Source organism: Pinus tabuliformis, chromosome 7 (genome assembly GCF_031772625.1).
Source record: "Pinus tabuliformis cultivar Carrire ecotype Pingquan chromosome 7, CPIR1, whole genome shotgun sequence".
NCBI lineage: Eukaryota > Viridiplantae > Streptophyta > Pinopsida > Pinales > Pinaceae > Pinus > Pinus tabuliformis.
The window spans coordinates 1,238,904,076-1,238,976,164 of NC_142293.1; the positions used below are offsets into that span (position 1 = coordinate 1,238,904,076).

The 72,089-nt window shown below is 38.6% G+C and overlaps 1 pseudogene; it reads right to left on the reverse strand.

Moving 5' to 3' along the window:
- Positions 1 to 27,345: 27,345 nt before the first annotated feature.
- On the reverse strand, positions 27,346 to 27,867 carry LOC149251858 (secreted RxLR effector protein 161 pseudogene; annotated as a pseudogene).
- Between the last annotated feature and the right edge of the window lie 44,222 nt (positions 27,868 to 72,089).

Sequence of the window (72,089 nt, forward strand, 5' to 3'; positions counted from 1 at the left end):
ACTGGAGCGCTGACAGCGCATCACAATAACAGAGAATGTTGTGTCAGCGCGGCTTAATACTTTCATAGGATGCACTGGCTCATAAAATTCGACCAGCGCGAAAAACCCGTGTGCTTCCGCGCTGGCAGCGCATCAGTTACACTATCATCCGCCAGTCAGCGCGGTTATTTTAATAACAGTCGCGCTGATAAAATAAACTTAGGCAAAGTGGGTCATTTGGCCAGTTTAGAGAGCATGATCATGGTGCATTTGATTTCATGACACAGTAGGGAGACTGACAAGGAGACAGTGACAAATTACTGCGTAACAGATGCCCCCTAAAGCATGAAGCCCGAGAGAGTGGGAGGGGTGAAATGCTTTATAAAACTGCTGAACTGGAACACCACCAGGAAGGACCTGCACGCATGTACAACCGATATCTTGATTACGTGTAGTCTAGGCATGGGCGCAGCCATCCAAAAGACATATAAAGAAGGTCTGTGGTATGGACACAGCCACCCAGCTGAAGAGACCATAATGATAAGAAGGTATGGTCGCAGCCATCCAAAAGACTCAGGTATGGGCGCAGCCATCCATCAATGAGTCATGTAATAACAATCCACAAAATCGCAGCCTGGTTCACAACAGACAAAAACCAGGGTCTTGTGCTCCATCCCAACCCGAACAAAGTACAAGTTCAAGAATGCGAATACATGAGCTGAAGTCGAACATGCATGAACATCGTCTGATTACCAGTCAATGATGAAAACTGTTAACAGACGCGAGAGGTACCACTAATGATGACAATGGTCCTCAAGGTACTTACAGGTACAATCCGCGGCGTGTGAATCAATGAGCTGGTGTCGAACACCCGCAGAATCATCCGATCGGAGGCCAATGATGAAAACCTCACGTCGAACACGAAGAACCTGCCATTGAGGCATGCAGGCTCTAAGGCACTTGAAGGGAGTCTCTAGGTCACTTTCCCGGATAATGAGCTGAAGTCGACAGGGAGTAACCTTGATCGAAGGTGGGCCATAATGTTTCCCACATCATCGACATGAGACAGAGAAGGATAAAATATTTTGTGTGAGACATCAGAGGGAGGTGGTAATCTTGCAGAGGCCAACTTCTCTTGAACATATCGGCGGCACAATAGCGGATTTGGCAGTATCTGACATCAAATGAGCAGAGGTCATGGTGACAAGGCAAATGAGCAGATAGAGGTCAAATAGGGTAACCCAAACCCATGGAGGCTAGTGTAAAACAAGATTAGAAATCCCCACCCAGACACGAATGCAGACGAGTGCCATGTTCAAGAGGGACATACTGCCGACACAACCATTATTACAGCTTTATTTTCCCCACCATTTCTGGCAGGTACCCCGGTTATTTTTGGATGACAAGCTTGACGGGGATAGCATATGCTTGGGAAGGCATTTTTTTGACAATGTCCGATGTCATTGGGTTTTAACGAGCCTGACAAAGGAGGAGCTCGGCGTCTTTTCTTGTTTAGAGAGTCTGAAAAGACAGCAGAAAAGGAAACTCTAGGGGGGTCCTTTTTCGTAAAGTTGTGTCTCTCGAGCCCGAAAAAGTATAAAACAATGCTCGAAAGAACCGCCCGACCAGTATGATCGAGGAGTACTTTTCGTGAATAGTGGCTTCGACCCGAAAAAGTAAAAAAGCGGTCGGAAGCACGTCATTTTAGAGCCAATAACGAGCGCGAAACGACAAACACCCGACAATCTTTTGAAGTTAAACGGTCGGAAAACGAGCTTAAAAATGACCGCCTCTTGTTCCTTTTAACGAGCCGAAAGGAAGCTCGGCCATCTTTTCTTGATTCATGTCGGAAAAGAGCTTAAAGACGACATTTTTTGGGACCAAGTGTACGAAGAATCGTGATGACCATGTTGGTTACTAGAACCTGCACAAGAACACCACCTGCATAAACATGTTCGATATGTGTAAAAACATAGTAAAACATGCATAAAAGCATAATATAGCGACATTAGTGCTAAATCCATGGTGAAAATATGACAAAAACCCACATTGATAAGAAATTACAGCTAATTATGAATTTTTTACCATAAATAGGGGGGTAAAAGTCATTTTTTACCATTGTTACCATTTTGAGTTGTGAAGAACGTTGAGGAGCTGCAAGGTTGACAGAGCGATTTCCAGCCCGTACGGACACCATTCATCCGGCAGCTTGTTCCAGGTAGGTTCTCCTCCCTCTGTGCTTTAATTTGAGTCTTTTTGAGAGCAATTCCACGGTGGGAAGTGGCCCTTTGGGCGAATTTTTTGAGCGTTGGTGCGCTTTCGGTCAGCGCGGATTTCCCGCTCGGGTCCGCGCTGATCGATTTACATTTACACACACCACCTCTCGGGTCAGCGCGGAAAACGCGTGTTCTTCCGCGCTGACCCAAGGAAAAAACAACGAGGCGCCATGATCAGCGCGACTGTTTTAAAAACAGCCGTGCTGACGCCGTAAAAATTTGTTTTTAAGAAAATGAACGTCCAAATTTCAACGATTAGCGCTCTAATGTTCTTTCATGGTCTTGCAGGGCAAAATGTCTTTTGTTTGGCAAGAGAGAGCTCACGATGATGAGGATATAGCCGCTTATGCCATTGCCAAATGCTGTAATGCAATGCGGGCATGCAGGTTCTTGAAATTCTTCCTCACTCCGCGCCTGAGGGCGCAACTTGATCTGCTCGAGCTCTTAATCAGAGCTTGGAATCCAGTTGATGGAAAATTCACGATCCGTGGCCGGGACATTGAGTTTGATTCCACAGATATCTATTTTTTGACTGGATTGTCACGTCGGGGCCAGATGCCCATCCTGAAGGGGCAACGACCCAACGGTGAGACTCTTGACCAGCTGATGGCTAGAGTGTGTCCAAGGGCTGTTAAAACACGGAGCGGGAAGGTTGGTATTCCGACGGTGAACGACATGGTTCTTCGCACCATACTCTTTATGGTGACACGGGCAGCGGGCTCTTTGGCCAATCATGAGGCCTCAAAGACCCAACTACTACTGGCTCTTGAGTGCTTACAGCCCACCATTTTCAACTGGGCAGCAGCTGTGACGACTAGCATGAAGAGGCAGCTGAGCAACTGCCGACGCGGAGAGTCGAAGCAGTTTGCTTATGGGTCGCTCTTACTTCCGCTCATGCTGGAGCGGGTGCCGGCCCTACAGCTACAGACCATGGTCGTGGATCCACCCAGAGGTCCCCGGGAGACGAGGGCCAGTCGATGGGGCCGTGTTATGCCGCGCGGAGGTGGCGGCCGCCCAGTGGCTTGGGGAGTGTATTTTCGAGAGTGGCTGGATCGGCAGGCCATTCTCGTAGAGGACTGGCCATATGCCGGTATGGACTTCCGCAATGATCCCGACATGCCACTGCCTGCGGGAGAGCATTGGGATGATGGAGGTATGACACTTGATCTCTTTTTAATATTTTTAATGTTTTTGATTTTTCATGTACATGTCTTGATAAATGTCATGGTGTGCAGATGTGGGACCTGTGAGACCCATTGGCCTAGCCCCAGAGGCACGGAGAGAGGGGCAAGGAGCTGGAGCCCTGGCCCTAGTCCCTCCAGGAGTTGACATGACGGAGACTATAGCTCGTAACCTTGAGGGTTTACTGGAGGGGGTGCCAGATTACCAGGGGGTCGAGGAGGTCCCCATAGCTCATGAGATCCACACAGTGGGGGTGGCACCCAGGATGCACCGCCTTTTGAGGCGAGTGGCACGGGCAGCTGTATGCTATAGAGAGCATAACCCAGATCAGTAGTCATCTAGGTCTTTTCCACTGATGTTTTTGAGAGACATATGTCTCAGATGTACCGAGAACACCGGCTTTACTTCAGACATATACACTTATTTTTGAGCGCCTTAGTGCGCCACACGATATATATATATATATATATATATATATATATATATATATATATATATTGTTTTTGGATGAATCGTTTCACATGTGATGATGTTTTTATATGCTATGCAAATGTCTAATACAAATGTGATCTAATTGTATCAGTTGCACAACACACGACCCATGTATTTTCATTTTTTTTATGCAAGCTTGAAAGCACACATGCAGGCACACATGCAAACTATGCTTGGAAAAGAAATTATTTACACATGCTTAACCTATGGTCTTATTATGTTTTCTATCTCTTCTTGTATGATGTTTACCTATTACACAAATGTCTATCCAACACATGGTTTGCCAATGCATCGGTTAACGTATTTAATAGTCTCGGAATGTGTTGATATGTGATATAATCAAAATTCCTTTCTAACAATCTTACACGTAAATACAACCTTAGAATACGTTGGTTTCTGACGGAATATCGCCCGTTGAGTTGATGGACAACAAGTTGAGAGTCCAGGTTTACCACCAATGCACGAATGCCAAGATCAACTGCTTCGGCTAGTAATTCAATTACAACGCTATATTCGGCAACATTGTTGGTGGTACGGCCCAAGCACACGCCTTGAAGATCTAGCAACTCGCCGTGAGGATCGTAGATCGCCCACGCCGCAGAAGACAAATTGCAAGTACTACGGCAGGCGCCATCGGCGAAGCCAACATAAGGTGTACTAGACATCTGCACAAGAAGCAGAAAACAAAATAAGAGGCAAACACGCCTTCACACCAAAGCAAAACTAGAAATCATGCACACATAACACACTTGCTAAGAACACACGTATGTACAAACTAGGTGCACGAAATCATGCATAATATTTTTTCAAATAAAGCCCGTTGCGGGGCTTGTCGAGAGGATTTCCTTTGTAATCGATCAGCTCATATGCCCCCTTTTGCAAAACTCTCTTCACAATATAGGGGCCTAGCCACATGGATTCGAGTTCACCTGCCCCCAGCTTATCCTTAGCTTGATCATAGAGCAGTACTAGATCTCCCTCAACAAAGGAACGAGGTTGAATGGTATTGTCGAAGTGAGCCTTAACCCTCTTCTTCTGCGCTTCAATAGCTAGAGAGGCTAAGCGACGGGTCTCGTCTAGCCGTTCTAAATAAAGAAGTCGTTCCTCCACCGGAGTGGTGTTGGGAAGCAACTCGATAGCTAACTTTAACGAAGGAATCTCACACTCAACAGGAAGGGTGGCCTCCAGTCCATAAACAAGCTGAAAAGGAGTGAAACCGGTGGCGTCCTTCACAGAGGTCCGGTAGGCCCACAAGGCGGGGAACAGCATCAGATGCCAGTTAGACTTGTGCGTATTCACGGTACGTTGGAGCATTGTGATCAAAACTTTGTTCACAGCTTCAACTTGGCCGTTGGATTGAGGGTAATACGGCGTCGAGCTATCTTGACGCAAGCCTAGCTGGGTCGTTAGTTCCGTCATCATGTGATTACGGAAATGTTTTCCGTGATCTGTGACGATAGCCTGGGGTACTCCGAACCGAGTAATGACATGATTAAACAAAAACTGCGCCGCCGTGTAACCGTCTTCGTTCAATGTAGGCATCGCTTCGGCCCATTTGGTAAAATAATCGACGGCAACGATGATATACCCATGCCCCCCGGCCGAACGAGGGTTACAGGACGTATAATCGATGCCCCATTTGGCAAATGGACCTACGGTAACAACGGGGTGCAGTGGTGCAGGAGGTGCACGCATTTTCCGGTGGTAGACCTGACATTCATGACATGCACGGACGGCAAGAATGCAATCCTTGAAGATAGAAGGCCAGAAATAACCAGCACGGAGGATTTTCTGGGCGGTGGCATATCCGGACATGTGGCCGCCACAAGCACTGGAGTGGCAGTCATTCAATACCCGCTCAGCCTCCTCGAGAGTCAGACATCGGCGGAGAACAGAATCAACGCCGAGGCGGTACAGGGTATCGCCAATAATGCGATAGGGTTCAGATTGGTGACGAATCCTTCGTCGAGCGTCTTTCAATACATTAGGACGGAAGGAAGACGTCTGCAAATATACTATGATGTCCCCATACCAAGGGTCGAGGGTGCTGATTAGAAACAATGTTTCATCCGGGATATGCTCTTCCGAACGGGATGGTACATAAGGGGATGGCAAAGAACAGAGTAATTCTGCAAAGACCAGAGATTTCTTAGACTTGGCAGCAGTAAATTCCAAGTCAAACTCTTGTAGGATGACAATCCATTTCGAGTACTTGCCCCCCAGCAGCTGACGCGACAAGATGTAGGTCATAGGGTTGCAGTCGGAAATCACGGTCGCAGTGCGCAACAGGATATAGTGCCGGAACCGTTGGACGGCGCAGACAGCTGCCAATGCCAACTTCTCGACATAAGCGTAACGAGTTTCCGTATACAAGAGATTGCGACTAAGGTAATAGATAACGTGCTCATTGCCATCATCATCATCCTGCACTAGAACCATGCCGATGGTGGTGTCAGCGGCAGCTAGATAGAGAGAATAATCACGGTGATAGTTCGGAGGTCTTAAGAGTGGGACCGAGACAAGGAGGTCCTTGAGTCGCTCGAAAGACTCCTGGGCGATGGCATCCCAACGAAAGGGTGTGTCTCGCTTTAATAACTGTGTGAAACCCTTAGCCACCTTGGCATAATTCGGAATGAATCGTCTAAGGAAATTCGCTTTGCCCTGTAGGCTCTGCAATTGCTGCAAAGAGGCAGGGGGAGGAAGATTTAGGATGGCCTCAACTTTGAGGGGATCCAGATGGATGCCTTCTCGAGAGACGATGAACCCGAGCAGTCAGCCTGATTCTACGCAGAAGACACACTTGTGAGGATTAAGCCTTATGCGGTAGTGTCGACAACGGAGAAAAATCTCGCGAAGATGAGAGGGATGGTCCTGACGCTTAGCTGAATGAGCCGGAAGGTCATCCAGGTAAGGTTGTACAATGTGACGAATATCATGAAAGGCATAAGACATTGCACGTTGAAATGTAGCACCGGCATTCTTTAGACCGAAAGGAAGCTTCTTATAGGCGAAGGTGCCCCAAGGACAAATAAAAGCTGTCTTGTGCTGGTCCGTGGGTGCAATGTTGATCTGGTTATAGCCAGAGAAGCCGTCCATAAACGAGTAAATCTCACTTCCTGCGCACTCATCAATAAGCTGATCGATGAAGGGCGTAGGGAAGTTATCCTTCGAACAGGCACGATTGATATCACAATAGTCAACACAGACCCAGATAGTACCCTTCTTTTTATTCACAGGGACTATATTAGACACCCAGTCTGTAAGGGGAATGGGGTAAATGAAACCAGCTTTAAGAAGCTTTTCGACTTCGGCCTTGATGGCTGCAGCCTTTCGGGGGTGCACAGGGCGTAAGCGCTGACGGACAGGCTTAGCACCTGGATATGTAGGTATTTCGTGCACCACTATACTAGGATCGATGCCGGGCATTTCCTCATAGGACCATGCGAAGACATCACGAAATTCGCGAAAAAAAGTAGTATAGAGTTGAACTTCCTTAGGAGTACAAGTGACTCCGATATGAATGTGCTCGACAATCCCTGGTTTGACAGAGATGTCGATCGGTTGGGTTTGCGTGATATTTCCCATATTTCCCTTTGAAGACACTTGATAAAGCTGAATGGGTGTTTGGAGGGGCAGGGATGGGACACACGAAGCAAACCGTTCGAGACATGCGGTCATTTCCGGATGGGGAGGGAGAAACGAAGAGCGATGGTGGTGATCTGACCAAGGGAGCTCTTCGAGAGACATGGTCTCTATGATGGCTTCGTCGGAAGGAAATATTTCCTTCAATGGATCCGAAGTAGCCTCATCTCCTAGCCAAGGGAAATGATCATATGAATCAGGAACACTGCTAGGGGGAGCAGGTTCATCAGGGGGAGCCGATGCAGCGACAATCTCGACGTAGTTGAGTTCGGCAGGACTCAACGGCATCATATCACCCCAAGAGTCTTCCTGATTAGCAGGAGGAAGAACCCACGGATCTGAGTGTACAGAGATCATGTTGATAGGGGCGAGATTTCGGAGGTGGGAGGGGAAAGACTCCCATTAAAGTGGGATCTTTGAAAAGTCCAGCACCCACGTTCACGAGTGACTTAGAGGTATGCTCCACGAATGGCACATTACCTTCAGAAGAAGAGGCGAAGAAGGAGAGCTGTTCCACCGTGACAATCTTCCCCTGGTGAGGGAAACGAATGACACGGAACAGGGAGGAAGCCATGGCCTGCATGGCGTATGTCCAGCTCCGTCCGAGGAGGAGGTTGTAGGTCAGATTGGCGTCGACAACTTCGACCTCCACTTCTACGGTCTTCCCTTCCAAAGAGATGGGCAATCGTTGGAGGATACCGTAAGGACGAGACTCTCTTCCATCGAAAGCTTCTAACGTCGTAGGGGACTGACTCAAAGCAGGGGAACCAATCGCCTTCCAGCAAGCAACAGACATGATGCAGGTTGAGGCACCTTCATCAATAACCGTACGGTGAATCGTTCTGCTATTGATGATTACCTGTATAAGGAAAGCGACTTGGTGAGGCAGTCTCTGTGTAAAACCTTCGAGATCAAAAGAAATCAAATCTGAATCTGTCGGGTCGATGCCACCAATAGCTGATAGCAAGGACTTCCTCTGGGAGGGGCAGCTCTGGAGGACTTCTAGAGCGGACATAGCAGACGGAGCCTGAGCTAAGTCCTCAACAATGCTATAGTGCTGGGCAGCACGAGCATTAGGGTTGTAAGATGACTTCCTGAGTACACCTTTGGGAGGGGGTCGGGGGATCGTCTCAGTGCTGGGCCTTTCGATGTGGAGAGGACCAGAACTAGACGGAGGAGCGCTGGAGGGAACCTTCGGCTCTTTCCCAGCACGAGATGGATAATCTTTCGCTCGAGTTGAAACATGGATGGGAATTGTTCCAGCCATGAACACTTGAGAACTGAACGAGGAAGAGGGTTGAAACGGGTCTGCCACCATTTGGGTCTGCTGGGAAGGGAAAGGCTCTTTAAGCACGACAGGAGTCCCAGGAGTACCTTTCAATAACCGACTAACTTCGGACCGCCTTGGGCAGTCCTTAGTGTAGTGATCCTCATCACAGATGAGACAAGGATGCTTAGGTTTTCGTTTAGCTCCTTCCTCGGGTGGAGGTTTAGGGGCATCTTGCTTAGGCTGTCCAGATTTATCTTTAGCTTTCCCTTTCTTTTTCCCTTTTGAGGATTTATCCGCCGCGGTGGACTGGACGGCATTTACCTCGGAGGTACTTCCAGGATTAGATTGGCCCTGAGAAGCATTTTCATTAGAAGCGTTTTGTTTTTGCTTCCCAGGGTTCGCGGCCGATTTCTTCGATGACGAATTAACAGAGCCAATGACTCCATCAACAGATGGTTTGGGCAGAGCCTTGGTCTGTCCAGGCCTCGGGGCGTCTGGCAAATAATCATATAGAGTACCCGACTGAGAGTATACTAAGTCTAGGTACTGAGCTCACGCGATCGCTTGCTCTTCAGTTACACAAGCTCCCATGGCGATGTCTTTTGCAATTTTAGGGACAAAGGAAGTCGTGAACCAATCGGTCAGGAGTTGATCAGGAATCCAAAATTTGATCAAGCGACGACGCCTTCTCCATTCATGTATATGATCAGATATGTGCGTAGCCGTGTCCTGTTTGAGAGACGTGAGGAGATTTGTCCCTGTCTCGTACCGAATGGGTAACTGAAAATGAGTTAAGAATGCCATAGCCAGCGAGTTGAAATCTTGAAACATGCCGCGATTCAGCTCAATGTACCATTTAGCGGCCGAGCCGGTGAGAGTTCTCTGAAATAGGAGGAGCCGGATAGAGTCATCAAGCCATGAGTTCGATGAACACCAGAGGTGATAGGTCATAACATGTGCTTGAGGATCCTCACCCGCTTTGCCATCAAATTTTGGACAATCACCGGGTATTTTAGTTGGAACTCGTGGCCAATACGGATTATGCAGAATGGGATCATTCGTTAACTTGGACACATCCGGAAGTTCCAACGTCGCTAAGAATGGCAACTGAGGGTTAAAGGACATTTGTGGCTGTGGATTCGAGGCAGTATTAGGGTTCCAACCAAGTGGTGGTTGCCCCCATGGACTCTGCCCAGATGGACCTGGCCCAAAAGGGCCTGGCGCATAGGGACCTTGTCCAGATGGACCTGGCCCAAAAGGGCCTGGCGCATAGGGACCTTGTCCGTAGGGGTTCTGCCCATATGAATTCTGTCCATATGCAGACAATTGACCCTGGGTCTGCCCCCCAGCACCCCATGTATTAGCAACTTGACCCGCAGGTGCAACATACTGATAATTTTGGTAAGGAGTGACCTGCATCTGTTGATAATTTTGGTAAGGGGTAAACTGAGTTTGCCCATGGGGTTGCTGGTAGCCATACATTTGCTGGGCTCCATACTGAGCCTGATAAGCAGGCTGCGCTTGATAGGAAGGCTGGGGCTGTGGCCCGCCTTGCATTTGATAACCCATTTGAGTTTGAGGCCCAGAATAATGTCCCTGAACTGGCTGGGCTTGGATCATCTGGCCGGAAGGTTGGCCTGGTTGAACTTGGGATGGACCTGCTTGCCCAGAAGGACGTACTTGCTGGGTGCCAGGTTGTCCCTGAGAAACCAAGGGTTGTCCTTGCGGAACAGATGGCCGAGCTGACTGGATGGCTGGTTGACCTTGCGGTTGGCTAGCCTGTCCAGCTGGATGAGTAGGACAGACAGTGGGTTGGCCTTGTTGCACAGAGGGTTGGCCCGTTTGTCCGGAGGTTTGTACTGGCTGAGCAATGGGTTGGCCCTGCTGTACGTAGGGTTTCCCCCCTTGCCCAGAAGGTTGCATGGACTGAGCAGTAGGTTGGCCCTGCTGTACGTAGGGTTGCCCCCCCTGCCCAAAAGGATACCCCTGCTGGACTACTGGTTGACCTTGGGGAGTATAATTTTGCCCAGCTTGTCTAGCGGGATAACCCTGCTAGAAACCAGGTTGGCCTTGTTGGATGTAAGGCTGTCCTGGCTGACCAGACGGATAACCTTGCTGAGTACCAGGTTGCCCTGGATAACCAGAAGGTTGACTCTGATAGGAAAAAGATGGACCACCCATGGCCGAAGGTTGTCCCGGGTAGGGTTGTCCTTGTGGGCCCCCAGATTGTCCTGGGTAAGACTGGCCATAAAGTGGTTGCCCTTGGGGGGCTTGCACATAAGGTGGCTGGCCTAGATTAGGTGGTCCTTGAGGCTGTCCAGGAATTGCCTGGCCCCCATGAAAAGAATGAGTATCGGGATCATAAACAATGTTTAATGGTACCGAGACTTCAACGAAAGGTTGAAGAGGCGCGGATTGAGCGAACTGGAGGTACTGACCGGTAGAATCATAATAAAAGAGTGGACCTTGATAGTTCGGGTCCACAATGGGTTGCCCATGGGCATCATACGGCCCCCCTCCTGGAACAGGACCAGAAGAGGGCTGAGCACTTTGTGCAGGATCGATGACTCCAGACGAAAGCCCTGGTTGGCCACTGCTCACTTGACTGTGAGAGGGACCAGCCCCAGGGTTTGTAGATGAAGATGTTGTCACAGCACTGACGACCGGAGTTGAGTATGCTACACAAACAGTTGGATTTGTGGGAACTGAGGTAACAGGTGTATTAGGGGGTTGCGAAAGAAAGGGTTCCGTGGTGGCAATGAGACTAGGATCCCATATAGTCGTAGAAGGCATTCTGGCAGCTATTCTATCCCTCATTGACTGATACCGTGGAGGGAGTGGAGAAGTAGCTAGAATGGGAGTTTCAACATTTGACACCACGGGTGTCTCACCTGCGCTGGGAGATGTCTCGTCCATGTGGGAAGTGGACATCGGAGACGACATACCAGGAGGGGTAACAGGAATATCGTCCTCATCAGGCTCCCAGATAGGGTTCCAATCTTCTTCGTAATCCTCGTCGCCCGGGGCACGTACGTTGATAGGCTGGATACTCGGGATAATCGGAAGAGTATCACTTACAACTGGTACCTCAGGAGCAACAGAAGATGGAGGACCTTGATCACTTGGACCGGGAGTTGACGGGTCAACCAGGATGACAAACCCCACACAAAACCCTAAAGGAAACTAACGATAAAGACCCTACTCAAACTAACGCACACAAAACCAGGTAATGTTATCGTGGCCGAATAAATTTTTAAGACATAGGAACTGAACTTGACCTTTTCATGTTTCAAGAGTCGAGAAAAGGACGAAAAGATGACTCTAGTCTCCTTCGAATGTTTAATGAGCACGAAGTGACAAGAAGCTCACTGGCACCTTTTCATTTAGGGAGTCCGAAAAGGATCAAAAGTGACTGCTCTGGAGATTCTAGGCAAAGGGTTTACCAAGCAATCCGTAAAACTTCTTATACACCTTGGCAATCGTATGAGAACCAAGGACTTTCCGTACTGCAGTCAATCTTCCCGAATGCTGTGTTCGGTGCGTTACGGCTCGCAGGGCGGTAGACTCGGCTTCCTATGGATCAAGGATAAAAGCCTAGTGGGGTCTCCCTATATACGCGACAGTACGTGGGAGCACAGTCCGTGTTAGACCACTATCGAGTCACAGAAGGAGGAATCACCCAACCGTAATGTGAAACAATAGTGACTATGTTTAAAGACGCCGGAACACGTCTCTAACCTAGACCTCTAGATGTTTGCGTTAAGTTCCAATGCGTTTTTAGGTTTATTCAGTTTATTTTATGGTTGATCTTGAATTAAGTTTCAGTTTTAGGCCTTATCGTATGATCTCTCACAATTTCCTAGATGCAAACTACATGCCAAAGAATACCATTTCGTTCGATGAATTCTAACTATGAGAGGGTTAAGAGTTTTCAATCAAACAAAATGAACTCAAACAATCTAACAATCTAATGCAGCTAATGACAAAGAAATGAAATTTTTCTTTTGAGAACACAAATCAATGAAATTCTCTTCTTTTCATTAACTATTGAATGCAAAAGACATTAGTTTGATTTCTTTTTCAATGGCACTATGCACTTTAAAATGAATTTTGAGAGACAGCAACACCGAGCAAAAGAAGTAAAATCACTCAATGACGAACACAACAAGTGTGAAAAGAGATGATTGAACCCTAGCAACTGTGATCTGTGTCTTGGGTAGTGAAACAAACCGAGGATCGGTTCAATGACAATCACCTCAAGCAAACAAGCAAAGAAAGCAAGAAGAGGAAGGTTTCCGCAATAGCAAAGGCAAGTAGCAATGAACTTTGTGAACAAGTGAGCAAGTGAATAAAACAAGGTCAATCCAGTGAAAGCTGGGTGATGGCACTAGGTCACGGGACACAAAAACGAAATTCGTCCGACAAGACTTCGCAAGCAAGTGTGTAACAGTTCAAACAATAAATATCAAGTCATAAACCAAGTAGAAAGAGCTGGAGATAGTCAAACCAACAGGCTCAGGAGGCAAAATTGAAACAAATTCAATTTTACAGGATCAGCGCGGGTAGCGCTCAGCAACAATGCGCTGACAAGAGGTCACGCGTAGCAACTAGGCGCTGTCAGTGCGGAAGGACACGACTTAAGCGCGCTGGTTCGATTTCAGAACCGTCGCGACTGTTTTACGTACAAGCGCGATGACAACAGGGTTAAAGAAACAGCTATGCGCTGTCAGCGCAACTGTTTTGATATAAACCGCGCTGAGACTAAAAAATAGGCAGAATCAAGCCAAAAACTCCCAAACCAAGGCCAGAACTCTTTAAACAATTTATACACCTCCCAGACTGAACCAGGAAGCCTAAAAGCAGAGAACTAATCCCCAATTTTGAAAAGAGAGAACAATCAAACTCAAACACAAAAATGAACAAAAAGAGACAAAGGCCAGCTCCCCAGCGGAGTCGCCAAATTGTTGGAGAGGTAAATCCCCTCTACGGATAGAGGCGATCCCTACTAGCCCAGAATGGGTCTAGCAACAATCAATCAATGCTACTGTGCAAGTTCCTAATTGCAAATACAAGAGAGGCAATGAACACCTACTTGGATTCCAACGCTATTGTTCGATGAAGAGATGCTGCTCTCACTCCTTCGCTCTAGCCGGTCACGATCCTCCGCGATCTCCGTGAATAGATACCTGCACACACGAAGAGAAAGATAAACACAAGCGTGAAATATAATAAAAGCAATTATACATCAGTCAGAAAGGATGTAATTCACATTAACCATTATAAAGACAAATGAGAATGGAACCATAACAGTAGTCATCTATTATTAAATCAATAGCAGAGAAAGGTACAACCAAAGTTCTGACGCTGAGTCCTTCTCTGGAGGGTCCAGCCAGCAAGTCTCTTAAGCATTCACCCTCGGAGGTAGATTCTCCCAACACAAAAGCTCTCTCTCACACAAGCAATACTCACAACCTTCCTTAAGCTTCCTCTAACAAAACCACACTCGTCACACCAACTACCTACTAGCAGCAGCAATCCAAGCACTATGAATTCCACACTATCCAAAAACTAGCTGCTCATAGTAATGGTGGAGGTTTAAATAGGAGAAGGAGTCTCCATGAATGGTGGGAGGACAAGCTTATCTTCAAGGAAGGTGGTTCCAAATGACGAACAGACATGCCATAGAAGGGAGGGCGATACTCACAAGGCCAACAACCAAGTCTGGAACCATCTGGAAGGCTAGCTGTTGGAACAAATTCGCCCAAATTGGATCAGCGCGGGTGTAACACTGAACTGGAGCGCTGACAGCGCATCACAATAACAGAGAAGGTTGTGTCAGCGCGGCTTAATACTTTCATAGGATGCGCTGGCTCATAAAATTCGACCAGCGCGGAAAACCCGTGTGCTTCCGCGCTGGCAGCGCATCAGTTACACTATCATCCGCCAGTCAGCGCGGTTATTTTAATAACAGTCGCGCTGATAAAATAAACTTAGGCAAAGTTGGTCATTTGGCCAGTTTAGAGAGTATGATCATGGTGCATTTGATTTCATGACATAGTAGGGATACTGACAAGGAGACAGTGACAAATTACTGCGTAACTGGTAGTAAAGGAAACTCATGATGAGAACAAAAGAAATGTTAATCATGATTCCATAGAATCTAATGTTGGATCAAAGACCCACCACATTCCAAAAATTGAGATGAGGAACTTTGATGGCAAGGATCCCGCAACATGGATATTACAGATGGAGCAATTCTTCGATATCAATAATGTGCAAAACACACAAAAGGTACGTATGGCAACTTTATATTTGGAACCGAATCAGTTTGTATGGTATCAATGGCTTTGCTCTCGTAAACAATTTATCACTTGGCCAATTTTTACGGAAGAATTGATAGCACATTATGAGGATACAAAAAGCAACACTTTTTTTAGCCAATTGATAAGTCTCAAACAAAAGGGTTCAATAATGGAGCACATTGAGGAGTTCCAAAAATTGAACATAAGGGTAAAAGATATTCAGGAGGATCATAGGATTGATGTGTTCATAGGGTCTTTAAAGGATAATATCCAACATGATGTTCGCCTTTGGGAACCTGATTCATTAGAGAAGGCATTCAGGTTAGCAAGAAAAATGGAAAGCAAAATTATGGCAACCAGGAAGCATACCACTCACAACTATAAAGACGGAAGTGTTGTTTCCCCTAGTCTTCCACAACCTATAAGGTTGACACCACAACAATTGGAAGAAAAAAGAGCAAAAGGGCTTTGTTACAGTTGTGATAGCAAATACACTAAAGGTCATAAGTGTGCTGAGAAGAAATTATTCTACATAGATTGTGAAGAGGAAGAAGAAAAGGATCAAGAAAGGTCAAAAGAAGAGGATATACTCCAGGAACAAAGCCTAGATGAAGAACAAATAAATCCGACCATATCTTGTAATGCATTGGTGGGAATTACCACTCCTCAAACCATCAAGATAGAAGGACAAATCAAGAAGAAAAAGGTAATAGTGTTGATTGATTCAGGAAGCACCCACAATTTTATTCATTGTAAGGTAGCAAAAGAATTGAATTGCTTCCTATATCCAGCACCAGAGTGTCAAGTGATGATTGCAAATGGAGGAACAATAAATTTCTCTAGAAAGTGCCATAATATCAAGCTATCCATGGGAGAATATGTATTGACTAGCCCAATGCTTTCCATTCCAATGGGAGGTGCTGATGTTGTACTAGGAGTCCAATGGCTACAATCCTTGGGTACAATAGCTTTTAATTTTCAAGAACTTTTCATCAAATTTTCTACGGAAGGAAAGGAAGTTGAATTAAGGGGTATTGCAGGGAAACCAGGAAAGATAATCAGCTCTAATGGTATGACAAAGCTTCTAAAAAAGGAGCAAAGAGGTGTAATTGCACAATTATGTTCGCTAGATGTTTCCACATCGGAATCATCTATTTCTCCAGATCTCCAAAAAGTCCTGGACAATCATTCCAAGGTATTTGAGACTCCCAAAGGTCTCCCACCTATGCGTGATCATGATCATGCTATTCATCTGATTCCAGGAAGTGTTCCTCCAAACATCAGGCCGTACAGATATCCCTATGTCCAAAAGAGTGAAATTGAACGTATGGTTGCAGAAATGCTAGAGGCTGGTATAATTCAACCGAGTCAAAGTTCTTTCTTTGCTCCAGTAGTATTGGTGCACAAGAAGGATGGATCATGGCGCATGTGTCCGGATTATAGGGAGCTCAACAAGCTCACTATTAAAGATAAGTTCCCATTCCTGTCATTGATGAATTACTGGATGAATTGCATGGATCAATTTACTTCACCAAGTTGGATCTTCGTTCAGGATATCATCAAATCAGAATGAAGATTGAAGACATTTCGAAAACAACATTTAGAACTCATGAGGGTCATTATGAATTTTTGGTCATGCCTTTTGGCCTTACCAATGCACCTTCAACATTTCAAGGTTTGATGAATTCAATTTTCAAACCATTCCTTAGAAAATTTGTGTTAGTATTTTTTGATGATATACTAATCTACAACAAGTCTTGGAAGGATCATGTTGAACATGTTGACAGGGTGCTACAACTATTGGAGGAGAAACAATTATATGCAAAAAGATCCAAATGTTTCTTTGGAGTCCAGGAGGTGGAATATCTGGGTCATATTGTATCTCATGAAGGAGTTAAGGTAGACCCTAGCAAAATTAAAGCCATTAAGGAATGGAAAATCCCCACATCCATAAAGCATCTGCGAGGATTTCTCGGGTTGACAGGGTATTATCGCAAGTTTGTTAAGAATTATGGGAGAATAGCAGCACCTCTAACAACATTATTGAAGAAAGATGCATTTTCATGGACTTCGGAAGCAACAAAGGCCTTTGAACATCTTAAAGAGGCAATGTGCCAAGCACCGGTCTTAGCTACACCGGACTTCACAAAAACCTTTATTGTGGAATGTGATGCTTCAGGAAATGGAATTGGTGATGTTCTAATGCAAGATGAAAGACCCATTGCTTTTGAAAGTCGTCCAATCAAGGGAAAGTTTTTAAGAAAAGCTATTTATGAGAAGGAAATGTTGGCAATACTCCATGCACTTAAGAAATGGCGACCCTACCTAATGGGAAGACACTTCAAGGTAAAAACGAATCATGATAGCCTTAAATACTTTTTAGAACAAAGATTATCCTCTGAAGAGCAACAAAAGTGGGTCACAAAGATGTTGGGTTATGACTTTGAAATCATCTACAAAAAAGGGAAGCAAAATGTGGTGGCAGATGCACTCTCAAGAAAGGATGAGGATGTGGAAGCATTGTTGTGCGCCATTTCTATTATCCAACCAGATTGGATAAATGAAGCAAGGGAGGAATGGAAGAATGACAAAGAAGTGTGGGCACTTATTCGAAAGATTCCAGTATGTCTGATACATTTAGCTGGAAAAATGATTCGTTATGGTACAAAGATCGCTTATACCTCTGTAAGAATTCCCAGCTAAAACAAAAGATTCTTATGGAATTGCACACTTCTCCCTTAGGAGGGCACTCAGGATTTTTAAAAACTTACCACAGGGTTAAGAAGGAATTTTTTTGGGATGGCCTTAAATCAGATATTCAAAAGTTTGTGGTGTAATGTTTGGTTTGCCAACAAAATAAAGTTGAAACAATTAAGACATCGGGTCTATTACAACCTTTATCCATTCCAAGCCAACGTTGGGAGGAGGTTTCAATGGATTTTATCACAGGTTTACCCAAGTCTGAGGGAAAGAGTGTCATCATGGTGGTAGTTGACAGACTTACCAAGTATGCACACTTTTGTGCATTATCACATCCATTTAAAGCCAGTACAGTTTCTACTGCATTTATGGAAACAATTCAAAAGCTACATGGAAACCCAAAGATTATTGTAAGTGACAGAGATCCCATTTTCACTGGAAATTTTTGGACAGAATTATTTTCTTGTCTTGGTACTCAGTTAGCTCATAGCTCATCTTATCATCCTCAATCTGATGGGCAAACTGAGATAGTAAACAAATGTTTGGAAGGATATCTTCGTTGCTTTGTATCTGATAAACAGACACAATGGGTCAAATGGTTGCCTCTGGCTGAATGGTGGTATAACACTTCCTTCCATACAGCAACAAAAATGACCCCATTTATGGCACTTTATGGGTATCAACCACCATCCATCACATCATATTTAAGAGAAAATTCTAAGGTTCAGGCAGTGGAACATCACATCGAACATCAACAACAAGTCCTCCAACTCTTAAAGGATAACCTCGTGTTGGCACAGAATAGAATGAAACAACAGGCAGATCAACATCGCAGTGAAAGAAGTTTTGATGTAGGTGATTGGGTATTCCTACGGCTACAACCATATAAGAAAATGTCCCTCAAGCAAGCTAAGAAGGATAATAAATTATCACCAAAGTATTATGGTCCATACAAGGTGTTGCAAAAGATTGGTACTATGGCATACAAATTGGAGCTTCCTGCAGCTTCTCGATTGCACCCAGTTTTCCATGTTTCATGTTTAAAGAAGGTTATAGGCGACAAGCTCCCAGTTCAAACAATATTTCCAGAACTTGACGAGGAAGGAAAATTATATTGGAACCGGAAGCAGTCATAGAAACAAGAACTCGACAGCTACGAAATCGATCAATTTCAAAGTATCTTATCAAGTGGAAGAACTTATCCGCTGAAGATTCCACATGGGAGGATGAGAATTTTATGCAGAAGTATCCATAACTACTCAAGCGTTGAGGACAACACTTTTTTGAAGGAGGGGCATGTTGGGTCCACATAATACTAGTGATTACCCCATTACTATTGTAGTTATACCCCTTATTAATATTGTTGTGCCCCTATTGCCCCCATATTGTTATTACTGTGCCCCATAGAATCCCTCTATTGTTATTTTTGTGGCTTTATATTATTATTGTTAGGTCAGCTGGATTATATTGTGACTCCTTAGACTCCTATATATAGAAAGGAGGTTTTGTCATTTGAATCATCCAAGAATTGTTCATTTATGTAATGTAAAGGAGGTTGCCCCCTCGAAGAGGCTGAATTCTAAGGCGTTGATCTATCTTTTCTTGAGCTAGTTTCATAACAATTTATCACATGTATACCACAGAAGATAACCAAACAAATGGCAAACCATCATTGTCATATACAATGCATAATCATATTATGTATCATAAAAGCGTTTGGAGCCATAGCACTAAATACATTTGACATGCCCATAGCATGTTACAAAAATCATAATCAATGGGACACACATGTCCCTGCATCTAGTCACTATCTGGCAGATCTCACGCCAAAGGCTCTGCTCCACCTGTACGTAGATCACGTACTGCCTGACCAACCATCGCTACTTGTTGCACGATACCTTGCCACTTTGAGGGAAGAATGGTGCACTCATCCATATACCGATCCTCTAATTCATGCCACACGCACTCTGAAACCCCGGTCAAGAGTACATCAAACCTATGATGCAAATCAGCAAGCAACGTTGTATCCTTTGGACCCTGTTGTGACAATGATGTCCCCCAATCTGCTGTCCCCGGGTGCTCTGACTCGGCCTGCATATCCTATTGGCTTTACCGGTTCTATGTCTTCATACAACATGTTTCACACTCAATACCATATACATGTGATAGAAATATAAAATGCACCATAAAACATAGCAACTTAACACTTACTGTCTGGTCCCCATGCTCGCCCGGGCGGAAGTGGCAAGTCAGGATCCCCCTAATAGTTCATCCTGATATAAGGGTAATCGTCAATGTAAAGGGGCATCTGATCCCAATGTGTGAAAAAGTTAGGTCAGAACAACCGTCCGACTCCCTCTCCTCCTACTCTGTGTAGTAGTTGCCCCCAGTGGCGCATCCTGTGCTCTTGTGGGCCCCCATCTCGAATTTGTACATTAGGAAGGATCTTGGGTATCTTCTCAAAGAAGAACACACATAGTACTGTACCAAAAGTGCAGTCATGGTTCACTTGCCTCTTGCAAAGACTCAACTCTCGTTTCAATGAGTACATCAGACCTATGATGCAAATCAGGAAGCAACGTTATATCCTTTGGACCCTGCTGTGATGATGATGTCCCCCAATCTGCTACCCTAGGCGCTCCGGATCGGCCTGCATATCCTGCTGGCTTTACTGGTTTTATGTCTGCATACAACATGTTTCACACTCAGTACCATATACATGTGATAGAAATATCAAATGCACCATAAAACATAGCAACTTAACACTTACTGTCTGGTCCCCATGCTCGCCCGGGCGGAAGTGGCAAGTCAGGATCCCCCTGATAGTTCATCCTGATATAAGGGTAATCATCAATGTAAAGGGGCATTTGATCCCAATGTGCGAAAAAGTCAGGTCAGAACACCCGTCTGACTCCCACTCCTCCTCTCTGCAGTAGCTGCCCCCAGCGGCGCATCTTATGCTCATGTGGGCCTCCATCTCGAATTTGTACATGAGGAAGGATCTTGGGTATCTTCTAAAAGAAGAACACACATAGTACTGTACCAAAAGCGTAGTCACGATTCACTTGCCTCTTGCAAAGAATCAACTGTCATTTCAACGACGACATCATCATCTGGGCCCACCCATAGTAGGTCCCAGCAAAAACACTCTCAACCAACATCATCTCCCACCAGTGATGTGATGGAACGCCTAGTTTCCCAAGACCCATAACACAGTTGCGGTAACAACCTGTGTCTCTAGCTTCTCTAGATCAACAAGAAGGATAGTCGTGCCCTTGATACGAACACTCCATCGACAATGGCGCTCCACGAACTTAGTAATGTTCCTCCCACGAGGCAACACCAGATGAATATCCCCCACCACTCCCAGGGGAGGCAGTTTGGTCAAGAAGTAAATCTCTTGTAATATGAGCTTGATCTTGTGCCCCTGCATGACCAAAGACCTCCTGGTCTAGATCCCAATAGCTCACAATTCTCGATAATAAGGGCTCACCTGCCCTCATCAGTGGGTTCTCTACCAACTTGAGAACCCCATAACAACCCAATGTCCCTCGAACCACTTGATCCCCCTAGATCTTGGATCGAAAAGTATCCAAGTCTCGTTCATGATAGTTGATTTTCAGCTCTGCCATACCTACAAAACACCACATGTCTTGTTAGTTCAGAGAAGAAAACAATGGGCTACACTCATCAACCTACAACCCCCACCAGTCTAGTAGACCAACCCTCTCTCCAGCCCCAAATAATGGTTTTCATCCCAAAAAGTGTGAGCTCATAGGTTCCTAGTTGCTTCCTACGAGCCAAATCGCACTTTTGGGCCTAGAAAGTGCGATGCAGCCGTGAGCAAGAGCAGGGGTCTCTCAGGGAGCTATCAGGTGCCAAAAATTAGGAAATAAACCACTGAAATTGAAGAGATGAGTAAGGCCACCTACCTAAAAGTCATAGATCCTGATTCCAATGGTCGGTTTGTCCACTATGATCTCCACAAGATTTATGACCTTTTCCTCCTCTCCAAATTCACCACAACTCACTTAGAAAATGAATCCAAATTGGAGGGAAAACGTCCTTTCATAGAAAAATCCCCCTTTTTTTTATCACCCATTACGACTAGACCGTAGCTCAGTTTGATGAACCGTCAGTACCGTTGGAAAGCTCTCACCAATCTCTATAATGGGTCTTCCTCAGTTTTTGATGATTTGACATTTCACCAGGAAACCATTTTTCCAAGAAAGGTCACTTTGTCGCCTCTCAAAATTGAATTTCTTCATAAAGCGACACTTGCACTCTGAGGTCCATCTCCTCTTACTACTTGTCATACCATATGTAGATTTTCGTCATGATTATCTATCATTTACTCATGTTTCCATGGTCCCCACTGGGCCTAGTCTGTGTGGAAGCGTCATTAAGTCACCCTTGTTTAGAGTATCCGTGATGAGTCACCCTTGCATTCTTGGAGCCTATTTCATGTCACATTATTCCATTCATATTTTCATATCGTTCATCTTGTGTTGCTTATTTTGGCCTCCAATCATACTGTACCCATCCCCTCTGGAATTGAGTCAGTTGCTACTAGGTCAACCATGCACTTTATGCTCTGACAAGGTAGTCGTATGTTTGTCCCTCAATCCCACATTTCCCCATTATCCCTGGTTTCATTCCATCAGTCACATTACTATTTTCCCTCGTGCTTTAGTTGAGGGTCTTCATTGCCTCACCCATCATGGGCCCTATTCTGTAGACATCAACTCATTTATTCCAAAAGAATGACCTAAAGGGCGGTGTATCTTGGTTCCAACTTCCATTTTCGTTTGGCGCCTCAGATTGAGCAAAGGGTCTCATTATTTCCCTTTGACTTGGTCATTTCATGTTCGTGATTCATACACTTGATGGTCCAGTGATGCAACAGATTGTACCAGTGATTCTCAGGTGTGTGTGAGATGTTTCAGACCTCATGAGGGGGTGGCCCTTTAGGTAGCCCCCCACATTCCCGGATGCATACCTACTATGCTACAACCTTAGATGTAGTTTTGCAGAGTTGATGGGCTTGGTTCCTACCGATCACAGTATTCATAGCATGCACGTCTCCTCCAGATGATCCATTCAGTTTTGTAGAGCCCTTCCTTGTTCAATAGAGCTTCTCCAGTTGTTCTACCCTCCCTCCCACCCAATTTTTTGAGGGAAGGGGGCTTTGTATCTTATGTACTAAGATATTATTGTATTCAGTCCTAGCTCATGCTTTTCCAGGTGCATTATATATATGGGACACATTGTATTATTTTCTAGCTCTGTTATGCCAACATGTCATGTACCATTCAACATGTACTTCATTGCTCAGTTTTATATTTCTGGGCGAACCATTATTTTTGTACTAAGTTATCTCGACGAGTATGGGTATGCCTCCCCTACCTCATTGAGGTCCGGTACCACAACATAAAAGGAGACTTGCATTAGTCTCGCCCCCTCTGTCCCTATCCTCTTTCAATTCAACTTCAATGGTCTCTCTCTCTCTAACTCCCTTGTGTCGTCTAAGTGATTGTGCCTTTACAATGTATTTCGGTCATACGTTTTGCTCCTAACACTCATACGTTGGGGGACAATCTGTTATCACCAAAAAATTGATCATCTAGCCTAATTTACTAGATGGATCGAAGTATACCATGTAAAGCCAATTTTACCATAGTAAAATTGATTTCACTGTGATAAATTACCTATTAAACCACCTTTGTTAAGTAATTTATAGTTAAACCCATGAAGAATAATTAAACAAATAATTATTTGTTTGATTTTCTTCTAGGAATAATTAATTAAACCATTATTTTATTATTATTCCTTGTCAAATTTGACCCAATCATGAAAAATAAACAGATAAATCATTATTTATCTTATTTTTCTCTAAGAATAATTAATTAATCACTAACTAATTATTATTCTTTGTTAAATTTGACTAAATCCCTTAGGAATAATTAAATAAATCCTTATTTGTTTATTGTTCCTTAACTAATTCCTCGAGATGATAAATAAATCATTTATTTATTTATTATTTCTAAATAAAAGTTTAAATACTTTTTCCCTCCTAACCTAATATAATAAAATATTCCAAGTGGTTATTCCAAGAATGGGATCAATAATATTTTATTATTTGTCATTATTCGAGGATAACTCAATATTTTGTTATAAATAGAAGGGTTTTCTATTCATTATTCACTTTTGATTATTTTCATTGTTGCACTCAGTGTTGTAACTCTAATTATTTTCATTGTCGCACACCATATTTTTGTTGGGTTTATACGTTATAGAGGAGAGAGACTTTACACAAGCTGAAGATGTTTGAGGATAGACAAGAACCCACCCCATAGAGGGGGACTGGTAACATCTATTTGTTCCCTTCACAAGTGTTATAATAAAATTATTCTTTACATATCTGGTTTCCACTGGATGATTGGAGTTATTACTCTTTATTTTTGTTGTTTAACTATGATTGTAGCATAGATCCAGACTTTGGCAGGTTTTGTTTCTATCAGTTGTTACAGGTCTACAATGTTTAGCAGCCATTTATATTGTTGAGATTGTTTTTCATCCACAACCTTAAGTGGGTTCTTTTCATACATCTTTGAGAAGAAAACACTACAACATTAATTCAAGCAATTATCATTACACCTAGGCTTAAGTCTAATTTACTGGATATTGAGACTATAAAATGGAGCTTAGAATTTATAATTGGATCTTTGTTGAACTCTTATTGTTGGATCAAGTGTTGGCAATGACATGCACCTCTAAAGGCACATTGAAGAAGTTGGGTGCTACAATTTCTGCATGGAATTTTAGAAAGGAACTTGACAAGGTTAGGCCTGTAAAATCAAGGATCTCACTATGAAAAGGATAGGGCCATCTCAACTTAGGAAGAAATCTCCATCTTGGTTGCTTTGACAATGGTCTAGAATCATATATTTTCAAATAGAGTTAAAAAAGCATTGGAAGGCTACACTTCAACCAAAAGGAATGATGAGAGAATTGCACCATGGATCCTTGATACTGGTTATTTGAGAAGTAGAGAGACCAAGTACTCCGAAACAATGGACTTGTTACCCTTCATGTTAACAAGGCTACATATATGGTTTTTAAGTGCATTCATTAACATTGTAAGCCTAAGGTCACAAGTTAAAGCCTTGTCATGACAATGTGAAGCCCTGTATTAGATGTCTTGGGCCTTGTGTTTGAATGGGCCATGGCTAATCTGTTTGGGTACATCTCTACTTCCTTTCATTTGAGATATGGGACTCCTAGTTTTAAAAGATCCTTATTATTAGGAGTGATCATCAGTGTATGGGTTGATTTAATCTACATTAGGGTGCACCTATATTTTATTGCATGGTTATGTGTCTATTATGTTAGTGTGGCCTTGGCCTTGGTGCAATATCCCTCATATAGTTCTCAACATGGAAAATGTTAATTTTCCACTATTCTATGTTGTCACAATCACTTTAGCCCAATTCTTAACTTCAATTAGCAATCAATTCAATATTATAGTAACAAATAAAAATTGTAGATAGATCAGTAAATGAAATCTACAATAGGAGATAATCATAAATAATGACAAGAGATATAAGAATTCGTCAAAGAATAGGGAAAATACTCACAACAGGAAAAACCCTTTCAAATTCTTCTTCTTATTAGAATGTCATAAAATGTTCAGTAGAGAGATGCAATAATCTAATTCATCAACCAAAGGTCGAATTCAATCTTTTCACTTTCCAACAAAATCAACTAACCAATATCAAATGATGAGCCGGTAGTCAAATCTGTCCCAAGTCCAATCTGGTCAAAGTCATAGTTTGCATATATGTCAAAGTCAGAAATAATTAAATGTGCCCTAACTAGTCCATAATTCAACAGTCAAAGTCCTCCAATCAGCTCATTCAGAGAATCATTAAATTCAACCTTCAAATATTGGTCAAGCCTCACCAAAATAATCAACAAAACTCGGTCAAAAGAGAGAGAAACTATGTGGCCAAACTTCAGAACTTTCCTGCGCTCAATGTTGGTCAAAGGCTATGGTAAATTGAGGTCAAAGATACCCAAAAATATCAATATGCATGTTAGTTAACTCAGCCTTCAAGAAAAAGTCAAAAACAAGTCAAAGGAAGTCAAAATCCTCTCGGTCAATGTAGGTCAAACCATCCCAAACAAAAATCAAAGTTTAGTCAACAAAAAAGAGAGACTCCTCCTTCACATGTGTTAAGAGATCCTGCAAAATTTTAGATGTGCGAACCAATAGAGTGAAGAGAGAGATACTTGATGAGATGTCCAAATGAAGGTGACTTGTCCTATATTTATAGGCGTTGGAGGAGACCCAATTTGTCTTTAAAGCTAACCTGTACTTTTGTGCACTTTTGGGTTTTCACATTAAAAATTATTTTTTCCTTAATCAAATTATTCTTCCAAGGGAAAAAAATTTGGCTTCTTTGGATAAGGAAGATTGTCTTATGGTCTAGGGAATTTATCCCCGAGCTATCAATTTAACACTCCCTCTCAGCTAGGGAGAAATTTCTGACTCATTTCAAATATCTTGTCATTGTCAAGTCAAATTTCGTCTCTACTCATCTCTTCTCATCTTTGTTGAACACACTCGAATCTAATAGAAGAATAATTTGACATCATAGGGGATCTCAAACTACTACATTCTCTCTAGTGACAATAGCCAAGATACAACCTACCAAGCAAGGATCACATTCATCCTATTGTCTATCAATAAGTGAGATACAACTTGCTATAGAAGGTAAGGATCACATCTATCCTATCGTCCAGTGACAATGGGAAAGATTCATATACCAACCAAGGATCACATCCATCTTGTTGTCTAATCAACATGAGAGACAACTTTCCATTGAAGGTATTGATCACATCCATCCCAATGTCTGTTGATCTTCTCACGTTGACCCTCAAGATACCACTTTCCATGCGAGATCACAACCATCTCAAGTCATCTCAACCCATTGGCCAGATGGGGAGGAACAATCCCAACAATCCCAACTTGTGGGTAGGATGCATACTGGGGTATACTCTGTCAATCATGATAGGGGGAGATACCCATCTTGTCATAAATGATAACGATCACACACACCTTATGGTGACAATAGGCGAGATACTACTTACAACAAACGGTAAGGATCACAACCATACTAATTTCCAGTGATCCCTCAACCCCAAGAGCTCTCAAAATTAATTCCTCTCCCTGTGAACTAAATCAAGGGGGAAGAACATAACTTAGTGTCCTTGATCAGCCGAGACCCTTACTTGGGAGGGTCACATTCATTAGTCCAATATGCTCTCTGAAGACCAATAACTTCCCTTTCAGCAAAGCCTTGGTAAGTATGCCTGCAATCTATTCGTTTGTCGAGATACAATAGATTCTTACGACTCTTCTTTGTACCATGTCTTAGATATAGTGGTACCTAATCTTAATATGCTTGGAATTGTAATGAAATATGAGATTCTATGCCAATCAGATCCCATTCTTTTTGTCGCAATATATCACCATAGTATCCAAGACATGCTCAAATGGCTCTCCAAAGAACTTTCTCAACCAAACTGCCTCACAACTATCCATGTTAGCAACAATGTACTCTGCCTCATCCATGCTTAAAACTATGAACTTTAGTTTCCTGATCATCCAAGATATCACAGTAGAACCCAAGCTAAAGCAACATATTGATTTGCTCTTCCTTTCAGTAACATTTCTAGCCCAGTCAACATCAATGTATCCATGTAATCTCACATCTCTAGTATCATATCTCAAACCAATATTGATTGTCCCATGCAAATATCTTAGTATGTGTTTGGTAGCAACCCAATGTGCAGGAAGGGGCTCAGGCATGAATTGAGTTAAAGTGTTGACTGCAAAGCATATTTCTGAATGGGTATTCACAAGTAACATCAATTCCCCAACCAACTGTAGATACTCATAGGAGTTCACCAAGTCAGGTCCAAGGACGTCTCCACATAACTTCTTGAAGTTCATCTCCATCGGGATGGCCAAATATTTTCATTTTTTCACTCCAAATATTTCCAAGAGATTTACAACATATTTTCCTTGAGAAAGGAAAATGTCACCAGGTCTTTGCCACACCTCTAATCCTAGAAAGTAATGCATCATACCAATATCCTTTATCTCGAACTCAAAGGCTAACTCCCTCTTACGCTTGATCATCAGAAGCTCACTACATGTCAAGAATAGATCATGAACATATAAAACCAAAATCAAAGGCATAACTTGGACCATTTTGAAGCATAGGTTAGGGTCAACATTGCTTCCTGTGAATCCAAGCTTCACTAGGTAATTTTCAATGCGAGCATACTAGGCTCTAAGGGCTTGGTTCAATCCATATAGAACTTTCTTACACCTGAAAACATGAGTCTTTCTGTCCTTTACTTCAAATCCCTGCGACTTCTCAACGTGTACTTATTCCTATAGTGTGTCATGATGGAATGCTGTCTTTACATCCATCTGGTGAAGAGTCCATCCTTGACTAGCAACAAGGACAAAAATCGATCTAATAGTAGTGTATCAGGCAACAGGTGTAAAGATGTCATCAGAAACTTCTCCCTCTTTTTGGAATAAACCTCTAGCCACAAAACTTTCTTTATATTTCTTAATTCTCCCATAAGCTCCATGATTTATCTTATATAGCTATTTCAAAGTCACAATAGATTTTCCTTTTGGTCTTGGAATGACATCCCATACATCATTTTTCATAATGGATTCATACTCTTTGACTGTGGTATCCTTCAAAACTTGTTCATTTATTTCTTCTGCAAAATAGGAAGGTTCAACCTGTATGATGGAGCTCATAGCTACAATGTATCCCTGATACCGGAATGGCTTCTTTCTTTCTCTAAAATTCCCTATGGCAAGAACATGTCTCTCAACATCCTACAATGTATCTCGAAGCCACAATGGTCTCTTCTTGGTAGGGGGATAAGATGGAGGAGGATCTAAGGGATCCAAAGGCTCTATGGGATCATCATCAACATCTTTATTCAACTTGGGAACAGAAGGGCCTTCTAGTAGGTCCATGTCATCATCTCTTTTCTTACTAGGAGGCACAGGGAGATCATGCTTGCTTTTCCAAGGGCGACATATTCATTAAAAGTTACATACCTTCTAAAATTGATCTTCCTTTGACCATATATATATATATATATATATATAGAGAGAGAGAGAGAGAGAGAGAGAGAGATAATAAATGCTTTATATTTTTCACAATATCCAACAAACATACCTTTCTTTCTTGTGGCTTCCAACTTGTTCCTCTTATCCTTTGACACATGAAAGTAGATAAGGCAACAAATATCCTGAGATGTCCAATATCGAGCTTCACACTTGTGAATACTTCTTTGGGAGTCTTGTTATCTAGATATTTATGAGGAACCCTATTTTATACATAGATTTTTGTATTTCTAGCTTTTTCCGAGAGGAATTTTGAAATCTTTTGATCATGCATCACAGTTTGGAAAACTTCCATGATCGACCCGTTATTTCTTTCAACCACTCCATTCTATTGAAAATGTAACTAGTTCTGGTATTCATAGTTGTATTTGGATCATGACTTGATGTAATTATTATTGTACTTAGTCAAAAGAAGGAAAAATAAAAACGTATTTTGCAAAAGAAAAATGATTTATTTGTAAATGGGTTTCTTTCCCATGATTATTTATTCTAGGTCAAAGTACCAATTGAGTGCTCTAGGTGTTGAGTCAAAGCCATAATTTAAATATCCTTTTGAGGGCTCATGTATCAAATAAAAATACTTAATGTAAAAGAATGGTCTAGAAACTCATCAAGATTTAGGTTGGCCAGCCGCCTAAGTTGGCCTAGAAGAGGCCCATGCACCCACTTGAAAAGTTATATATAAATAATGATTCAACCTCCATTACGCACACTTGAACATTTGATTTTTCTTAAGAATTATGAGGTAGATAAGAAGTATGAAATTATGGGAAGAAGGAAGCGAAGTTATGATTTGGTTTGGACTACCTCCCTCTCCTTACAATTAAATTTTTCTATGGAAACCTAGGCTTTCTGCAGGTCTGAAGTTATGCAGTATGTAGCAACAATCTTATTTGAAGAAGAAGTTCACTGTCTTGGGTGGTTGGCCTGACCTTGGTGAGTTTCCTATGGTTTGTGGTCTTATAACTCTCCTTGAATTGATTCTATAAGAATAGAAGTTATTTGGGTTTTCCCCAGTTGAGGAGTTTTTCCCTGGCTTGGAGCCTCTCTATGATGTCCCTTTTGTTGCATTTGTGATCTTCTTGTTTGACATTTGTCTTGATGATGCAAAGAATATAATAACAATAATAATGAAGTAATAATGTATCACAAATAAATGTCAATATAAAAGATAAATCATGTAATAATCAACCCCTAATGGAAGCCCTAGGTTTATCAACATGGTATCAAAGATAAGTTCATTTGCATAAGGGCCGAAATAAGGTCACTAAAGACCTCAAGACTTCAAGGAGAATATAAACCTCTAGGACTGAGCTCCTAGGAGAAGATATTTGCAATTTTGGGCACTCAAGGGTTATTATAATAGTCCACTCATGGCCAATTACCTTGAAAAATAAAAACACATTTATGGGCATTGTTATAAAGCTTGAAAACACCTTTAAAGAAGACCAAATTCTCTAAGTCATATTAGAGATCCAAGTCTCAGAAGTCTGTGTACTTATGGGTGACAAAATATCATTTTATATGAAATAGAAGAGTCCTTGATATCCAGCAAAGGCCAAAGTGATTGGAGGCCTAAGTTATCTAATTGGAAGACTAATAGTTTAGCTACAGGAGGAGCCAAGATTCTAAGTATGAGTGTATTTCAGAAGGTTTGATTTGAAGCCTCAATCACTTAAAGGACCTGAAAAGTTCTGATTAGAGGGCTTAGAAATTAACCAAAACCACATTGGAAGATGACCAAAAGATTAATATAGTAGCCTAAGGCAAGTCGAGTATAATGAAGGTCTAAGTTTAGTTATCGAGGTATGGTATCTCCATTAGAAGATCTGAATTTGTGATGTCATCTCAGAGTTTTAAAATTCAGAAGTGTATGCACTTATGGGGGACCAAATTTATGTTTTGAGTATCACCTAAAGGACTAATATCAATGCGAGTTTGTAACCTCAGCCACCCTCAAAAGGAGCTAGGCATCCAAGTTCTAAGCATAAGTTCATAGTGAAAGACATAAATAAAAGTAAATGTCACCTTCAAGAAGAGTCGAATATCTCAACACATAATGGAATCAAGAAAAAATATTTTGATTGACTCATTACTCATCTACAAGTTACCATACTTAAAAAAATATTCGCAGTCCTAAACAATGGTATAGAATCCACGAGATTGTTATAAAAATGACACTATCCTATGGCATATAATATACATAATACGAGCCTAATCACTAAGAAAGGGAGTCGACCTTAGAAGCCTCCTTGACATTTGAGGGTATATGTGTACAATAGTTGTTCTTGAGAACTACAACAACCTCTCCTCCTTCAATTTTTTGTTATTTTTAACATACTTTTTGATTGATCTAGTGCATATCAATGTTTTATAGAAAAGCCCTATCCAAAGGGTCATCTCATCTACATATAGAGACATTAATTTATCTCGTACATCTTGGAAAGTAATGAAAAGTCCTAGACTCAGGGTCTAGTCGACAAGGAAATCAACAAGTAGTAGAAGAAGATATAACAGTGATAGAAATCCCCTATCTTAAATAAGATCTATAAGATTCGTCTCAATTGTTTTCGTGGAATCAGTGATACAAGATCACTTTGAAGTCCTGTTGCAGTCACTCATAAAAGTCAAGGATAACAACATTAACTCATTGGAATAAGTGTTCAACATCTTAGTTCAAATATGAAGGTATAAATACTTGTGCAAGAAACTCATGACTTTGACATCATAAGGAGTCTTCACTTTTGTAAAGAAGATCATGGCATCTTGAAGCAGGCCTCATAGCAACCTCTATGATAATGAAAGATAGAGGTACGTGTTCATGAGGTATGTATATCTTATTAAGAGTATAACATAAAATGTTTTAGGGTTTGATTGCTTGAATGATTGTAATTGTTGTTGACCGTAAAACCCCAGATGGTTCATAAAATGTTAGGAAAATCCAAAATTTATGGAAGCCTTAACCTTAATTTGATTTTTCCCTTGCATAAACCCTAACTTTAAGATATCTAAGGTTTGAAGTTAGTCTAGGGTGTATAATAATAAACCCTAGTAATGATTGATGAGGATGATTTGATTTTAACAAAATATAGGGTTTGTATTTGGAAACCCTAGGATTCCTCCCTTGTTCCATAAAAACCCTAGATTGACATATTGACATCAAACTTTTATTATTACATATATTTTCTTGGTTGTGCTTGTCAATAATTATTGTAGGTGCATCATGAAGAAAGTAAATGAAGATGAAACTTGTGGTTTGGTGAGCATGATAGAAGGAGGTAAATGGAAGAAACCTGAGAATGGTAACTTGATAATCAAGTTGGATCCTTGGGCACTCCGATGCGTATAGTAAGATTCATGTAAAGAAAGGTTGTATGGATACCTCATTGAGAACGTCAATAAAAAAAGTGATTTGACACAACCTGCTAAAGAAATTCCGCTATAAATATATGACAAAAGTTCATGTAGAAACTGGTTGGTGAGGGTCATTCAAGGATCCTCCATTAGATGAATTTGTGGGAATATTTCTTTGTTATGAAACCAGCTCACAAAAAGATAGAAAAGATAGATCAATGCCTTAGAAATAAGCCTCTTCGAGGGGGAAACCTCCTTTACATTACACAAATGAAAAATTCTTAGATGATTCAAATGAAAAAACCTCCTTTCTATATATAAGAGTCTATGTGGTCACAATATAACCAAGCAAACCTAACAATAATAATATAAAGGCATAAAAATAACAATAGAGTGATTCTATGGGGCACAATAATAACAATATGGGAACAATAGGGGCACAATAATAATAATAAGGGATACAACGACAATAGCAATGGGGGGATCACTAATATTATAGGGGCCTAACATGCCCCTCTCCTTCAAAAAAGTGTTGTCCTCAATGCTTGAGTAGTTTTGGATGCTTCTATATAAAATTCTCATCCTCCCATGTGGAATCTTCAATGGGTAAGTTCTTTCACTTGATGAGATACTCTAAAATTGATCTATTTCATAGCTGTCAAGTTCTTGTTTCTTTGACTGCTTTCGGTTCCAATATGAATTTTCCTTCCTTATCAAGTTCTGGAAATATTGTCTGAACTGGAAGCTTGTCACCTATAACCTTCTTTAAGCATGAAACATGGAAAACTGGGTGTACTCGAGAAGTTGCAAGAAGCTCCAATTTGTATGCCATAGTACCTATCTTTTGCAACACCTTGTACAAACCATAATACTTTGGTGATAATTTGTTATCCTTCTTAGCTTGCTTGAGGTACATTTCTTTATATGGTTGTAGCTGTAGGAATACCCAATCACGTACATCAAAACTTCTTTCATTCGATGTTGAACGATGTGATCTTCCACTGCTTGAACCTTAGAATTTTCTCTTAAATATGATGTGATGGATTGTGGATGATATCCATAAAGTGCCATTAATGGGGTCATTTTTGTTGCACTATGGAAGGAAGTGTTATACCACCATTCAGCCAGAGGCAACCATTTGACCCATTGTGTCTGTTTATCAGATACAAAGCAACGAAGATATCCTTCCAAACATTTGTTTACTATCTCAGTTAGCTCATCAGATTGAGGATGATAAGATGAGCTATGAGCTAACTGAGTACTAAGACAAGAAAATAATTCTGTCCAAAAATTTCCAGTGAAAATGGGATCTCTATCACTTACAATAATCTTTGGGTTTCCATGTAGCTTTTGAATTGTTTCCATAAATGTAGTAGAAACTGTGCTTGCTTTAAATGGATGAGATAATTCACAAAAGTGTGCATACTTGGTAAGTCTGTCCACTACCACCATAATAACACTCTTTCCCTCGGACTTGGGTAAACATGTGATAAAATCCATTGAAACCTCCTCCCAACGTTGGCTTCGAATGGATAAAGGTTGTAATAGTCCTGGATTCTTAATTGTTTCAACTTTATTTTGTTGGCAAACCAAACATTCCACCACAAACTTTTGAATATCCAATTTAAGGCCATCCCAAAAAAATCCTTCTTAACCCAGTGGTAGGTTTTTAGAAATCATGAGTACCCTCCTAAGGGAGAGGTGTGCAATTCCCTAAGAATCTTTTGTTTGAGTTGGGAATTCTTACACAAGTATACCTGATCCTTGTACCATAACAAATAATTTTTCCATATCAATGCATCAGATGTACTGGGATCTTGTTGTATCTTTTGAATGAGTGCCCACACTTCCTCGTCATTCTTCCATTCATTCCTTGCTTCATTTATCCAATCTGGTTGGATAATAGAAATAGCGCAAAGAAATTCTTCCACATCCTCATCCTTTCTTGAGAGTGCATCTGCCACAACATTTTTCTTTCCTTTTTTGTAGATGATTTCAAAGTCATTACCCAACATATTTGTGACCTATTTTTGCTTCTCTTTTGAAGATAATCTTTGTTCTAAAAAGTATTTAAGACTATCATGATCTGTTTTTACCTTGAAGTGTCTTCCCATTAGGTATGGTCACCATTTCTTAAGTGCATGTAGTATTGCCAACATTTCCTTCTCATAAATAGCTTTGTGTAAATACTTTCCCTTGATTGGACGACTTTAGAAAGAAATGGGTCTTTCTTCTTGCATTAAAATAACACCGATTCCATTTCTTGAGGCATCACATTCAACAATAAAGGTTTTTATGAAGTTTGATGTAGCTAAGACTGGTGCTTGGCACATTGCCTCTTTAAGATGTTCAAAGGCCTTTGTTGCTTCTGAAGTCCATGAAAATGCATCTTTCTTCAATAATGTTGTTAGAGGTGCTGTTATTCTCCCATAATTCTTAACAAACTTGCGATAATACCATGTCAACCCGAGAAATCCTTATAGATGCTTTATGGATGTGGGGATTTTCCATTCCTTAATGGTTTTAATTTTGCTAGGGTCTACCTTAACACCTTTATGAGATACAATATGATCTAGATATTCCACCTCTTGTACTCCAAAGAAACATTTGGAAATTTTTGCATATAATTGTTTCTCCTCCAATAGTTTGAGCACCATGTCATCATGTTGGACATGATCCTTCCAAGACTTGTTGTAGATTAGTATATCATCAAAAAATACTAACACAAATTTTCTAAGGAAGGGTTTGAAAATGGAATTCATCAAACCTTGAAATGTAGAAGGTGCATTAGTAAGGCCAAAAGGAATGACCAAAAATTCATAATGACCCTTATGAGTTCTAAATGTTGTTTTTGGAATGTCTTCAGTCTTCATTCTGATTTGATGATATCCTAAACGAAGATCCAACTTGGTGAAGTAAATTGATCCATGCAATTCATCAATGACAGCAATGGGAAATTTATCTCTAATAGTGAGCTTGTTGAGCTCCCTATAATCTAGACACATGCGCCATGATCCATCCTTCTTGTGAACTAACTCTACTGGAGCAGAGAAATAACTTTGACTAGGTTGAATTATACAGCAACCATATGTTCAATTTCACTCTTTTGGGCATAGGGATATTTGTATGGCCTGATGTTTGGAGGAACACTTCCTGGAATCAAATGAATAGCATGATCATGATCACGAATAGGTGGGAGACCTTTGGGAGTCTCAAATACCTTGGAATGATTGTCCAATACTTTTTGGAGATATGGAGAAATAGATGATTTCAATGTGGGAACCTCTAGCGAACATAATTGTGCAATTACACCTCGTTGTTCCTTCTTTAGAAGCTTTTTCATACCGTTAGAGCTGATTATCTTTCTCGTTTCCCTGCAATACCCCTTAATTCAACTTCCTTTCCTTCTGCAAAAAATTTCATGAAAAGTTCTTGAAAATTAAAAGCTACTATACCCCAGGATTGTAGCCATTGGACTCCTAGTACAACATCAGCACCACCCATTTGAATGGAAATAATTGGGCTATTAAATACATATTCTCCCATGGATAACTTGATATTATGGCACTTTCCAGAGAAATTTTTGGTTCCCCCACTTGCAACCATCACTTGACACTCTAGTGCTGGATATAGGAAGCAATTCAATTCCTTTGCTATCTTACAATGAATAAAATTATGGGTACTTCCCGAATCAATCAACAATATTACCTTTTTCTTCTTGATATGTCCTTCTATCTTGATAGTTTGAGGGGTGGTAATTCCAGCCAATGCATTACAAGATATGGTTGGATTCATTTCTTCTTTATCTAGGGTTTGTTCTTGGAGTATATCCTCTTCTTTTGACATTTCTTGTTCCTTTTCTTCCTCCTCTTCACAATCTATGTAGAATAATTTCTTCTCAGCACACTTATGACCTTTAGTGTGTTTTCTATCACAACTATAACAAAGCCCTTTTGCTCTTTTTTCTTCCAATTTTTGTGGTGTCAACCTTGTAGGTTGTGGAAGGCTAGGGGTAGCAACACTTCCATCTTTATAGTTGTGAGTAGGCTTCTTGGTTGCCATAATTTTGCTTTCCATTTTTCTTGCTAACCTGAATGCCTTCTCTAATGAATTAGGTTCCCAAAGGTGAACCTCATGTTGGATATTATCCTTAAAAGTCCCTATGAACACATCAATCCTATGCTCCTCTGGAATATCTTTTACCCTTATGTTCAATTTTTGGAAGTCCTCAATGTGCTCCATCATTGAACCCTTTTGTTTGAGATTTATCAATTGGCTAAAAACAGTGTTGCTTTTTGTATCCTCATAATGTGCTATCATTTCTTCCATAAAAATTGTCCAAGTGACAATTTTTTTATGAGAGCAAAGCCATCGATACCATACAAACTGATTTGGTTCCAAATATAAAGTTGCAATACGTACCTTTTGTGTGTTTTTCACATTATGGAGATCGAAAAATTGATCCATCTGTAGTATCCATGTTCCGGGATCCTTGCCATCAAACTTTCTCATATCGATTTTTGGAACATGGTGGGTCTTTAATCCACCATTAGAGTCTATGAAATCATGAATAACATTTATTTTGTTCTCATCGTGAGTTTCCTTTACTACCCTTTCACCATTAGTGATCATTTATTGTAGCAACTTATGCAGATTTATCTTCAATTCTTCCATCTTATCGTCCATGCCATTCATCTTAGCATCCATGCCATTCATTTTATCATCCATGCCATTCATCTTAGCTTCCATCTTAGCATCCATGCCATTCATCTTAGCTTCCATCTTAGCGTCCATGCCATCCATCTTAGCTTCCACGTTGTCCATCTTAATTTCCACGCCGTCCATCTTAGCTTCCAAGTCATTCATCTTAGCTTCTACGCCTTTATTTTTAAACCATCCATCTTAGCTTCTACATCTTTCTTTAAACCATCCATCTTATTTTCTGTTACCTTTTGTGCGAGTGAAATTTGTTGCACTTGGTTTTGTAATATTGATATATAATGTTGCATTTCTTCCTCTTCTTGACGAGTCATGCTAGAGCTTTCAGGTTGCTTACTAGGTGTTTCCATTTTCTTTCTTCAGGGCATAAATTACCCATAATAATGCTTCACTATGCCCTTTGAATTCCTTCAAACTAATTTTTCAAACCAAGCTTATGCAAAAGTTTAAAAAATACACACCTTTTTTCACTTGTAGGGGCTCGATATTGAATCTAATGTACCTTTGTAATTTTGGATCTCCTAGGTTTGAAATCGTGACCTCCAGTATCCCTTTGGGTCCTCTTTCCAATGCCATTAGTCTGATCAAAGTTGGATTCTCAAAGGAAGAGTTATGTCAAATCTCCCACGGTGACCTGATTGTAGACTAGTTCAGTAGAGCAAACTTGTATGACATGTCACGTGTCACCATTTCGACATTAGTATCTGAAACTGATACATAGAAAACTAGAGGTCATCCTCTTTCTAAAACTTCTTATGATATTTCAATCTGATGCTCAAAACAAAAGTTATGATGATTTTCCCCAGCACTTGTTTGGAATGTAAGTCGGAAGTCTGCAAAAACGCCAACTTCCTAAGATAATATCTCCGCAAATGTGGAGAGAAAAGCTCTAAAATTTGGACCCGAAATCTAGAACTATTTAGGCCCAAATGGGTTTTTTTTTAGCTTCTGAAACGTCACAGAAAAAAATTTATAGTGAAAATGGCACGATGACCTGTTTGGAGTAGCGAAACCCTAGAATCCACAGCTTTAATACGAAATGTTACGAAACCAGATCACAAAAAGATAGAAAAGATAGATCAACGTCTTAGAAATAAGCCTCTTCGAGGGGGTAACCTCCTTTACATTACAGAAATGAAAAATTCTTAGATGATTCAAATGACAAAACCTCCTTTCTATATATAGGAGTCTACGGGGTCACAATATAACCAAGCCAACCTAACAATAATAATATAAAGGCACAAAAATAACAATAGAGGGATTCTATGAGGAACAATAATAACAATATGGGAACAATAGTGGCACAATAATAAAAATAAGGGATACAATGACAATAGTAATGGGGGGATCACTAATATTATAGGGACCTAACATTCTTCGCCTAGTAGAATAAGGACCATTAATATTGCAAACATTTTATACTCCCTCAGTTTTGAGGATATCTTCCTAGAAGTTTTCTCATACAATTGCAACATGATGAAGTCCCATCCTCAGGATAGGGAGTAGTTTGAACAAAGCTAGATGATTAGTTGAAGTAAGAGGTATGAATGTTTTTAAAATTCTTCCTTAATTTATTTAACTTATGATTTTTAGTATGCAGGAGGAGCCAAATATAGGAATATGCCTGGTTTCATTAGCATGTTTTGAATTTGTTTGGGTTCTTTCGGTTGAAGATATGTTGGTAGTAATTAAAAATCCAATATGATATGAAAGACTACTGACTTTAGAGGAAGTTACAAAATCCATGACAAGATGACCTTATGTGAGGATGACTCTTCCTGATGATTTAATAATGATATTGATGAATAAAATTCATGGCATGTTATTATAATCCGATGGTTCTGATGATTTAATATAGTTCTACCACTGATAAGAAGATGCTTTCCACAAAGATGTAGTAACAGAAAAATATGATTCAATTGCAAAAATTGAGTGGATAAATTTGGCAGTATAAGTCCAAAGGATATATATCACTAACTGGAAAGGTAACAAGTTATAGATGGTTTGATGATCATGTCTTGATATATCACTTTCTAGATGCTCCTATGAAGCTATTTTCAAGTTCCATGGTGACTGGTTCATGAATATAAAGTAGGAAAATATTAATGTTATGGAAAGTGATGGCTTTTCCCTACGAGATGTTATGAAAGAATATGGATCCGTGATGTGCACATAAGTTGATGATGTAGAAAATAGAGGCCTACAAGTAGCTAATAGTACCATAATCTACATGGAAGAATAGACGTCTAATATTGGAAGCAAGTTCCTAGTTGAGAGGGAGCTTGGATATATTCCTTTCATGTGTAAAGGAATGAGTATATCCTCTCTGGTTGAGAGGGAGAGGTAGACACACCATTCTTGTATTCACATAATGAAGAAATAATGGAGGATTTAGTAAGAATCTGATACCAATACCAATACTCTTTGAGGACAAGGTAGGGCATCCAATAGGAAAGAGTAGTCGAAGAGGAGATTCCTTGAGGATGTGTAAATCCAAGAAGGGAATGGTCCTAAAAGGACATATCTTGTAAACATTCAAAAGGGGTATGTTCCTTGAGAGACAATTATGGAGGTGTCTATAAATCATTGTCTCCCTAGCATTGTGCTCTAATCTAGTGGAGACAAAAAGTTGTTAGCAAGGCATTGCTATATGACAATATTGGTTGATATAATGAGATGCATTGATATAAGCTAAGAAGATATCTTACCAATCCGACTCTTCTTATGAGAACTCTTCAAAGGAAGTAATGTCCATTTACCGATTGTCAATTATGAATACCTCCCTATTTAAGGCGGAGTGTTGAAAATGTAACTAGTGTTAGTCTTCATAAATGTATTTGGATCATAACTTGATGTAATTATTATTGTACTTAGTCAAAAGAAGGTAAAATAAAAATTTATTTTGCAAAAGAAAAATTATTTATTTGTAAATGTGTTTCTTTCCCATGATTATTTATTCTAGGTCAAAGCACCCATTGAGTGCTTTAGGTATTGAGTCAACGTCATAATGTAAAGACCCTTTGAGGGCTCATGTATCAAATAAAATGAAATATATTTTATGTGGAATAATGGAATATAAAATCACCAAGAGTCAGGTCATCCAACCCTCTAAGTCAGCCTAGAAGAGGCCCATCCACCCACTTGAAAATCTATATATAGAGGAGGATTCGACCTCTATTACACACACTTGAACATTTGATTTTTCTTAAGCCTTTTGAGGTAAATAAGAAGTGTGAAATTATGGGAAGAAGGAAACTAAGTTATGGTTTGGTTTTGGACTCTCTCTCTCTCTTGACAACCAAATTTTTATGTGAAAAACTAGGGTTTCTGTAGGTATGGAGTTATGTAGTAAGGAGAAAAAATATTGTTTGAAGAAACAATTCATTATCTTCGCTAACTGGCCTGACCTTGGTGAGTTGTCTATGGCCTATGGTCTTGGAAGTATCCTTGAATTGATTCTATAAGAAGAGAAGTTCTTTGGGTTTTCCCTTACTGAGGGGTTTTGCCCAGACTTGGATCTTACCTCTGGTGTCTCTTTTGTTTCATTTGTGATATTCTTGTTTGGAATTTATCTTGATGATGCAAAGAATATAATGATAATAATGATGAAGTAATAATGTGTCACAAATAAATGTAAATATAGAAAAGAAATCATGTAATAATCAACCCCTAATGGAAGCCCTAGATTTCTCAACCCATTCTTCTTGGGATTGTAATGTACAATGGTTTCCTTCTTGATTCTAGCTTGCTTGCAAAAGTCAACGAACTCATTTGATGTATATTTTGCACCATTATCAGACCTAAAAACCTTTATTTTCTTCTCTATTTGATTTTTTATCAGTTCCTTGAATTCCTTGAACATATCAAAAGCCTCATCCTTATGCTTTAAGTAGTATATCCATGTCTTCCTGGAGAAATCATCAATAAAGGTTATGTAGTAGAGATGGACACCAAGAGAGTGCACTGGCATGTGTCCTCATAGGTTAGAATAAATGAGTTGAAGAATACCATCAGTCTTGTTCTTTCTGGAGGGGAATGGTCCCCTTGCATTATTTCCACTGGCACATCTAGACATACTCCATCATGGCTAGATTGAACATCAGGCATCCCAGTAACCAAATTTCCAAATTTAGGCAGGGCTTCATAGTGAAGGCATGCTAGTCTTTGGTGCCATATCTCACTTTGTTGATTATTGTTGTGGACAATTACTAGAAGAGGCCTTTCATTGACTCTATAAAGACCTTCAATTCTGGATCCCAAGGTAAAAGTATCCCTCATATAGGATTCCATAGGCCATGTAAAGACATTTGCTCTTATGAAAGCTACTCTCATTTTTTTTCCTTCCAAGGCAGATATAAATACCAAGTTATTCTTTAGTCCCTGAACATACATTACTTCATGAAGAAGAATGGATTCCTCATAGTCCAAATGAAATTTGGCAGAACCAAAACCCTTCACTGGATATGTAGAGTTTTCCCCAATAATGATCTTTAGACTTGTCTCCCTCTCAACCTAATTTGAGAGGACTTACGAAAAGTGTCTAGAAGAACTACTATCTACCAACCAACTATCATGTGAATCCAGAGGAGAAGAACTAGAAAGGGTAAAAAAATGTATATATTTAGATTGAATATAAAAAACATTATTTTAATACTTGGAGTTCCTTGAATTCTTTTGAGGACAATGGCCTTCTTCACGATCATCTAGAACATTTCTTCTTATTCTAACATCTCCTCATTTTCTATCATCTCCTATTCTTCTATTATTGAACTTGATATTGTTGAAGCCACAATTTTTGTCGTACCTTAACCTTCGAGCATTCCTCTTTTCCCAAAAATCTTGAGCATAGTGGCTAAACCCGTGACAATAATAACATTCAATCTTTGACATATCCTTGTCCCTTCTTGATTTTATATTAGAGTCCTTGAATGTTGGATCATACTTCCTTGTATTAGACGAACCTCTTCTGCCTTTCCTTTTCTTTTCTTGACCAACAAAAGCAGATGGCTCTCCTTCTTCATGTTGTTGAATCCTCCCTCTAGAGATATCTTGGTTTCCTCTTGAGTGCATTTTCTTACGAACTCATCAAATGTTGGAAATAAATTATTGTTGCTAATAGTAGTGATGAAGGTTTCCCAAATAGGAGGAAGACCTTATAGAGTGACCATCACAGAATCTCTATCAGATACATGCTCACTAGCAGTTTGCAATTGATCCCTTAGTTGGGATACCCTCATGACATAGGACTACATAGGTTCCCCCTTGTCCATATTCAATTCCTTGAGTTTATTCTTCAAGGAGATGATGTAGTTCAAGTTGTTGACTTGATACATGCCAAACAACTTATATAAATGTCCTTAGAATTCTTCAAGCTACCAACATAAATAAGTAAATGATTTTGAAAACCATCAATGATAATTTTCTTAGTTTTGATCTCACCTTTCTTGTACTTAGACTTGGTGGAAACAGGAACATTCTATGGACTCTCAAGAAATAGTCCTTCCACATATTCCAGGACATCATTTTCATCCAATATCACTTCCAAATTGATCTTCCAAGATGAAAATCTGAAGAGCCACCAAACTTCTCACAATCCTTGAATAAAGAGGTAGTCATCTTAATCAAATTAGATGGGATCCTTCATCTTCTTCCAAAGATGATTTATTTTAGTATCTTGTCTCTTTTGGGATTGTCTTCACCTTGGCTCTGATACCATGTTAATTTTCCATTGTTCTATGTTGTTACCATCACTTTAACCGAGTTCTTAACTTCAATTACCAATCAAGTCAATCTTCGAGTAATAAATAACAATTGTAGATAGAACGGTAAATGCAATGTACAATTTGAGACAATCAGAAACTGACAAGAGACACAAGAAGTGGTCAAAGACTAGGGAAAAAACCCAGAACTGGGAAAACCCTTTCAAATTCTTCTTCTTATTAGATTGTCATAAAATGTTCAGTGGAGAGATACAATAATCCAATTCATCAACCAAGAGTCAAAGTTAATCTTTTGAATTTCCAACAAAGTCAACCAACCAATATCAAATGATGAGCCAATAGTCAAATCTGTCCCAAATACAATCGAGGCAAAGTCAAAGTTTCAATTATTTCAAAGTCAACAATAGTAAAATGTGCCCTAAATAATCCACAAGTCAAAGGTCAAAGTCCTCCAATAAGCTTAGTCAAAGAAACATTAAATTTGGCCTTCAAATATTGGTTAAACCTCACCAAAATAGTTAACAAAACTCGATCAAAAGAGAGAGAAACATTGCGGTCAAACTTCAAAACTTTCCTGCATTAAACGATGGTCAAAAGTTGCATTTAATTTAGGTCAAAGCGGCCCAAAAAATATCGATCTGTGCACCATCCAACTCAGCGTTCAAGAACAAGTCCAAAACAAGTCAAAGCAAGTCAAAATCCTCTCAATCAATGCAGGTCAAACCATCCCAAACAGAAGTCAAAGTTTGGTCAACATAAGAGAGAGACTCCTCCTTCACACATGTGAAGAGATTTTGCAATATTTCAGATGTACGAACCAATAGAGAGAAGATAAATATTCTTGATGTGATGTCCAAATGAAGGTGACTTGTCTTGTATTTATAGGCATTTAGAGGGCACCCAATTTGTCTTTACAGTCGACTTGTACTTTTGTGCACTTTTGGGTTTTCACATTAAAAAAAAAAATTCCTTAACCAAATTAAATTCTTCCAAGGGAAACTTGGGGCTTCTCTAGTTGAGGAAGACTATCCTATGGAGGGAATATATCCCTGAGCTACCAAATTAACAACTGTTTTAGAAAGTCATGGCACATTTTCTAATGCAAGTGATACCATAAGTCACAAAGTCAACTTGGCCACAAAATGTTTAGTGTGATGAGAAGATGACGTGAAATGTAGAAATATTTCCAATTTTGAAGGCATGGCCAAATTACAAGTATTCAAATTTTGTTCACATGTATAACAGGTTTGTAGGTGGAAAAACAGGGCCAACATTGCACAATTTTGGAATGCATTATGTCAAAATTGGTATATAGGAAAAGAGGAACAAAACCCATGCCCCATATTCTTCAGATTCCTCAAGGTGTTAGAGATCTACCATTTGGGCATGATGATGTGGAAAATGTAGTGATGATGTGGCAACACATGGTAGGATTTGAATAAATGAAGGAAGACCTAGGTGAAATCAAAACAATTTACAACAAACCTAGGTGGCACAATTACCAAATTCATGAAAGCATTGGAGATAAGGAAAAAAGTTGGTGAATTCAAGTTTATTATATAGTAAAGGTCAAGTCAATTAGCCATTTGAGAGGGTGGACTAGCCGTTGGAAGGTCAAAGGCATATTAGATCAATAAGTTAGCAAGTGGAAAACTTATTAGTCTTTATAAAGTTAAGGGACCTATCATTCAACTAAACAAGCAATCATTCAAACAAGTTAAGTAGACCAAGGACCAAGTCAAGTTACTACCTAGTAGCTGGAGAGATCGTCGAGGTTGGGGCATCTTTGAACCATTATTCAACTTTCGGGCCATAAACTAAGGAAATGTCAAACCTCCAAAGGAACTTTGAGTTAATTCAACCATGTTGAAAATAGCAACAAGAAATGCTAAAAATAGCATTGCTATAAATAGAATTTCAGGATATCCTCCAAATCTGTTGAAAATAGCAAAAAAGAGAAATGCTAAAAATAACATTCCTATAAATAGAATTTCGAGATATATTCCAATTTTAATTTGTCCTTGAATTAAAATTGAGAATTAAAATTCGAATTTAGTCTCACCAGCTGTTTGAAAAATAATTAATTGATTCATCTTGAGTTAATTAGTTGGAGAAATTCAAACATGAAGTCTTTGTGAAGACATGCAATAGTTATCCCTTTGATTGAGGAAGCTATCCCTTAATTAAGGAAATAAGGATGAGTTGTATTTGAGTTGTAATTAGTTAGCTCATTTAACCGAGTTAAGTCCAGTTAGATTAGTTCAAAACAGTTGGAGGAACTAATTGTGAGTTCAGTCAGTTAATGCATGCATGCATGCAACTAGTGTTCTCCGGATAGCTGAATATTCTATCATAAATAACTCATGCATGTTAGTTCAGACAAAGACCCAGTTGAGATTAAAGACAGGGACATTGTACTATCAGTTGGAGGAATTTTCCTATAAAGGAAACTCATCCATGCAGAAAGAATTCATTCCTTTAGGATTGCACAGTTATTTCAGAGGTCAGAGCAGTGTATGAGGTGAGAATCACACAGGTGGTAGCTGGAAGACCTAGGAGAAACTGCGCAAGGAAATAGGAGGCTTGGAGGATTGAAGGAAGGCATATGTGTTGTCTATTATGTCTATGAGCAGCAGTGAGGGATTGTACTGAGATCTGGATAGCTTGAGAGCTAAAGCTTTGTGTAATCCTGAGATATTTCCACTTGTATGATAATATAGATAGCGGGGTTTTTTAGCTGAGGCTTTCCCTAGAGTATTCTTCTGTGTTTCATGTGTGATTGAATCTTCTTCTTTGTTATATGTGTTCTATTTGATCTTGCTCAAAATCAATTAAGCTTCCGCAAGTTTGATTATAGAAGTAGATTAAGTATTTTGCTTTAGTACATTGCATAATCAATTTAATCTACACTGAGAATTTCTACAAACCCCTTAGTGAGAAAATTTATGAATGTGGTTGTGATGTTGTAACAAAATCACTTAGTCTTTGACATGTGGGTGGAAATTAAATAATATTTCTTAGAGGAAGAGTCAATTAGTTGTTAGCTAGTCATTATCTAGTCATTACAAAAGTTTTATAATATTAATCATCATCATCATAAAGGATAGTCTCTCCTCTCAAAAATGTTGTTGTTTTATAAGATCATATGCCATAATAAAAAGAACTCATTTTTCAAACCTGCACATTTTTTTTTACATTGTGTGGGTTGGTTTTTACTATCTTGAATTTTCTTATCTAATTGTGGTAAATGGGTTATAATCTAAAACAATTATTTCTCAGTAAGGTTACAGTATAATTAGAGGAACAATTTGTCAATGGGCTACATAGCCACATAGAGGATATAAACTAGGTGCTAGTCCATTTTATTGATTTGTTATTGGTGGGTTACTTGGGTCTAGGAGGGAGCTTTAATCGAGAGAAGAGTTTGTATTTTATTGAGAAATCAGCCCGAATACCAGAAAACTTCACGCTAGGGGTCACTCCTAGTTGGATCTAAAAAATGGGAAGAGTTTTAAGTCAAATATGGAGGCGACTTCTCTCTAGAGACCAAACCCACCTCATTGATCAAGTGCAAGGTTGACTTAAGTGCAAGTGTGTTTCACAACTCAACTTCATGAGGTACTTTCTCATGGCACAAGGTCAGAAACTTACAAAAACCATTTTATATTTAAAAAAAAAAAAGACAAAATATTTTATTTGTTGTTTTATTCCGGTATAATTATCTAGTTGATTTTCAAGTTATATCACAAGAAAGCTAGTTTTGTTTAACTTGGAGTTATTGGAAATAAAATCACATCTTGACCATTGATGCATTGATTTTTAAGCCTTTATTGCATATGTTTTCAGCATGTGTTAATTTTTTTTGTTATAAATAAGTAAATGTTTTTTGTTGTTACAAAACAAATCTAAAAAAAAATTCAATATTTTGTGTTCTCACCAAGTAAGTATATTTTATTGGAATCTTGTATATACGCTCTTTAATTAATATACTTGTTGATCTATCATTTTAAGAGTCTAGAAAAATTTATTTCCAATTATTCTTTCATTAAAATCCTTGATATAATATTTTTGGACATAGAACCTTGTGGAATTTAATCCTAAAACTTCACAAATTCAATTTCTAGTTTGGTCAATATAACATTTTCTAGCCTCTCCACCCCTATATCTTGAATCTAGAGTGATATGGAACTAATTGGGTGGTTTGTTTAGGGGACACTGTTTGTTGTCCTAACTTTTTCTGCAAAATTTACAATTTGCAGTTATAGGGAAGCAAGTTAAATAACAATAGATTCAACCCCTCTAAGAAGAGATTCAACGATATAAATAACCTTAGATATGGTTAGACTTTTTTTTGTACTCATTTTGATTACACACTCAAATATGTCTTATATATTTGAGTGTTATATCAAGCTGATTGTAAGTCTTCACTATAAATTTTACATAAACAACCAGTGGGACAACATATAATTAACTCATTCATCTCACCCATAAACCCAATTGAGGGCATTGGTCTTTATTGATTGGGTGAAGTATTCAAATGGAATCCTTGCATAGCCATTAAGGAGGTAGTTGGGCTTAAGGAGTGGGGATTTAGGATGATGTAACAATGGACCCCAATTTTGTGTGTGCCAATAAAGAGCATGTTGCAAGGGCTTCGACAACCCTATTAACTTGATCGATAACAAGACCTTTATAAGGACATAAAAAACTAATATTTTTCACAATGGATGAAAAAAGGAATCAAAACAGTGATATTTTAAGTAGGTCAGGCCAACTGTACAAGACATATGAAAGTCTCATTAATGCAATCTAGGGATCTAGGTTCTAAGGCTAACATAGGGGATACTCAAGAAACTGGTGAAAGGGTAGGAAAAAAGGAAGCAGAATAGGGAGCAAGGATGGTAGTTGAGGAGGAAGTGTAACAAGTTGTTCAACCAACAACTCCAAAATATTTATTGAGGCCCAAAAGAGATGTCATTCCACCAATGCTAGTAGATGTGGAGTTAGACTCTCAAGAATGATCTCCAATTATCCTAAGTCACCCTATGTTTGGGTTTATTTCTAGTTTAATTATTATTTGAATCAAGCCCTCAGGGGTCTTTGTCTTTGTCTAGATATATTCTTTTAATTTACAGTTTTTTTCCCATAAAACAATTCACTGTAACGGGAGGGGCATGACCCTAGGCAATTGCATATATATTTTTTGATCATTGTAGTGCAATCTCCTTTGGGGATTGCCTATATTTCAACATGCTACTATTTTCTCTTGTATATATTTAATAGACATGTAGCTAACTTACAACAAAAGATTCAAATAATGAAAGATAATAGAAGCTAGGTGTCTTGGAAAATATTGAAATATTACGCCTGAAAGTTGATCAAGTATTTTCCCAATGAATAAATAATAAACACACAGATTGATACTTCACAGAAGATGGAGCCATGGATGGCAACCACACACATCTAGGGTTTGGAGAGGAACAAGACCGTTGATGGGTTTTCTAAAACTAGCCTTCGCATGGATCCGAGACTATGGATGGTGACTGAGTTCAGAGAGATTGAACAGTTATGATTTTATCATAGGCCTTACTTAGATGGGTCTTTTATTTTACTACACAAATTTACTATATATATATATATATATTCTGAATTTTTTTGTTGTAAAAGTAATTATTGTCCAACAAAATATCCACTATCCAAAAAGAAATAAAAATAAACCTCCTATAACTTAGTCAAAAATCCTATCATTATAAAATAAATTTGTCCATAGGACATCACATACAAAATGGTTTCATATGTAACATATATGTATATGTATATGTATATGTATATGTATATGTATATGTATATGTATATGTATATGTATATATATAGATATAGATAGATATAGATATAGATATAGATATAGATATAGATATAGATATATATATATATATATATATATATATATATATATATATATATATATATATATATATATATATATCTATATATATATATATATATATATATATATATATATATATATATATATATATATATATCTATATATGTTGCATATGCAACCATTTTGTATGTGATGTCCTATGGACAAATTTATTTTATAATGATAGGATTTTTGACTAAGTTATAGGAGGTTTATTTTTCTTTCTTTTTGGATAGTGGATCTTTTGTTGGACAATAATTACTTTTACAACAAAAAAATTCAGACTCTATGTATTATCTGGCTTAGCTTCAGATCTGTCCGAATTCACATGAAAATGTGTATCTACATAATGTATTTTCAATATATAAATGAAGATACTGGTTTCTTTTTGTAGGAAAAAAAAAGTATTTTCCCAACCTAACCATTGCAACAAACTCGCTATTGACATTCCTTCAATGCCGGAAAATGAAAAGAATTGTTGAATTTAAAATGTAGTGATCTAGTGTTGATTTTTAAATAGATTTTTCTATATTCCTAATTACTTCAAATGATTTAAATATTTTTCACATTCTTATCCATTATTACATCATTAAGAAATTACACATAAGACATCGACAACATAATATTTATGACAAAGAATCACGAAGAGACAACCACACAAAGAACATGAGTTTAACCTGGGAAAACCCACATGGGTGAAAACCCGACAACCTTTTAATTAGAGAAATTATCAAGTTCAATAGAGATACATCGATCAAATACAAGGTCAAATAGACCAAAAAATTTAGCTATGTCAAACTTGGTCCAACCATCCTAGTCAAGTCAAATAATGTGCTCAAGAAACTCGCTCCGGTCTACTCACCTAGGGAAAAATTTCATCCTCCTCCTTCACACATAGAACTTGATCCTGCAAATATTGTGGTATTTTTGATACAGATTCCTCCTGCACTTCTTCTAGTATAGATTCATTGTGAATTTCATCTTTAAGAATATTTGTTCCTCATAGTTTCAACCTTTCCACAAATTATTTTCAATCTTTCAATACAGAATGCTACACAGAGACTTGGTCCTTCAACCCAAAAATTCATTCACTATTATGCCTCCTTCGCATGGCTTGCCTCAGACTAAACATTTGCTTGCTTTGCTCAGAAAAATTGAGATCCTTTCTTAAGGGGTGGTTGAATTGCCTCATATATATAGCCATCTTGAAGGTCGAATGGGTGTCTTTCTCTAAATGAGCTGACTTTACTAGGGGGGTCAACTTGACATCTTTTGGAGCATCTAAATTCAATTTTAAAAATTCAACTTTTCTTCTTTTTCAAAGGACATGAAGAGCATGCCTTTTTAAATTTTTATTTTGACAAAGATAGCATGAAGAACACAATTTATAGAATACATCAATGATTACAATATTAATTATGGAGACCGACCATAGCTACAAAATTCAACACAACAATTATAAAGTAATATGTATGCAGGGTTTATGTGTAAGACCAAATAAAAAGAAACAATATAAAATTTGTACCATCCATATATAATGATAATCAACTACAAATAACTAAACATATATATAGCAGTAGTAAAGATGAATGACAATGCCTAGGAGATGTGCCATAACAACCAAATTTCACTACCAGGGGATGTTCCATGTATATTTTTCTAGTGCATCAGGGTCCTCTTGTAGATGTTGAATAACCTTGCATATATTCTCAACTTATTGAAGCTTTATTGAGATATCTTTGAGATTTGAGGTCTTTCAGATCTGCAAATTTATTATGTAATAGTCTAATAAGTACCTTTTGCAATTCCACAACTGTAAACTAAATTTGATGTGCCTACTAAAAGTTATAATAACTTTTCCAAAACTTGTTGATTTGTTTTCCTCTTCCCACAAGAAAATTTGTATAACGTGCCATGTATCCTGTTACCCACCATTTTGTGGGTGATATCCCAAGTAGAATTTTTTTTCTCGAAGATGGTCCTCAGCCGACATCCAACAACCCCTTGCAACTACCAGCTAGCTCATTATGCCATTTCTTCGCCACCTGAGTCAACCATGTGGTCCCTTGCCCATCTACCATGATCATATGTTTGAAGGTGGGCCTCCCGAACCTAAAGGTATGCCTTGTCATTTTGTAATTGAGTATTGAAGTTTGCTTATCATGGACACTTCTAGGCATGGATTAATGGGGGGATTCGACAGAAAGAATGGGTTATGTATGTGCCCTTATCCCCTAGCCCCCTTTTGGATATTAGCCTTGCATTCTAGTCCCGTGGGATCTCTTTTACTGACCATTTGGCTTTAGGGATGGTATTTCATGGGAAACCCCGATTTTGGTGTGTGGTCCCACTCCCTTATCCACTTATATTACCCCCTTTCCACTTATTATTACCCCATTCATCATCTCTCCCACCTAGGTCCACATTCCTCCGCTAGGTCCATATAGCGTTAACTTGCCCCTTCCCCTCGCCCACACCTTAGGTCAGGCCTGGAATGATGCCCTATAGGTTGATGCAGCTAAAAAGAAAGACAAAAGCATATTTGGCCACACTCAACAGGAAATGTACCACACAATGCAAAAGATGGTTGGGACAAACACATTTAGCATGTGGTAAAAATCCAAGACATGAACTCTACCCCATCATCATGGTCATCACCCTGGTTCCTACAGGTTCTATGAGACTCTTTCATCATATAGGAACCTATGATTGTCCCAAACCCTGATGGGAAATGAACCACCCTACCTTAAAAGGGAGTATTCAATGCTATATCTTATGCATTATGCTCTTGCCCCTTGAGCCCTGAGCAGTTAATCAAATAAAAAACATTAAAAGGAAAAATACATATAAATAAGGGTGGAAAAATCAAGGTTAGGGCACCTCATGTACCACGATTTCTCCCTCCTATACATTATAAACCCAAGTGTGGGCTTCCCTTTTATTAACAACCCTTATACCCCAACATGTGGCCTAGGGCTGCTCCTTCTCATCCCCTACTTCATTCACCTATCTATCACATGCCACCACCTTTTGAAGGATGTACCTTGAACATATTATCCCCTTTAGAAGTAGAAACCACCTAATAAGTTACTTGGTTAATCCCATTTGGAGTTTTAGAGACATTGGCACATCCTGAAGCCCATAATGGAAGGGTAGGCCACTATGAAGTCCCTGCCTGTGGTCCATATTTGGTAAGCACATTTACTTGATTTGCCTAATGAATTGTTGTATTGGAAGGCTAGGGGACACATTGGATCTTATGCAAGATTGCAAAAGGTATCCACCTTGGGGTTGGTCTCCCTATATGGGGTCCTAATCCTCCAGAGGGCTACATTGGAAAATGTGGGGTGTGTCTTGAAAGACATGGGCCTCACAATAGTAGACAACACTCCATGGATCCCTGAGGATGGTCAGAGATGCTTGAGATACTCCCATTCGACGAGGAAGATGCACCTGGTTCACCTTTACCCAGTCAGCCCTGCATATGTACCATGAACTTGACAACTAACCCAGGACTTTTAGGACGACATGGAAGCCCCTCCACTATCATTAGATCCCTTGTAGACAATCTATATACATATTTGACTCATTTGGAGACCCATGAGGTTATTATTGTGCCCCCACTCCCATTGGGAGCACCACAGATTTATTGTTTGGAGAACAAGGGGCCAACTGCTTGTCCATAAATTTTGAGGGTCCTACTCTTCATTATCGCACCCATGGACCTCATAATGCCTCTTAGAACGCCTTACAACATGCATATATTATTATTTGACCTCTTGAGAAGCTTATTCATTCATTTGTGAGCTAGTTTGGTGGGCTTGTTACCAAAAACAATGTAAACTTTGAAATGGGAACTATAAACTCAAAATGGGAACTCTCGCCAAAAAACCTCGAAAAAACATCAAAAACAGTTCTAGAAAACAAAAGTGTTGATGCTGGAATAACACCTCTTTTTTTCTAGGGTAAATTTTCAACATATTTTAAAAATGGCGGTGAAAACCAATTTTTTGTGCAAAAATTGTCCAAAAAACACCCTCAAAACGAAGTGTTGATGTTCGAATAACATTTTTTTTTTCAATGGTAAATTTTGTGCAAAAACACCCTCAAAACGAAAAGTGTTGGTGCTGGGATAACAATTTTTTTTCAAGGGTAAAATTTCAACATTTCGAAATAATAACGTAAAATATTTTATCATGACCCCAAAAAAATTATAATTTCAAAAAAATAATGAAAACATAAAATAAAAATTAAAGTGTCAAAAATATGTTTCAAAAAAAAAGAAGTGTATTCTGCATCACCACTTTTCAAAATTGTGTCACATTTTTACTACCCCTTTGAAATGGGTAATCGTATCAGTTATTTAAAGTGCCAAAAACTATGCTCTAAAAAAAATATGTGTGTTCTGCATCGCCCCTTTTCAAAATCAGGTCAATTTTTTGCTATCTCTACGAAACGGGTAACAGTATCAGTTCTCATTTCAAAGTTTACGTTGTTCAAAGGTTAGATTATTAGAACATTATTTTATTTTTGGGGCTTATGTAGGCCAAGGAGTCTAATTATAACTCCTCATTAGTGTATAAATACAAGTGAGATTATTTCATTTTCTCATCATCACTTTGGATTGGATCTCTTCTCTCTCTTGAGAATTTCACACTTTTTCTTGGAGGATGAATTGGAGCTTTATGGATAAATTTTGATGCGTGGATTTGGTTTATCTTATCTTGGAGCTTCTCTATTGTAAAATGATGGATGGTTGGATAGGTTCTATTACATGTAAGCACAAACTTTTAATGTTATTCTTGTTTTACTTTGTCATATACATTGGATTGGGATTTTCATTATTTTTAGGGCTAATTCCTGCATGCATTTACTGCTTAAATTGTGGAATTTTGTCTCTATATAGCATCTCTTAGTGTATGGGCCATTTAATTTGAATGAAATCTCATAGTGATAATTATATATCAACAAATTTATCTTGATAAGCCAACACCTTTTTCACATCGAAGTAAAAAAGTTGCAAGGTTACTTCTCTTTGACCTAGAAGGCTAGCGAAGTAGTATTGAGGCCTCCTTGACTAGGAGCCAAAGATCCTCACTCATATTCATCATAGAATCCATTCTCCCAAGACTAAGGCACTAATCTACCAAAATGTGGTCACCTGAAATCAATTCTTTTCACCTTTTCCTAGGTCTAGCCAAGTTGGGTCACCTAGGGCATCATTTTCCTAGCAAACTATCCCTCCAAAAAGTTCGATCTCCTAGCCTCTCTTGCATTGGTGTCTCCTTAGGACCTCCTCCAAATTTGAGGCCATTTCGACGGTGGAGTTGTGAGAAAAGCCAAGCCCTAGCTCTGAGATCGAACTTTGCCCTAACATCCCCAAGGCTAGTGCCGCATAGGATCAATTTAACATATTTGAGTGAATAATTATTTCTTTGATCCTTTCTCCCACCTTTTCTAGGGTAATAACATCATTGGTTTCCATACTCTTTCCTCCTACCATAGACCGGGTCCACTTGGTCCCATGTGGTCCCATTCCTTAAAAATACAATTCATCAAGAACCATTCAAGATACCAATTTCAATAAGGATTTTAGGGATTGGGAAACCCTTTTATGAACCATATCCCCTAAACCTAACCCTCAAATCCTCTCATTCCTCTCCTATAAGTCATTGTACCTTACTTAGAAAACAAACAAGTTCTATCCTTCAACCTCTTTTGGAAAGGGAATTATTTGGGTCACTCCAAATCCATTCATTGATTCATCCTTCATTAGTGACTCCATAATATATCGAGTCACCTCCCATCGATGAAATTTTGTAAATAGAAGGGAGCCATAGCTAAAGTGACAATGGGCTAAGTTTCCATTTGTTGCCCTTGGTCTAGCATTTTCCCTTTAGGTCCCTTTCTAGTTTGAGTGGTAACATGTCCAATTATTGAAATATAATTTTGGAACCTGCACTTGAGGTACTTCTATGTCTCTTGAAATTATTGAAGATTTCACACATTGAAAATTTCTAAACAAAAATATATAGAAAATATACCAAACTAGCTAACTCAAAATTTATGTCCATTGTTCATAAACCCTAACTTCCATAGCGTATAACTCCCAAAATATATCAAACCAAATTCTAAAAAAAGAACTAGCTATTCCCCGATATTTCTCCTTAATATGGTCCGAGTTTCACTTTATAAAGCTTTACAAAAAAAGAGTTATAACACAAATGCCAAATTTCCCTATTTGAGACTAAATTTTGGAGCATATAAAAACCCTAACTTCCTTGGAGCATATTTTTGAAAATATAGTGAAATAAGATATGTAACTTGGAACATATTTTCACCACAATTTCGCTTCAATGTGGTCCAAGTTTCACAGTTTAAAGTGTTACAAAACAAAATTAAAAGGAAAATGTCAAATTGACCTATTTGAAACAAAATTTAGGAGCATTCAAAAACCCTAAGTTCCTTGGACCATATCTTCGAAAATATATCGAAACAATATCTAAGAATTGAACTAGATATTACTGGGGATGTCTCCTAGATCTTATCCAAGTTCCACCATCTGAAACCTCCTAGAAAAAAAGGTTCTAGAGAAAATGCCACAATGACTTGTTTGAATCAGTGAAACCCTAGGGTCAAGAGCTCTGATACCAAATGTTATGTGATGCAGGAGCATCTAGGCCTAGCCAGCAATGTGATGGTGTGGTCATATGTTGTGTCTAACGAGAGTTTGGAAGAAGAATTGGTTACTTAATTTCTATAAATTGCAAAGTATGTAAGTATTTATATTGTTGCCAAATACTAAGGAAAAGAGAGAATAGGTGGCAAGTTGATCCTCCCTGCGTGGAGATCAAGCCAAGTAGTTTAGTTTGTTCAGATTAGGATAGGATTTGATTTCTAAACATATAGTCTATCCCTTCAATTGTGGAGGAGATGGTTAGCTTAGATATATTGTATTTCCTTTCTTTTCTAAAGGGACAGAGCGAGAGGATTGGAGAGGATTCACGATGGAATTGTAAGCCTACGGGCATATTAGAGGAACTAGAGGCTCTAATTAGAAGAATCAAGCCAAAGAGGGATGGAGAGCCTCAAATATGTAATTATGTGTTTATATATTTATTTACAGAGAGGAGAGTGAGACAGAGGAACTGTGTGTTGCGAATTTTTTTGAGTTCTGTTATATTTATTTGCATAGATGGCTAAAACTCCATCTGTAGGCATGTTGATAGATCATCGATCATTGTAGGATTAATGGTGATCCATTGAGTAAATGAATGATTGTTATGTATATGGAGTGTGCATGTTTAACTGAGTATGGCAGGGGAACGTATTTTAACGCCAAAGCCATCAAACGCAAATGAAACCATGTAAATGAGGAATTGATTGGAGTATGCACAGGAGCCGTTAGATCTCACAGATCGACGGCTAGCATTGGCAAATTGTGGCATAGGCGACAAGGAACGAGAACAACAATCGTTTAGATCAACGGTCATCGGGTGATGAAGGTACACAAGAGTTAGCGCGAGACCAAGTGGTTTCATAAGTTGGTAAAAGGATTATTGGGCGGCCTCAAAATCATAAGTGGTATTGAAGGGCAGTCACCTGATTCCATTCAGTGGAGGACATTGTTTAGTCAATTTAGTTTCCTAAATTGCTTCGCATAAATTATCAACCAAGGCTCGTAAGCTGATGAAGTGTAGTGCACAGTATGTGCTAGTTAACTCTTCTTACTTCGTTGTTTTGTATTTTTATATTGCTTTGTTTTGGGGGTTTCCTTGATTTCTAATGATGTACACTAAATTATGAGAAACTGAGTCTAAATTTCCTAAAGGTGAACTAATCAAAATCTAAGTTAAAGGAAGGAAAAACAGAGCATCTACCCTATCCTATCATCTGATCCTAAGTAAAAAATTAAAAGGTGAAGTTGTAAGGCAAATTGAAATAATTACAGAGAATGAAACTAACTAAAGCACTTTTAGTTGTCCAAACCTCCAATTTTGAAAGATAACTTTCTTGAGATGGAAAACAAGCAACTTACTGTACTTTTTAGTCTAGAGAACTAAATCAAATATGTAGAGAGTAACTAATTGATTTCAATCTTTGTGTGAAGTGAATGTTTAACCATTTAGTTTAGGATGGATATCAGCTTGAAATGGTGATCAAAAACATTTATCCACATAGTGCATTGGCAATCTGAACTAGGAAATAAATAATAGAGGAAACAAATATTAAGTAAACTAATCAACAATGCATCCTTGTTACTTTTCCACCTTACCCTATTAAAACAAAACAAGTTTCATTTATGAAATAGATAGGAGAGATAAAATTGCACCATCGAATTCTAATATTATGCTACTGAACATAATTAAAATAAAACAAACTACAAGAAATCAACCTAAACTACAAATACCGCTAAAAGTAAATAATGAAACTAAACTAAAAAACAAACAAAATAAAAGAAAAACCTCATTCAATGCAGTGGCCCTCTGCAACTAACTGAGTTGAGCTGCTAACTAGCTGAAGATACTCTTTCAAATGATCACTTGGTCAAACACGGCTTCATATTATTAACGGGAAAAAAGTTCCAAAATTACCGAGTTGTAAGTATGAGCTTAATACATATATAAATTCGAACTACTTCTCGGTTCTGTACAACTGATATTTAAAGAAACATTCCTAATTGTCTTCTGAGAGAATTTAGCTACAAGTGGTCTCCACGTATTACAACAGATCAATGTAAATGGTTGATCAGCTACAGGTGACTTTAACTCAGCAAGATGGCTGCATGAAACTATTATCACCGGTCGCTGGTTCAAGTTAATGCTACAACAAAACTGTCGAATTTATTAATTAGCCACGAAGAGTGGACACAAAGTCCTATTGCTCCTGGGTTTCTTCGTTTGACTCTACCTTTGACTATGGTCTTGAGCTGGCTTTTTTGTCGATCTGGGCTGGGTGACTAGGATATGATCTTGTCGTGACCATTCCATAGATGCCCATGTGGCTGGTTTCCTCATTTGACACCTGTAACATGTTCAACCATGGAAGTAGCTACGGAACACACGGTTAGCTGCAGAATGGGCTACGTTCCGTAGCTAATTTGCAAAAACTTATTTCAAATAGCAAAAATATAAAAGTATAACATGTCAATCATTTAATGTCTTCCTTGAGACAAAGTCTATCATTTATCAGTGATGGACATCTGTCTTTTATGGAAAAACAAGAGAAATAAGTGAGAAAAGTTGTCAAAGAGAGAGTAATTCTGAGGTCCAACATACCCCCACTGCAAAATCATTGCATGTCCCCATGCAATTTTTCCTAAACTGTGAACTCTTATTTCCTATTGCATTTGCTCAAATACCTCTACCAGTACATCTAACTTTCTTCTCTTGCTCCTCTTTGAAGTGACTGTCATCCTAGTTTTCTTCTTGAGAAGTCTGTATTTAAGGTTGATCACGGTTTTTTTCATATTTCTATTCTTCCTATTCAACTTCCCATTCTTCTTGTACCATAGCCGTAGGTGCAATATTGTATTATCATGAATGGCTTTATCCAATTTTCTTTGTTCCTTTAGGGTTTCATTTTCTTTCTTGATATGCGTGTTCAATATCTCTAACTCATAGATTTCCTGTTTGAGAGAGTCAGTCAGAGGTTCTTGTGGATTGACAGGTTGTTCTGGATTGGCTGAGGATCCTGGATCCATTGAGGCACTTTTCCTTTCCAGTGATTCTATGCAATCATAAATTTGTTGTTGCACTGGGTCTATGCCCGGGGATCCTCTGCTGGGGCTGCCTTCAAAATACTGTTTAGGAGAGTTTTGAGGACTGTAGGGGATTTATGTTCTCCTCCTTTGTACCCTTTTTCTCCTTTCCTATCTTTTCCTTCCTCTTGATTTGTTTCCTAATCTCTATCAATTTTTCAGAGATTGGTTTTTCATCATCTTTTTGTAATGGAGTTTCAGGTTTGTTCTCAGTAATTCCACTAGCTTTCTTTTTTATCTTCTTCTTCTTCTACTTGATTTTCTCTCTGATCTCTGTTAATTTTTCAGAGATTGGTTCTTCATCATTTTTCTATACTGATGGCTCAGGGTTGCTTTGAATGGTTAGATTAGCCTTCTTTCTCCTACTCTCTGATACTATCTTTTTAAGGAGATTTTGGTGCCTCTTGGAAATGGTTTCTTATCATAAAGTTTTCCTAGGTACCCCGTATTCTTTTCAGATGATATTCAACCAGTATTTTTACCAACCCATGATGGTACATGGTTGTCTCCAAGGATTCTATTTTCTTCTGCACATTTGAAGCCATCCTCCTTAGACTGTTTAGAAAGAAGAAAGCGAGGTTGATGTTTCCATTTTCTAGAAAGTTCATCAATAAACGTATATGATAGACATACATGCATCAAAATCTTCCCTCGCAGGTAATAAATTTTTTTAATATCAAAAGCATGCTTCTCCATTTATTTTTGAGTTTTGAAATAGGAATTCCTTTTCTAAACACAGTGACATCCATACCTGGGTTCCTGAGGATTACCTTCTAAGATTCACTGTGAAATCCTTTGTTTTTCAGTCTTGGTAGTTCTGTAGGCTCTGTTATGTAAGATTTTGTTACTGCAAACTTAATGTCTGCAATCTCTACTTTTGTACCATCGAATGTTCTAGCAAAAGATTTTGTGATCTCCTTGTGATATCCATCAAATTTTTCAATGAATTTGAGTCATCCAGTCTTCTGCAGCATCTCCTTGAGTTGTGGGTACCCTTCCATAAAATTTTCCCCTACGGGCTCTACCTTGACAATGAGTCCCATGGTCTCTGTTTCGTATAATTTACTAACCTTCAGAATTACTCTCCTAGTCTATGAAATGGACTGTTTGTGGGTATGGTGAAAAAGAACTATGGGTTTGTATGGAATAAGTATATGGTGAGGGTTTGGAGAGACGTGAATACGTTGGTCACATCGTGGTTGTGACCGTTAATAGATGGAGTTATTAGAGACCGTTTAAGTACAGAGTATGGAGACTGTAGCGGAGGTGTGGTATGATGAAATCATTATAGACTGTTGGGTATCGAATGTGGAAGATGTGGCAGAGATGTGGTATCATGAAGTGGTAGTCAAATCAAATGATGACTTGTTAAGGAGACATATGATCATTCATATTATACATGACTTATGTTTATGACTTGTTTGAAATAAATTTGCATTTTACCTTAGAACTTAACCTTTTGCTTGATAATTCTTTTGGTGTTGATCCATAGGTACTTTGAGCATGGTTGATCTCCAAAACTTGATTCTTCAATTTCCTTGCATTCATGATTTATTTGTAAGCTGTACAATTGTGCCAGAGCTGATAAGTAAGTTGTAGTTGCAGAATCAGATTAGCTGCGGAATGGAACCAGCTACAGAATGTGAAAAGAAGGAAAAGTGAAATATGGCTTATGAAATATGGATGTAGAAATGAAATGGAAATGAATTATGACAGTGAGATGGAATGAGATGTAAGATAAAATGAAAAATAGGGTGAAATGGAGTAAAACTGTAAAAATAAAATGTAAATGAAAGATGACAATGAGATGAAGTGGAACTGTAAAATAGAATGAAAACTAAATGAGATGGAATGAGACTATGAAATTGCAGACTCTATACTACAAATAAATGTAGCTTTTTGTCACTACTTATTATAGAAAGGAAATGTAAAATATAGGATGTTAGAAATCTCTTATTTTCACCATGTATTTTCTGTATAAGTATGCCAATCAATGATTGGTTTTCAACCTTATACATTTTATTATCAATTTTTTTATTTTTTTATCAGTCATTTCTTGGGAAAAATAAAGACTAAGTTAGTGGAGAAGAAGGATTCTTCTTCACTAGCTTCATTTTAGAGTTATCTTGGAAAATCCTAATGAACTCCTCTCTTGAAACTAGTTTTTGATATATCTTCAACCGATGACCATTCACAAGAAGAGGTACCTTTTCCTCATCTATTGTTCTTATTCTCACCGCTCCATTGTTAAAGACTTTTTCAATCTCATATGGCCCAAGCCAATGAGTTTGAAACTTCCCTTGAAAATCTTTGAACTTTGAATCAAACAACAGTGCCCAATCTCCTGCTTGAAATTTCTTCTCCTTAATATATTTATCATGCCATTTAGCCCTCTGTTGTTGGACTATACTGGTTCTTTGGACTGCATCTTGCCTGATTTCATCAAGTTCATTGAGTTGCTCCAATCTATGTTTCTGTGCCTCTGATAAATCCAATCCCAATTGGACTGCCATCTTGAAGGTTTTAATTTGAAACTCTATAGGGAATAGGGCTTGTTTCCCATAAACAAGTTCATAGGGTGTATGTCCCATTGTGTTCCTCTATGTAGTTCTATAGGCCCATAAGGCTTCAAGAAGCCTTTTTGCCCAATCTCTTCTATGTATATGCACAGTCTTAGTGAGGATTCCTTTAATCACCTTATTTGTAGATTCAACTTGACTATTTGCTTGTGGATGATAAGGAGTAGATTTCCTATGTTTGATCTTGTAATCTTCCACAAGATCCTTCACCATTTTATATGTAAATTGAGATCCCTGATCTGTCACAATTTCTCTTGGAACACCAAAACGAGTGAATATGTCCTCAAAAAGAAAATTAACTATAGATTTTTCATTAGAAAAAGGTAATGCTTTGGCCTCTACCCATTTAGTGACATAATCAATCCATACCAATATATATTTCTTTTGCTTAGATGAAGGATTAATTGGCCCAACAAAATCTAAGGCCCATTTTTCAAAAGATTCAATGAGTACCTGAATTTGTAGTGGAATTTCATTTGAAGGAGCAGATTTCCCTACCCTTTGGCAGCTGTCACACCTCCTGACATATTCTTTCGCATCTTTGAAGATGGATGGCCAATAATATCCTAAAGAAAGGATTTTATAGGTTGTCCTCTTGTCAACAAAGTATCCACCACACGGCTCATCATGACATGCCTTAAGAATCTCAGGCATTTCATATTCCCTAACACATCTTCTGATCATAAGATTTGGTCCTGTTTTATACAATTCATTAGTGATCCATGAGTATCTTGCACTTATCTAAATGATTTTTCTTTTTTCTCTAGGAAACAGATGTGAAGGTAATTTCCCTGTGACTAAGTAATTAGCAATATCTGCAAACCAAGGAGTTTGAGTAGTCACTACAAAAAGATATTCTTCATGAAAATTATCTTCAACCAGAGTGTCATCTTTGATATTCTGAATTCTGGACAAGAAATCAGCAACTGTGTTTTGTTTTCCAGGTCTATCTAGCACAGTAATATTGAATTCTTGCAAGAATAAAAGACACCTTGTAACTCTACCATTAGTAATAGGTTTATTCATTAAATATCTAATTGCAGAGTGATTTGTATGAACAAAGGTTTCATAGCCTGTTATATAATGTCTGAACTTGTTGATTTCATGAACAACAGCTAAAAATTCCTTTTCAGTTACAGTATAGTTCAACTCAGTGGGAGTCATATCCTTACTTGTATAGTAGATGGCATAGGAAATCAAGTATTTTTGTCCTAATACAGCTCCCAGAGTTGTATTTGAAGCATCTGTTGAAATGTGAAAAGGTAGTTTCCAATTTGGACCTCTCAAGATGGGTGCTTCAGAAATTTTTGTTTTTAAAGTCTCAAATGCTAATTGGCAGTCAGGATTCCAATTGAATTCACAATCCTTGGTGAGTAATTTGAAGAGTGGGGATGTTATTTTAGTGAAATTTTCTATAAATCATCTATAGTATCCTATGAATCCTAGAAAACTTCGAACATCCTTTTGGAAATTTGGAATTGATAATTTAGAGATGACTTCTACTTTAGATTTATCAACTTTAATCCCATCTCCTGAAATGTGATGCCCTAAAACAATACCTTCTGTAAACATCATAAAACATTTTTCATGGCTTAGTGAAAGGTTTGCTTCCTTACATCTTTTAAGAACTCTTTCCAAATTTTCCAAAGCTTCTTCAAATGTATTCCCATAGACTATAAAATCATCCATATATACCTCTACACAATCATGTATTAGATCAGAAAAAATTCCTAGTACTGCTCTTTGGAATGTTGCAGGTGCATTACATAACCCAAAAGGAAGTACTTGGTAGGCATAAGTTCCCCATGGACAAGTAAATGTGGTTTTATCTTGATCTTCAAGTGCCACCTGAATTTGATTATAACCACTAAAACCATCCAAGAATGAGAAATACTTCTTACCTGCTAATGTATCTAACACTTTATCTATAAAGGGAAAAGGAAAATGATATTTAAGGGTAGCTTTATTCAATTCTCTGTAATCGATGCAGACCCTCCATTTACAATTCTTTTTAGGCACAATTACTAAATGGGAAACCCATTGGCTGTCTAAAATTGGGTAAATGAAGTTTATATTCAACAGTTTTTGCAGATCTTCTTTCACAATTTCCCTAAGATTTGGATTCATTCTTCTCTGAGGTTGTCTGATAGGTCTACAATTTTCCTTAATGTAGATGTGATGTATACAAGTCTTAGGACTAATTCCTTTCATGTCAGCATATTCACATGCATATACAGTAGAATGTTGTTGTAATGTATTGATTAGCTTTTCCTTTTGTAATTTCTCCAAGTTATTATTTATGTTCAATGTTCTCCCTAGAAATATTTCAATTGTAGAGCTACCAAATTCTTCCATAGAATAAAGAGACATCCACCTAGATGAAAAATATTCAATATTGGATTTTTCTTGAAATTGATCATGTTCATATTCTGGAGATGATTCAAAATTTTCCATTGTATTTAAGATTTGACTATCTTCACTAATATCTGAAATAGTAAAGAGAGGTTGAATTTCATTTTCATCATCAATCCATTCTTTGTCATCTATATCTATGATTGTTCTTGTTGGAGGATATAGAGTGAATTTCTTCCTTGAATTCCCATCATAAATATACATATCACCAAATCTACAACTAATGAAAGCATCAAATGTGGCCAGCCAAGGTCTTCATAATATGAGTGGATGTCCTCCTAGATTGTTCTTGGGGGCTAAGATCATAAAATTAATAGGATATTCCCAAGAATCTAAGGATACTAAAATATCTTCTAACACTCCATCTGGTTTGATTACAGATTTGTCCGCTAATTGCAGTAATGTAGGTGTGTAAAGAAGATTAGGAAGCTTGAGATGTTCCATGGTTTGTTTGTTCGTGATGTTTATTGCTGCCCCTAAATCAATCAATGTATTTGGAATTTCAATTCCATTGATATGTGTTTTCACAATTGGACTTCCTGGATCTACATTTTTTTGTATGGCAATTTTTCCCATCATTATATCTGTTATTTTTCCTACTAGGTGAATTCTTTTTGTTTCTTTTGCTTTTCTTCTTGGTTTCTTTATGCTCAAATCCTTTATTGTTTTAGCTAGGATTGGAATCTCCTTAATGGATTATAACAACGGAATTTTGATCCAAACATTTTTCAATTCATCTAGAAAATCATAATTGGGCAACATGATCTGCTTTTATACTCCTCTATCAACTTGTAGTCTTTCAAGAAAAGGAGGTGCAGAAGTAGATACTGGCTGCTCAATGATAGGAGTTGAGTTCACTGGTTCTTTCTGTTTTTCGTTTTCAGTATTTTGGTTTTGGAGAGATGTTCCCTCATGTTGGAAATATTGAGAGGGGGGTGTGAATCAGTATTTCTTTTTAATTGTTCTTTTTATCACCAAAACATTTATATATGGAACACAGAAATAGATAGTTGGAATAAAAGCTTTTATTAACACAAACAATGCAATGAAATAGATATAATATATAAATGGTTGCAATTAGTTGCCAAGAACCAACTTGGACTTTTGTGAGGCTCCAACCTCCAGAGCACCAACTTTGTTTTGCCAAGGCAATAGTTTTGCACTTAGGAGCACCAACTCCCAAGGATTCCAATCCTTTCGGTTTTGAGGCTCCAACCCCGTGGGCTCCAACCCTAACCTCGTAGAAACTGTTTTGTTGTAGTTCTCTACTCCCAAGCCTACTGAGATTCTGCTTCACTCCTATTCTCCTGCTTCCCCTGCCTCTCTTGCCTCTTCCTGAACTTCGGCTTCCTCTCGCTCTGATTATTCGCACACACACACAGCTTTCCTTGTTTTTCCTATTTTATGTATTCCTGATGCCTCTGATTGTTCATTTCCACTTTCCACCAGCTCTTTGATTCCTCAACGCTCACTTCAGCTTCCTCTACGCTTGCTTACCTCTTCGGTTTCCCAAGTCGCTTTGGCTTCCTCTGCACTGGCTTGTTCTTCGGCTTCCCGGCTCTTCATGTCGCTTTGGCTTCCTTTGTCCCTTCGAGTTCACCAACACTCCAGGGACACGTAACTTCATAAGAGAGGACCGAAAAATACATAGAGAAAACATGATCCATGTTAAAACTGTAACAATGCTCCTTTTTCAATAATCATAGACATACACAGGACTTTATCGTTTTTACGGAGAGACTGTACCAGCAGGGTAGACCCACATGCCACGTCACCATCACAATCGCAATCAGCATCGTTCAACCCTACTAAATTATCAGAACTTTTATTTGTGCATTTTGGCCTTCAAAAACCCCGGGCAATACATTTTTGAAATACAGAGGAATATACGAGAAAACCTGACCAAATCTATAAAGGTTCAATTTAAAAAATTATTACACCCGCATCTATAATTGTATCAGGTCTGCTACATATATCACAATCGGTAGTCGCAGCTTCTCGATGGCCGATGGTCGATTCACCTGCGGATGCAATATGATATTAAAACAAACTTCAATGTTGCATCGAGTCTTCAACATACATCGCAATCGGTGCTTGCGGGAGTGACAACCCTTTGTGTATTGCGATATGCGATTACCGATAGGGTAGATGCGATATGATATTAAATCATATTGTAGTGTTTCAGCGGGTTCGCATGTATCGCAATTATAATATATATATATATATATATATATATATATATATATATATATCTATATATATATATATATATATATATATATATATATATATATATATATATCTATATATATATATATATATATATATATATATATATATATATATGTATGTATGTATGTATGTTTCAAATTCGCAAGTTTTAATGCGCCAAGGCTTATACCCCATACACTGAAAAAACATGCTTCGGAACACTTATATTATATATATATATATATATATATATCGCACGTGTATATTGCAGTCGGGGGTTCTGTGTGGTGGCTTGTAGTAGAACCCCCCAATTACAATATCGCCGATATATGCATATTCCGCCTCTATACTCCGATATATACATATTTCTCAGCTTCGATAGTGTATTCCAATATAACTATGTTTTCTGCCTCCGATAGTGTAAATTGCATGTATATGTTATATTTTGCTCTGCCTCTGCCTTTAGCTCTTCCGCATATATGTGTGTGTGTGTGTGTGTGTGTTCCGCTCTTTGGCACTTTGGCATGTATTACTCCCGATGAGACTCCTTGGCATATATTACTCCCGATATGGCTGATATGCCTCCGATAGCTCTATTTTTCTCCTCCGATGGCTTTGTTTGCTCCTTTGATAGCTTTGTTTTCTCCTCTTTGTTTTGCTTCTCTGATAGCTCTATTTGCTCCTTCGATGGCTCTGTTTGCTCCTATGATGGCTCTGTTTTCTCCTCTGATGGCTCTATTTGCTCCTCCTGGCTCCTCGAACATTGCCATATTGACATCAATGACAATCTATGTCAACAATCTCCCACTTTGGTATTGATGGAAATATTCTTATTCTCTCCCCCTTTGACAATGGCAAAGGAATGCATACGCACTCCCCATGTCGAACTGCTCCCCCTATAGAACTGTTCCCCCTGTCTTGCACCATCTTTATGAATGAACTTGAGTGATGCTTAAGCGATAACCCCCATCTTCTGATGAAGATGTTCAAATTCTTCTTAAGGAAGAGGTTTTGTGAAAATATCAACTATCTGCTCCTTAGTATTGATATATTCCAAGATGATGTTCTGTTTAGCTACTTGTTCACGAAGGAAATGATACTTGATTGGTAATGTTTGGTCTTTGAGTGCATCACTGGATTTTCACTGAGACTGATAACACTTGTGTTATCACAATAGATGGTAATTAGTTGATATGTATCTATGTTGACATCTTTTAGAGCTTCCTTCATCCATAGTATTTGAGTACAACAGTCTGTTGTAGCTATATAGTCGGCTTTGGCTATGGATAATGATATAGATGTCTGTTTTTTGCTGAGTGAGGATACTAAACAGTCTCCCAGGAAGAATGCATTTCCACTAGTACTTTTTCGATCATCTATACTTCCGGCCCAATCAACATGGGTGCATGTAGTAACAGTCAATGTTGAGCTCTTAGGGTACCAAAGACTGAAATCAGGAGTTCCTTTTAGATATCTGAGAATTCCTTTTACAGCTAACAAATGGGATTGTTTAGGAGCAAATTGAAATCTTCCCACCATTCCTACTGCCTGCATTATGTCAGGTCTCATAGCAGTTAAGTACAGAAGGGCTCCAATTATTGACCTGTAATGAGTTGCATCTACTGCTGGGGAGTCATCATTTTTTCTCAATTTGCAATTTGTGGTCATAGGTGTGCTCATGGGTACACAGTCTTCCATTCCATATCTTTTAAGCATGTCTTTAAGATATTTGGCTTGAGATATAAACAATCATGCTCTGGTTTGAGATACTTGTAGTCCAAGGAAGTGAGATAACTCTCCTATCATTGACATCCCAAACTCTTTTGACATGTTTTGAGAAAATTCATGGCTCATCTCATCATTTTTTCTAGCAAAAATCCAATCATCAACATAAACAAGTGTGACTAGTAACTTACCTTCATCCATCTTTATGTAGAGATTACTTCCTGCCACTCCCTTCTTGAAGCCTTGTTGTTATAGATAGTGATCCAATCTTGCATACCAAGCTCTAGGAGCTTGTTTCAACCCATATAATGCCTTTTTCAACTTACAAACTAAGTCTTTTCCTTCTGTTAGATCACACCCTTCTAGTTGCTCCATGTAGACTTCTTCCTTGAGTTCCCCATTCAGAAATGTTGATTTTACATCCATTTGATAGATTTTGAATCCTTTTGAGCAAGAAAATGCCAAGAACATCCTGATAGCTTCCATACGAGCTACTGGTGCAAATGTTTCTTCAAAGTCAATTCCTTCAATATGTGAATAGCCTTTGCAAACAAGCCTTGCCTTGTTTCTGATGATTTGTCCATCTTCATTCATTTTGTTATTGAATACCCACTTGGTTCCTATAATGTTTTTGTCCTTTGGACGAGGTACCAGCTCCCATGTCTCATTCTTCTCAATTTGGGACATTTCTTCTTCCATGGCTTTTACCCAATGAGGATCCTTACTTTCTTGAGAATATGTTTTTGGTTCTATCATGGATAGAAGAGCAATATCGTTTTTCTTTGGTGTATTTATCATCCTTCTTTGGGTTTGCATCCCTTCATCAATATTGTTAATAATCTGCTCTTCTGGATGATATTTCTGGAGAAACTTCATCTTTGAAGGGGTATGAGGTGGTTCTTTTTCCTCTTTTTTTTCTTCCTGATCTATTTCTTCCTTTTCTGGTTCTTCTTCTTCAATGAAAGGATCAACTTCGTGTTATTGAATTTCTTCTTCTAGAAGGTCTTCATCAATATTTACATCAATGCTTTCCACTATTTTCCTTAGTCGATTATTGTAGCACTTGTAGGCTTTGCTCCATGTGGAGTATCCAAGGAAGATCCCTTCAACCCAAGAATCAAACTTTCTTGGTGAGCCATCATTGATTTTTATGAAGCACTTGCTTCCAAAGATCTTGAAGTACTTTACTGAAACAGGTCTTCCTTTCCATAGCTCATAAGGGGTTTTTTCAATATTTGGTCTTAATTGAGTTCGATTCATGGTATAGACAGCGAACCCGACTGGTTCTCTCCATAATTTTGGTTGTAAATCTGCTGCTAATAGAATTGTTCTTTCCATTTCTTGAACTGTTCGGTTTCTTCTTTCAACTACCCCATTTTGCTGGGGTGTTCTGGTAGTAGAGAATTCTCTTTTAATTCCATGTATTTTATAGAATTCATTAAATTCTTTTGATGTGAATTCTCCCCCTCTATCTATTCTGAGGCACTTAATCTTTGTGTCCTTTTCGTTTTCTACAAGAGATTTAAGATTCTTAAAACACTGAAATGCTTCAGATTTGTATTTTATAAAATATATCCACATCGTTCTAGTATAGTCATCAACAAATAAAACAAATTACCTTTCTCCTTGGAGTGCCTGATTTCTAGTTGGTCCACATAAATCAGCATGGATGATCTCCAAAGGATTTGATGTAGAGAGCTCCTTGGTCTTGTGGCTAGTTCTGGTTTGCTTTCCATGTTGACATGGACCACATACTCCTTGATTTGGTTTGAATATATTTGGTATGTCTCGTACAACTTTAATCTTGTTGATATAGATCAAGTTCTCGAAGCTTGTATGTCCAAGTCGCTTGTGCCATAGCCAACTTTCATCTGCTTGACTTAAGTAGCATTTATCTTCTTGAATCTTATTCAGAATGTAAATGTTGTATGGTGTTCTAATCCCTTTTTCCACAAGTTCCCCTGAGGAAGAGTTCCTTATTTCACAGTCTTTGGTGCTAAAGACAACATTATGTCCTTGATCACAGATCTGACTAACACTCAGGAGGTTGTGTTTGAGCCCGTTTACTAGCAAAGAATTTTGGGCTTTTCCTTTTCCATTGATAAGAGTAACAATTCCCCTTCTAGCAATTTTGGAAGATCCACTTCCAAAGGATACATTTCCTTCCTTTTTGCTCAGTGAGACAAACTTCCTTTTGTCCCCTGTCATGTGTCTGGAGCACCCACTATCCACAAACCAATGATTTTCATTATTTTCAGCATATAGAGCCAGGCCACATTTATCCATGTTGGGATTCTCACTACATGCTTTTCCTCTTTTGAGTGGGCAATTTTGTTCATAGTGTCCATTATTGTAGCATAATGAGCAAATCAGATCAAATTTGGTCAAGGGATCAAACGAATTGAAGGTTTTGATTTGTCTCTGCCTTTTGGGGCCATATAGTTTGATTATTTGATCCTTTAGATTTGGTGTTTCACTCTTGTGAGCCATACAATGTCTGGCTTGATGACCAAAATTTTTACAATGAAAAAATGTCCAATAAAGATAGTTTTGTACCTATTGTAGTAGCCATGATTTGAGTCAACTTCCTTCCTTGGAATTACTCCCGCTTCATTCTTTGGATTTGAGATGGGCCTTTGATGGAATACTGGTTTGTATCTTCCGTAATATCCATGATTCGAATCCACATTCTTCTTTGAAGTTATTCTCTCTTCATTCTTTGGATCTGGGATGCGCTTTTGATGACATACTTTTTCTTCTTTTGGGTTGCTAGAAAGTGCATCGGCATAACTTTTCGCACTATTCTTAGTTCCTGATGATTCTCCTTTAAAACCTATTCCAGACTTGTAATGTTAAGGTTTTTGACTTTTTAGGATTGTCTCAAGTATTTGAGAGCTTTTCCAACCCTTTTTAACTTGCTCCAATTCCTTCCTCAGAGATACTATTTCGGCTTCACGTTCTTTGCAAGTCTCTTCTTTTTCTTTTAGCTTTGTTTCCAAGAGATCTTCTCTTCTTCTTGTTTCCTCATTTTCTACCTTGAGAGAAATGATTTTATTCCATAATTTCTCATTTTCTTCAATGGCACTTATTAACAGTTCATCTACATTTCCTTCTATCCCTGAGTCATCATCATTTGTGAATGCCATGAATAATGTTTCTTGGCTTTCATCATGGTCACTTTCCTCATCTGATTTATTTTTGATGACTACAAATTCATCCTCATCATACTTGTCTTGCTTAGAGAAGAATTTCTTCTTATTGATCCCTTTCTTTTTGTATACCATTCTTTTAGAATTTCCTTCATCATCACTATCATGTTTATGAGGACATTTTGCAGCATAATGACCTATTTTTCCACATTTGAAGCAAATAAGAGGGTACTTACCTTTTAGCTTAGATCCTTTCTTCAGCTTTCATACAAATTGTGCCAATTCAAATTCCACATCGGAGTCATCACTACGGTCATTCCTTTCTTTCCCCTTCTTTGATTTTGAAGCCTTGAATGTTGCATCTTTGGAGCTTGGGCCACCTTTTCTTATCTCATAGGCAGTGAGGATTCCATGGAGTTCATCCATCTTGAGAGTATCTAGATCCTTTGCTTCTTCTATGGCACTTATTTTGGAGTCAAATATATCTAGAAGAGATCTTAAGACCTTTTGAACAATGGTACTTTCTTCAATCTTTTCGTCCAATCCTTTAAGAGAGTTGACCACTTCAGCTACTCGGAGAAAGTATGATGCAATATCTTCTTCATCTTCCATTTTCATACTTTTAAATTTCCTTCTATGAGTTTGAAGCTTTGCCTTCTTGACTTTTGAGTCCCCATCATATAAGCCAATTAGCTTATCCCACATTTTTTTGGCAAAGTTACAATTCACGACTTTTTTAAACTCGGAATTAGTGATTCCACTAGTGATGGAGTTCAAGGCTTTTGCATTTGCAATGTAGGCTTTCCTCTCGTCTTGATCTGTTGGAAGACTGGGAGGAATTTGGTACTCATTTAGAACGAAATGACAGACTGCAGGTCTAAGGGACATTAAGTAGTAGGTCATTCTCTTTTTCCATAAACCAAAATTGGTGTTGTCGAACAGAGGAGGTTTTCCTAATGCTTCGTGATTTCTCATCATGACTACGAATCCTTCTTCAAGTTGTTAGGCTAATATGAAGAAGCCTACTCTGATACCAATTGTTGGAAATACTAGGGGGGTGATGAATCAGTATTTCTTTTTAATTGTTCTTTTTATCACCAAAACATTTATATATGGAACACAGAAATAGATAGCGGGAATAAATGATTTTATTAACACAAACAGTGCAATGAAATAGATACAATATATAAATGGTTGCAATCAGTTGCCAAGCACCAACTTGGACTTTTGTGAGGCTCCAACCTCCAGAGCACCAACTTTGTTTTTCCAAGGCAATAGTTCTACACTTAGGAGCACCAACTCCCAAGGATTCCAATCCTTTTAGTTCTGAGGCTCCAACCCTAACTTGGTAGAAAATGTTTTTTTGTAGTTCTCTGCTCTCAAGCCTGCCGAGCTTCTGCTTCACTCCTGTTCTCTTGCTTCTCCTGCCTCTCCTACCTCTGCCTGAAATTTGGCTTCTTCTCG